We start from the raw sequence: 72,089 nt of genomic DNA, 5'->3' as shown, positions 1-72,089 counted from the left end.
CACATAACATCCATACTTTGAGAAACTAAAAGTTTTAGCCAATCATCCTTTGAGGAAAAAACCCTCAGAGGCTGTTTGGCTACTAAGAAAATAGAAACGGGAGAAGAACAGGAGAAGAGAGAAAAAACAGAGCAAGGCTCTGTATATTCTATATATTGATCGATATCTATTACAATGGATGCAAGGGAATATATATAGAGAAGTTTTTCCAACCTTCCTAGCTAAGAAATTACATGAGTGGTGGATTACAAGGAGAAGAATGGAAATTTATACAAAAATATCCAAAAGAAAAGATCTCGTGTGGAGTCGACAGAAACAGGGGAAAATTCGCACCATGCAAAGGGGGTGTGTGAATTTGGAAGGTGTTGTGCGAAAATTTCGCACACCCCTGGAGCAGTTGTCTTCCGAAGGTCATATCTTCCTCATTTCAGCTCCAAATCGTACACAGTTTGAAGCGTTGGATTCTTGACTTCCTGATCTTTGAAATGATATATAGCATGTAGAAAATGGACTTCGGAAAGTGCTCCAAAAGTGCCAAAGAAAACTGCAGCTGCTGTCCTCTGTTTTCCTCTTTGCTTCTTTTTGCTTCTCTTTGCTTCTCTTCTTTTGTTGGCTTGCTTTGATGTAGCTAAAAGCTTGCTTTAACTTGTCCAAGTAGCTCCTCCATCATTTGGCATGCTTGAATTGATTCATAAGCTGATATAAACATGTAAACTTGCCACAAAATGGTTAAAACCAATTACTAAGGACCTTAATGAATTAATTGGGTTAAATGAATATGATTACTACTCAAAGGTGCTTAAAACCATTATAATTAGGTCTACAAAATAGCACTTTTTGGTAGTAATCAGTTGATACTAGTTGTGTATGCCAAATTGGATACGAGATAGTGGAGGTAGGCTTGTTAAACTTGAAATACCTCATAACAAGGAATTGGAATTGACCTTGAATATCATGGAAGCTACACTTGAAGATCAGCATAGTCACCATGGTCATCAGGACAATCCCAATGAATTCATATCAATGAGGGACTGCATGCATCCACCTCGTATGAGTGCACCATCATGTATAGTGCCCCCTACAGAGCAGCTAGTGATTAGACCCCATATTGTGCCACTTCTACCAACTTTCCATGGGATGGAAAGTGAGAATCCCTATGCACATATCAAGGAATTTGAAGATGTTTATAATACATTCCGAGAGGGAGGAGCTTCTATCGACCTGATGAGGCTTAAACTATTTCCTTTTACTTTAAAGGATAAGGCCAAGATTTGGCTTAATTCTTTAAGGCCAAGGAGTATCCGTACTTGGACTGATTTACAAGCTGAATTCCTCAAGAAGTTCTTCCCTACTCACAGAACAAATGGCTTGAAAAGGCAAATTTCAAACTTCTCAGCTAAAGAGAATGAGAAATTCTATGAGTGTTGGGAAAGATACATGGAAGCCATTAATGCTTGTCCTCACCATGGCTTTGATACATGTCTGTTGGTGAGTTATTTCTATGATGGGATGTCTTCCTCAATGAAGCAACTCCTCGAAACAATGTGTGGAGGGGATTTCATGAGTAAGAATCCTGAGGAAGCTATGGATTTCTTGAGTTATGTAGTTGAAGTCTCAAGGGGATGGGATGAATCGCACAGAGGAGAAGTGGGAAAGATGAAGTCTCAACCGAGTGCTTTCAATGCTAAGGCTGGGATGTATACCTTGAATGAAGATGATGATATGAAAGCAAAGTTTGCGGCCATGACAAGAAGATTGGAGGAGCTAGAACTGAAAAAGATGCATGAAGTACAAGTTGTTGCTGAAACACCAATGCAAGGACAGCCGTGTCCTGTTTGTCACTCTTATGAACACTTGATGGAGGAGTGCCCTACAATTCCAGCTGTAAAGGAAATGTTTGGAGATTAAGCAAATGTCATTGGACAATTCAGGCCCAATAACAATGCTCCGTATGGAAATACTTACAACTCAAGTTGGAGGAATCATCCAAATTTCTCATGGAAGGCAGGAGCACCTCAGTACCAACAACCGGCTCAACCATCTCAACAATCTTCAAGTCTTGAACAAGCAATAGTGAATCTCAGCAAGGTTGTGGGAGATTTTGTTGGAGACCAAAAATCCATCAACTCTCAACTCAGTCAAAGAGTTGATTCAGAACAAAAAGATGGATGGAATACAAAATGATCTATCTCAAAAGATAGATAATCTCCAATACTCAATCTCAAGGCTCACTAACTTGAACACAGTGCAAGAGAAGGGTAGATTTCCTTCTCAACCTCACCAAAACCCCAAGGGTATCCACGAAGTGGAAACTCATGAGGGAGAATCTTCACAGGTGAGAGATGTTAAAGCCTTGATCACTCTAAGGAGTGGTAAAAAGGTTGAGCCACCAACACTCCAGCCATGTGTTGAAGAGAAGAAAGATGAAGGGATGAAGAAGAGGGAGGAAATGAAAGGAAAGAAGAAAGATATCAGTGAAGGGGAGGAGGACCATGGTTCAACAGTGAATGCAAATCCGGAGAAAGAGCTTATTAAGGAAGAAATGCTGAAGAAACCAACTTCTCCACCTTTTCCTCAAGCTTTGCATGGGAAAAAGGGGATAGAAATGCATATGAAATTCTTGAAGTATTGAGGCAAGTGAAAGTCAATATCCCACTGCTAGATATGATTAAGCAAGTTCCAACGTATGCAAAATTCCTAAAGGACCTGTGTACTATCAAAAGAAGGTTGAATGTAAACAAGAAAGCCTTTTTGACTGAGCAAGTAGTGCAATCATACAATGCAAGTCTCCTTTGAAGTACAAAGATCCGGGATGTCCTACCATTTCAGTCATGATTGGAGGAAAGGTAGTGGAGAAAGCTTTGTTAGACTTGGGAGCAAGTGTGAATTTGTTGCCATACTCTGTCTACAAACAATTGGGACTTGGTGAGTTGAAGCCAACATCAATCACCCTATCTCTAGCAGATAGATCAGTAAAAATTCCAAGGGGGGTAATTGAGGATGTCTTAGTTCAAGTTGATAATTTCTACTATCCGGTAGATTTTGTTGTTCTTGATACGGATCCTACTGTAAAGGAAGCTAATTCAGTTCCTATCATCCTTGGAAGGCCATTCCTTGCTACCTCAAATGCAATCATCAATTGTAGGAATGGACTTATGCAACTCACTTTTGGCAACATGACACTTAAGCTCAACATTTTTCATATGTCTAAAAATCAAATCACTCCGGAAGAAGAAGGTCCAGAAGAGGTATGCATTATCAATACTCTAGTGGAGAAGCACTGTAATCAGAATATACAAGACAAGTTGAATGAAAGTCTTGGGGATCTTGAAGAAGGGTTGTCTAAACCCCCTGATGTGCTTGCTACTCTACAAGGTTGGAAGAGGAGAGAGGAGATTCTACCCTTGTTCAATAAAGAGGAAGGAGAAACTGCTGAAGAAGAGACCCCAAAGCTCAATTTGAAGCCTCTGCCCGTGGAGCTGAAATATACATACCTTGAAGAAAATAATCAATGCCCTGTTGTTATATCTTCATCTCTTACCAGTCATCAAGAGATTTCTCTTTTTGAAGTTCTTAAGAGGTGCAAGAAAGCAATAGGATGACAAATATCTGACTTGAAAGGGATCAGTCATTTGGTTTGTACACATCACATATATATGGAGGAAGAAGCTAAACCAATTCGTCAACCTCAAAGAAGATTGAATCCTCATTTACAAGAAGTGGTGCAAACTGAGGTACTGAAGCTACTCCAAGCAGGTATTATTTATCCCATATCTGACAGTCCTTGGGTGAGTCCTACTCAAGTGGTACCAAAGAAGTCAGGGAATACTGTGGTTCAGAATGAAAAATGAGAAGAAATTGCTACACACCTCACTTCAGGTTGGAGGGTGTGTATTGACTAGAGGAAATTGAATGCTTTGATAAGGAAAGATCATTTTCCACTCCCGTTTATTGATCAGGTGCTGGAGAGAGTCTCTGGCCCTCCTTTTTATTGTTTCTTGGACGGGTACTCAAGGTATTTCCAAATTGAAATTGATGTTGAAGATCAGGAGAAGACCACTTTCACATGTCCGTTTGGAACATACGCCTACAGAAGAATGCCTTTTGGTTTATGCAATGCACCTGCAACATTCCAAAGATGTATGCTTAGTATCTTCAGTGATATGGTGGAGCGAATTATGGAGGTCTTCATGGATGATATCACCATATATGGAGGTACATTTGAAGAATTCTTAGTAAATTTGGAAACGGTTCTTGAAATATGCATTGAAAAAGACTTGGTGCTCAACTGGGAGAAATGCCATTTTATGGTACATCAAGGAATTGTCCTTGACCATATCATCTCCAAGAAAGGTATTGAAGTTGATAAAGCAAAGGTGGAAGTTATTGCCAAATTGCCATCTCCAACCACTGTGAAAGGAGTAAGGCAATTTCTTGGCCATGCAGGGTTCTACAGGAGATTTATACAAGACTTCTCTAAGCTTTCAAGGCCTCTTTGTGAACTTTTAACTAAGGATGCTAAGTTTGTCTAGGATGAGAAATGTCAAAAGAGTTTTGATCAATTGAAGCAATTTTTGACAACCGCTCCAATATTAAGGGCTCCTAACTGGAAATTACCCTTTGAACTAATGTGTGATGCCAGTGACTTTGCTATAGGAGCTGTACTTGGCCAAAGAGAAGATGGGAAGCCCTACGTGATCTACTATGCAAGCAAAACATTGAACGAGGCTCAAAGAAACTACACAACTATAGAGAAAGAATTGTTAGCTGTGGTGTTTGCTTTAGACAAGTTTCGTGCTTATTTGGTAGGGTCTTTCATCATTGTTTTCACTGACCATTCGGCCTTGAAGTATTTATTGACGAAGCAAGATGCAAAAGCAAGGTTGATTAGATGGATTCTTTTGTTACAAGAGTTCGATCTCCAGATCAGAGACAAGAAAGAGGTGGAGAATGTGGTAGCTGACCACCTTTCAAGGTTGGCTATAGCACATAATTCCCATGTATTACCTATTAATGATGACTTTCCTGAGGAATCACTTATGTTGCTAGAGAAAGCTCCTTGGTATGCTCATATTGCTAACTATTTGGTTACTGGTGAAGTTCCAAGTGAGTGGAAAGCGCAAGACAGGAAGCACTTCTTTGCAAAGATTCATGCTTATTATTGGGAAGAGCCCTTCCTTTTCAAGTATTGTGCAGATCAGATCATAAGAAAGTGTGTCCCTGAAGAAGAGCAACAAGGGATCCTCAGCCATTGCCATGAAAATGCATGTGGAGGCCACTTTGCCTCTCAGAAAACAGCCATGAAGGTCTTGCAATCAGGGTTTACTTGGCCATCGCTTTTTAAAGATTCCCACATCATGTGTAGGAGTTGTGATAGATGCCAAAGACTCGGGAAGCTTACAAAAAGAAACCAAATGCCCATGAACCCCATCCTTATAGTTGATATTTTTTATGTTTGGGGTATTAACTTCATGAGACCTTTCCCAATGTCTTTTAGTAACTCTTATATATTGGTGGGGGTGGACTATGTTTCCAAATGGGTGGAGGCAATCCCCTGTAAACATAATGATCACAGGGTGGTTCTCAAATTTCTCAAAGAGAACATCTTCTCAAGATTTGGGGTGCCCAAGGCCATAATCAGTGATGGAGGTACTCATTTTTGCAATAAACCTTTTGAAACCCTATTAGCCAAGTATGGAGTGAAGCATAAGGTAGCTATACCTTATCATCCTCAAACTTCCGGGCAAGTGGAGCTAGCAAACAGGGAAATAAAAAACATACTGATGAAAGTGGTGATTACAAGCAGAAAAGATTGGTCTATTAAGCTACATGATTCATTATGGGCATATAGAACAGCTTATAAGACTATTCTTGGCATGTCCCCCTATCGTCTCGTCTATGGCAAAGCATGCCACCTCCCTGTGGAAGTTGAATATAAGGCTTGGTGGGCAATCAAGAGGTTGAACATGGACTTGATCAGAGTTGGGGCAAAGAGGTGCTTAGACCTTAATGAGATGGAGGAATTAAGAAATGATGCTTACATCAATTCCAAAGTTGCAAAATAGAGGATGAAGAAGTGGCATGATCAACTAATCTCCAACAAAGAATTGCGGAACGGACAAAGAGTCCTACTCTATGACTCAAGGCTCCATATCTTTCCAGGGAAGCTCAAGTCAAGGTGGATAGGTCCTTTCATTATTCACCAAGTATATCTCAATGGAGTGGTGGAATTACTAAATTCCAATGGCATAGACACCTTTAGAGTCAATGGTCATCGCCTCAAGCCATTCATTGAGCCGTTCAAGCCAGAAAAGGATGAAATCAACCTCCTTGAGCCACAAAAAGCCTGATCAGAGAAGGGTTAGATGGACTTGGTTTCACCAAAGTCCATAATTTTGTTAAATATGTTAATTTTTAAGTTTTGTAAATTATTAGATTGTAAATTTGGTCTTAAATTATGTTAATTGTAACTAACTTAAAATCAGGAGCAGATTCTTAGCACTCAGGCCCAGCACACTGCCATCCTGAGGCAGATCCAGCATCATCTCGGCATTACATCAGCTCCTGAGCATGCCATTCCCAGCTCATCAGAGCCATCACAGGCCCCTTCTTTTGTTGATCAGCTTATGCCTCATCAGGAGCCTCCTACAGGAGAGGCAGCTGAGCCATCATTTCCATAGCATCACTCTATGTCACTCAGGAGGTACCACTTCCTCCCTATTTTTCAATCGCTTTTGTCACATTGAGGACAATGTTCAACTTGGTTGGAGGGAGAGTTGAGGAAGGAAGTTTTTGTTAATAATGCTAAGTTATTTTGGTAATTTAGTTGCTTTTTGCTTAATTTTAAATTTTTTTAAGTTTTTTTTTTTCTACTCTCCATGGTTATTAAGGAAAAATTTTCAAAATGAAATGGGAGAAATTGAATTTTTGTCTTTTTCACTTGACTTAGAGTTTGTATTATGCTTACTAAAGTTGATGAATTGTTGAAACTTCTATTGGATTCAAGCTTAGTTCTTCCACTTTAAGCTATTTACACACTGTGCACACTAGGTTCCGATTATAAGATGAAAAACTATTTCCCTCTTGACTTAGGAAAATTTAGACTTGGTACCTTTGACCTCATTTAATAGTGTTGGGACACCTTATAAAAGGCCAATGAGCCTTTGAAAATAAAGAAAAATGTTTGCTTGCCTTGAAACCTCAGCCTTAATTGGTTGGGAGTCACCGACCTCAATTCTCATTACAAGGGTGAATAGGTGGAGTTTAACATACTGTAGGTGCTTGGGTATTAAAATTTCATTCTCAAAAGTCCAGGGTAAAATCCGAGGAGTTAGTGGTTGAAAGATCCTTGAAGCTTAATGCCCTAAACCTTAATTGGTTGGGAGTCATCGATGGACCCCCGTTACATGACAAATTAGAAAAGAATACCTTTAAGCCTTGCACCTCTGCAATGAAAAAAAAGAAAGAAAGAGAAATGAAAAAAAGAGGGGTGTGTTCTTAACCTATTAAAGTTGGTCAGTTTGCTAAGTGTTGAAAAGAGCTAGGTTGGGGGGAGAGATTAGTTTAGCATACTATATTCGGAAACTATCATCTCACACTTAGACTTTTGTGGAAGAGTAAAGTTTGATCCTATGGAAGTGGAAATGATTTTAAAGCTAAAATTTTCATAATGCCTTCTCTTTAAGAATAGTGATTAGACAATTTATTTGATAACTCTTATTGAAATTTGAGTTTTATTTCTTTAATGTTCCATGTGAGAGTTAGATCATCATGCCACTTGAAAATTGTTTTTTGATCAAGCATGATGTTGTAAATTATAACACTTTTTATTTTTCTCTCCTTCATTGCTAAGGGACTAGCAATATGTCGGTTGGGGGGAGTGATTACTACTCAAAAATTGCTATTTCATAGCTTGTAATTAACTTTTTTAAACATTTTTGAGTAGTAGTTATTACCTTTTAACCCAATTGGCATGTTAAGGACCCTTGCAATCAATTCTAATCAAATTGTGTTAAGTTTTGGTGTTTTTGTTAGTAAATTGATCACCAAAGCAATATGAGATTGAGGAGAGATCTTTGGAATCCATAATCAAATCCAGAATACAAGGAGTATGGGATCCTGCACATTCCACCCGGCTGCCGCCACATTCCATCTGGATATTTTGCATCCGGCGCTTGACGCCGGATGGGAAAGGAGGGCGTTTCAACTTCCTTGGTCAGACATATTCGGATCCGCCGACAGCACTCACCCGAAGGATTTCGCAGCAATTTTGCACAGTGCTGATAGCGTTCACCTAGAGAATTTCGCAGCCAATTTTGCACAGTGCCGCAGTGTTCTCCTGAAGCTTCCCGATATGTGCGACCGACATCTTTAGATATTTTTCTTTAGATCTTTATCTTTAGATATTTTCTTTAGATATTTGATGTCTAAATCCCCAAACTCTCCTTGTAACCCACCTATCATAGGATTCCTTAGTCTTTAAGTAAGAACAAAGGGTGAATAACCCCTTATATATAGTTTTGTAATGATCTTTGATTTTTTGTACAAGTTTTTGGAAGGAAGTAAAATACAGAGCCTTTGCTCTACCTTACCTATTTGTTTTGATTGTTTATATTCATTTAATTTTTCTTATTAGCCAAACAAGCTCTAAGGAAGTATCCTCAGAGAATGAGTGGCTAATCTTTTAGTTCCTTGGAGCTAAGGTTGCCGGAAAAGGTTCCAAGTGCAAAAATTTATAGCTTTGTGGTTTCAGCCGTTAATGAAGAGAAAGTGTGACCTGTTAATGGTTTTTATCTTTTTAGTTAACTTAAAACGCCTTTAAATCACCTGGGCCAACACTTGGTAAGGCAAGTGATCTCCATCCATTGAGATGCACTAGTTTAGCTCTTGCGAGCCTTTGGGAGGTGGTTTGAAGGTAGGATTTTCTAGAATAGCCAACACTTGATAAGCTTTTGGACTCCAAGGAGACATCCATTAGTTATCTCTTGCGAGCTTTTGACGGGTAATCCAAGGTTAAAGATCACCTTGAATGGCACATGCTAGGTGAGAGGCACGAGCCATTGAAAGGAGCATCAGTGAGAGGGATTTAGTGTTTGAACCCATTAAAGGGAAGCATCTGTACCACACCGGTTAGAGAATTGACTATATGTTAATTCTCTAATGCGAGGAAATGAACCAAATGACCGAAGCTCTATTTTTGCATAAGGAACCTTCCCTGTGAACCTAAACCTCCAAGGAATGTTTTTCTTCATAAGTAATTTTCATTACTTCCTTTGCCGTTAGCTTGAACCTAAACCTTTTTCAATCAAAGTTTGTGTTTTATTTCTTAAGCTAACCTTGAAATGAAAAAGCACTAATTCACTTTGAATTGGTATCATTTATGAATTGAAAACCTTTCCCAGTGAATGATCCTAGAGCCACTATGTTATAGTAGCTTTGTCTTTGCTACCCTAGTTCATGGTGTAATAGGTTATAAATTTTGTTGATTACTCCCTCAATCAAGGAGCACTAGCTGGACATGAATCAGCTGATACACCAAGTGGGCACGAATCAATTGTCATCGCTGCAGTATAATATTTTTGTTTGCTAGATGGATTTGAGGTTTGCTTTGTTGGGGGGAAGCATGTTAGTTTGCCTTTTTCACAGTATGATCTGTGCTATCAGTATGTGTTGAGGAAGGGATCAATAAATTTCCTAGTTTGCCTTCGTAGTAAGGAGAAAGCCTAGAAGGACATTACAGAAATTCTAGTAGTGAAGAAGTTTTAGGACGTATTTCTAGGTGAGCTACTAGGTTTACCACTACATAGAGAGTTTGATTTCTTTATTAAAATATAGCCATGAACGAATCCTATTTCAGTATCCCCCTATAGGATGACCCCTCTTGAGTTGAAGGCATTGAAAACTCAGTTGGAGGAATTGTTGAGTAAGGGTTTTATTCGTCCAAGTACATCATCATGGGGAGCCCCAATGTTGTTTGTGAAGAAGAAAGATGGCATGTTAAGGTTGTGTATTAACTATAGGGAGTTGAATAGAGTTAATGTGAAGAATAAGTATCATCTTCCAATGATAGATGACTTGTTTGATCAGTTAAAGGGTGTGAAGTATTTTAGTAAGATTGACTTGAGAACTGGGTATCATCAATTGAGGGTTAGAGAAGAAAATGTCCTTAAAACCATTTTTAAAAGGAGATATGGGCATTATGAATTCTTAGTCATGCCTTTTGGGTTAACTAATGTCCCCGCTGCTTTCATGGATTTAATGAAAAAACTATTTCGTGCTTACTTGGATCAGTTTGTGATTGTCTTTATGGATGACATCTTGACTTACTCAAGGAGTGTAGAAGAGCATAAACAGCATTTGGTGGCCACCCTTAGAACTTTAAGAAGACACCGGTTGTATGGAAAGTAGGACAAAAGTGAGTTTTGGCTTACTAAAGTGAATTTCTTAGGCCATGTGGTTTTTGAGGTAGGAATAGCAGTGGACCATTCCAAGGTGGAAGTTGTGCAGGAGTGGCAAAGACTTACTAATGTATTTGAGGTCAGGAGTTTCTTAGGGTTGGTTGGATATTATAAGAGGTTTATGGAATACTTCTTTAGAATTGCAACACCGATGACTTGGTTGACTAGAAAATGAGTGAAGTTCGAATGAAATGAGAAGTGTGAGAATGTTTTCTAGGACTTGAAGTGGAAATTGACCATTGCTCCAATGTTAACTACTCCTATCAGTGAAGAGTTGTTTACGGTTTGTTGTGATGTTTCTACAGTGGGGCTAGAGTGCGTGCTAATGTAACAAGACAAGGTGATAGCTTATACCTCAAGGCAATTAAAGCCACATGAGCATAACTATCCAACACATGATTTGGAGTTTGCAGTAGTGGTGTTTTCCCTTAAGACTTGGAGACACTATTTGCATGTAGAGAAGTTTGAGGTATACTCTAATCATAAGAGTTTGAAATACATCTTCACTAAAAAATTATCTAAACTCTAAGTAGAGGAGATAGATGGAGACATTGGAAGATTTTACTCTTCATTACCATCCTTGAAAGGCGAATATTGTAGCTGATGCCTTGAGTAGGAAGAGCTATGATTAGTTGTCTAGCTTGTGGTTGAGAGAGTTTGAGATGCATGCAGTTATTGAGGATTTTGAGCTATGTCTTGGTTGGGAAAGATAGGGTCCATGCTTGTATAGTATATCGGCTAGACTAATGATTATCCAAAGAATAGTGGAGGCTTAAGTTCATGATGAGTTTTTAGAAAAATTTAAAGCCTAGTTGGTAGAAGATGAAGTAGATGAAAATTGGTCTATGCAGTATATGGGAGTGTGAGATTTAGAGGGAGATTGTGTGTGCTAAGGGATATGGAGTTGAAGAATGAACTATTAGCAGATGCTCATGGGGCAAAGTATACCATCCACCCTAGGAGTACCAAAATGTATCAAGACTTAAAGAAACAATTCTGGTGAAGTGGGATGAAGAAAGACATTGTTCAGTATGTAGCCAACTGCGAAATCTATCAACAAGTGAAAGTTGAACACCAAAAGCCTGCAGGGTTGTTGCAACCTTTACTTATATATGAGTGGAAGTGGGATCATATCACTATGGACTTTGTGGTAGGGTTTCCAAGAACTAGAAGAAAGAAAAATTGAGTTTGGGTGATTGTGGACCTCTTACTAAGTCATCTCATTTTCTAGCCATGAAGACTACTAACTCCATGATCTCTCTGGCTAAGTTGTATATATAGGAAATTGTGAGGTTGTATGGGATACCTTTGTCTATAGTGTTTGACAAGGACCTTAAGTTTACTTCTTAGTTTTGGTAGAGTTTATAAAGGGCTATGGGCACCCAATTGAATTTTAGCACCGTTTTTCACCCTTAGACAGATGGTCAATCAAAAAGAGTAATCCAGATTTTAGAAGACATGTTAAGGGCTTGTGTTTTGGACTTTGGAGGGAATTGGGCAGATTACTTACCTTTGGCAAAGTTTGCTTATAACAATAGTTACCAATCTAGCATTCGCATGACACCTTATGAAGCACTCTTGGAAGACCTTATAGATCACCCTTATGGTTGACAGAGTTGGGTGAGAGTCATTTTTTAGGACATGAGATTGTCCAAGAGACTACAGAAAATATACAACTCATCAAGGAAAAGCTTAAGACTGTTCAAGATAGACAGAAAAGCTATGTAGACTAAAGGAGAAGGGCTTTGGAGTTTTAAGAAGGGGATTGGGTTTTTATTAAAGTGTCCCCTCAAAGAGGCATATTTTGATTTAGGAAAAATGAGAAGTTAGCTCCTAGATTTGTGAGACAATTTCAAATCGATAAGAGAGTGGGCCCAGTGACATACAAGTTAATATTGCCTCAATAGTTGTCCAACGTAAATGATGTCTTCAATGTGTTGATACTAAGGAAGTGTACTCTAGATCCAACTTGGGTAGTTGACTTGCAAGATGTTCAGATTAGTGAAGGTACTTCTTATGTGGAGGAACCTTTGCAAATTCTGGAAGTTGGAGAGTATATGTTCAGAAACAAGGTGATTCTCATAGTCAAAGTGTGGTGGCAACACCATGGGATGGAAAAAGCCACTTAGCAACTCGAGAAAGAAATGGGGCCACACTATCTGCAATTCTTCTATAATTTTTTAGGTAAGTTCATTTAAATTTCGGGACAAAATTTATTTTAGGGTGGTAGGATGTAATGACCAAGTATTTCAGGCCACGTTGGAATTTCAATTGTTGTGGGTTGGGTTGCCGGTACCTTCAGTGGCTTGTTTAAAAAGGAAAGAAAAAGGAAGAAGAAAAAGAAAATGAGGAAATAGAGGACTCTCGGTCAACTATGGGTAGGGTGTTGTAGTTCACCTTTGGTTGGCCATTCCGATAGCCAAACGTGCTCCATTTCGTGTAAAATTTTGAGGAAAAGTTCAACTTGAAATGAGAAATATTCCTACGATGGCGGATTTCATTTTCAACGTTTGGATTGTCAGATCTATGGTAGGGAGTCTTAACCCTAAAACTTTTTATTTAATGCATTTTTCTTTTAAAAAATTATAAATCTAGTTGTTGGAAGTTAAATAGGTAATATTTATGATAGGATAAAGTTTATTGGGTGATTTAGGAATTTTACTTGGGATTTTTATGTGATAATGGAAGTGTTTAATTGTGAAAAATAATTGTGTTTGATTGTTGGAATTATTGGGATTGTTGAGAAATAACGGAATGTTGGTGGAAATTATGTTTAATTGATATTTGAATTATTGAGAATTTATTTGATTGTTTTTGGTAATTTAATTGTGGAGAAATAATTGTGTTTGATTGTTGGAATTATTGAGATTGTTGATAAATAATGGAATTTTGGTAGAAATTATGTTTGATTGAGAATTTATTTGGTTGTTTTTGGAAATTTAATTATGGAGAAATAAATTTTATTTTATTATTGGAATTTATTTGGATTATTGAAAAACAATGAAATCATGGTATAAATTGTAATTTTATTTATATTTGAATTTGTGGGAATTTTATCTAATATTTGTGATATTTGTGAATGAGGATAATTAATCTCATTGCATTTCATATGCATCATGGTTATGTGAAGGAAAAATAAAAACTGTGAAAGGTGCATGAAATGGAAAAAAATAATAATAAATAAAATAGTAAGAAAAGGTAAAGGCCCGTGAAAGGTGAATTAAGAAGGGAGTGAGATCCCTAGGGTGAAAGACCCAAAAATCTACCCCGGGAAGACTCTAAATGGGAAGTGTATTTGGGTACGGACGTGTATCCTTCGATGAAAGCCCGAGAACGACAATGAATTGTATGACTGTGTGTCACATACCCACATGCATTTTATTTAATTGTTGACAATAGTTGAATTGTTATAATTATAGAAATTAAAATGTTTGGGTTGATCAATTATGGTGGAATGTTTATTTTGCATTCACTTGAACCTTAGTAATCCCAATTAACCCCTTGGGTGTAAGGCACCCTACTGAGCAATGTGGAATGTTCATTCCTTCCTTTTTAAATATTTTTAGATGCAGATGTAGCTCTTAATGATCAACATATGAGACAGGAAGGGCTTGAGGATGCCCTAGGAGATTTTGGAGTAGCTTAGAGAATTTTGTTACCCTTGGTTATGTTGGGTTATTGGAACATGTTCTAATAGTTTTTAAAAAAATAAATAAATAAATAAATTATGTAATCGTTTATGGACTGTATTTTGAATTAAACTTGTTTTATTGTGGACACTCTTGTTAGACTTGGGTTGGAGATCTTATTGACATTAAATTGCTTGTTGCTCTTAAGTAGTTGTTGTATTTTGATGAGTTAGAATGTTAGTTGGAGGAAGCTTTGCGGTAATTGATGTTTAGAAAAAAAAAATTTCAGGGCACTTTAGTTTACTGCCAGTTTGGATTAGGAGGGACCCTTAGGGTCAAACCTTTGACCTAGGGTTATGGGTTAGATTCTAGGTTGCCCAAAATTTAGGTTGTAACAAGTATCTTGTTCATAAAAAAAAAATGGAGAACTGTCAGTAGAGGTGTCCAATGGGTCATGTCGGGCCTATACGACCCAATATTGATCAGGCTAACATGTCAAGCCAGCACGAACCACTTAAAAGTCATGTTGGGTCGGGCCAACCCATGCAAGCCAAATAGGTGGCCCGACACGACCCATAAGTCGGTGAGCCTTGGCCCATGGGCTACTCAATTTGTTAAAAAATTTAATTTAATTTTTTTAAGTCATTTTTTTAAAGTTTTTTTTTCGTTATTAAATAAAATTTCTTTTTTGTTACTTTAGAAACCTCTAATAATTATACTTTTTATTTTTTGCATTTATATTTATCGAGTTTGTAATTGTAAAATTTATAGAAATATTAGTTTTTTGTTTTTTAAAATAGTAAAAAAAAATTATATTTGAATTTGTTTATTTTTTTTATCAAAATAATAATAAATTTAAAATAATGGAATATAAAAGGAAATGAAATATAAAAAATAATTCTTTTATTCAATATTTCAAAAAATTACATGAAAAAAAAAAGCATGATATGCATTAATCAATAATTAAAAATTAGCTACATGTAATAGATTTAAAAGAAACGAACAACATATAATTCTTCAATTATCATATTCAATTTTGTCTTCTTATTCAATCTTCATTCTTCTTTTTTCATCTTCAATCATCATCAAACTCTTAAACATCATTGTCTACATTGAGATGCAATTTCTCGAAGACTTGTTTAAGTTCATCCTCTAAAGTTTGAAGTCTCATGTGTCCATCTTCCCAATCCTCCAAACATGCCAAAACTTCTAGCATCTTTGTTGTAAAAGTTGTCCTCGTGTTTCCTATTATATTAGCAGCTATAGAAAAAAGAAGATTCTGATGCTACAGTAGACACCGGTGAGGTTAGTAGATCATGTGCCATTTTAGATAGTATAGGAAAAGTGGATTCATGAGATTTCCACCACTTTATAATATCAAAATTTTATACTTCATTAGGGGATAGGTATGAACAATAATTAGTATCTAAATATTTTGAAAGATCACACCTACTTGAAGGACCAACTTGTCGCTTTCCCTTAGCTACTTGTATAAAGAATGGATCATTTCCAAATGTAGATGAAGTTATAGTACTTGAAGAGGTATGACCATATTTATTCTCATAATATTTATCTAATTTGTTTAATTGTTCATATATCCTACCTTCTGGTTCAGATGGTTGGTTCATACAAATAGCTATGAAATTTAAAATATTTTCTACACCTTCAACCTTAACCCTTGGATCCATATAAGCAGCTAAACAATAAAGCGATGGAATAGTCTTCCAATATTTCAAAAAACAAATTCCCATTTGTACACATATTTCACTAAAAAAAGGATGTTTCCTATATTGTTGAAACACATCACTCTTGTTGCAAATACATCTAAGTGTTATACAAGATGTAGGAGTATATACAATAGAACACATGTTAGTAGTATCATAAAAAACCTTCAAGAAATTTTAAAAAAGCAAAACCTTTCTCCCAATCATTAGATGTTATTATAATTTCACCTATCTTACTATTGACATAATCTGATAGTATGTTATGATCCCCTACACAAGATTTTAACATTAGGTAGGTAGAATTCCAACGATGACCAATATCACGATGAAATTTTCTCTTCTTCAAACCTACTGGTTGACATAAAGTATAAAATTCTTGTAATTTGTTGAATGAATCAAGAAATAGTATAGTAGATCGGATAACCTATAATGAGGGTGATATTAATTTTAAACCATTTTGTACTATTAAATTAAATATATGACAAATACATCTCACATGAAATATTTCACTTAGTGGACCTTATCTAATTGTTCTTACAAATAAATTTATGGCACTTTATTATTTGAAGCATTATCAAAGGTAATACTAAAAATTTTGCTTTGCATATCATATTCTCTAAAAACACTTGTCAAAGAATCATATATGGAAGACCCATCATGTGGATGTAATATTTTATGAAAACCTAATATTTTCTTTTGTAATTTCATATTTGAATTTGTATAATGTGATGTCACACATGTAAAAGGTTCATTACTTTGATTAATCCATATATCTTATGTCATAGATACAATACCACTATGATTTTTAAATTCTTCAATTATTAATTTTTTTTTCATTTAGCTAACATTTAATTACATCATTACGAGAAGTAGTCCTAAATTCTATGATAAGTTGGTGAGGCATACTTCTGTAAATCTAGGATCTTCTCCAAATGTCAATGGAAGCCCCATACTAGCTACCATTCTAGTTAACCCTTTTCTTAAGAATTGTTGATTGTATATAAAGGGGGTCATTGAAGATGTACTAGATCTTACTTTGTTTTGAGTTATTTGGGATTGTTTAGGGTCTAATGCACCATGTTTTTTGGTATATTGTTTGACATGTCTTTTAAGGTGACCTGTGCCACCACTAGCTTTGCAACTATATGTTTTTTTTTTTTTTTTTACACTACTTACATTCTGCTAGATTTTCTACCTCACCTCTTGTATTTTGTTTATTTATTATAGTGAAGTGATTCCATACTATAGATGCGTGTCTACTAACCCTAGGTCTTTTGCCTATGGGATTGGGTTGGGGAAGGTTAGAAGGAGGGACACTAGAGAAGGTAGGAGTCTCGTCATCTTCAAAATGATTAAATTCATTACATGCATCAATACCAAAGTTAAGGTTTTCAACATCTAGGTGATGAAGATCTATTTTTAATTTTAGAGGAAAAAAACAATAAGGTAAAAGAAAGAGAACAATTAAATTAAATATATAGAATTAAAATAAATAAATGAAATAACTAAATATAAATACCTCAACCTTGTGAATGATGACCACTTGTGGAGTTAGTAAATGTCTTTAGCACTTGTAGAGTTAGCAGATATCTTTATCACTTGAGAGAATTTCAATTTAGAGAATTGTGAAAAGAGAAATTAAAGAGAATTGTAAACAATATAAAGAGAGAGAATAGAGAAAGAATTAAAATGAAGGGTATTTATAGAGGAGTATTGGTGAGTTATTTACTTATTTACCCCTAAAACTAGCTCTTATATGGTTGTTGAGAGGGGTATTATAGATATTTGACATAAAAATATTATTAGTGAGTGATTTACTTATTTATCCTTTAAACTAGATGTTACATAGTTGTTGGGAGGGGTAATATAGACACTTGACATGAAAAAAGTAAAAATAGCTATTGAATTACTTTTTTACCCCTCAAACTAGTCGTTATATATTTGCTGAGAAGGGTATTATAGACATTTGACATGTAATAAAAAGTAAAAGTAAAAAGTGAAATTTAAAAGGGCCAAGTGGGCCGACATGGTGGGTCAGCGGGCTGTTTCTTTAGGCCTAGCACGACCCGCTTCTTTGGGTTGTGCCAGTCAAGCTTGCTACAGTGTTGGGTCGTGCCGGGCCACGAGCCAAAATGGGTGGCCCTACCTAATGGACACCTCTAGCTATCAAACAGATTTCAAGTTTTTAAAAGGTATCAAGAGAATGGATTGGAAAAAGGAACAACAAATTTTTCAGTCAAGTAGTGGAAAAGACGACATAATTTGTTCTGCATGACTAGTTCTTTTCTGTTTTCTTGAACAGTTTTGTTTCATTTCATTTCGTGTTCTTGCCATGATTAGTTTCCATGTTTCTTTGAACTCCATGTCTTTTTTCCTAGGCTGTTGTGTCCACGATAGAAATTCTTGTGACTTTTAAACCTTGTAATTGTTTGTGAAATTACTATTATCCATGGATGTTCAAGATACTCATCTATATTTTGTTGTTTGGTTTGCTCTCTTATATATATATATATATATATATATATCTTAGGTAAGATACAATTTGGTAAATATAATATAAAAAAAAAAAAGATTTTCATTTTTTTTTAATCATTTTACTGCGTGCAAAAGGGGTGCAAGTGATGGGGCACTGGGCATAAGTGGTAGTTTCTAAATAGGAAAAGAGGGTTTGGAGTTTGCTGAAATTATACGAATGTCATTCTTAATGGTGAACAAAAGGAATGGCAATTTGGTAAATATACTATAAAAATAAGGATAAAATAAAATCACAACAAAAAAGTATCTAAATAGGAAAGATGATTTAAGTGGCTTAAATTATAAGGTTGTTATTCTTAATTGGTACAACCACTAAACGGAATGAATGACAATTTGGTAAATATAATATAAAAATAATGATAAAATATCATCTCAATAAAAGTTGTCTAAATTGAAAAGGGAGTTAAAGTTAACTTAAATTATGGTAATGTCATTCTTAATGAGTCAATTGGTGTAATGTTTTTAGAACGGGACTAGTCATTGAACCGAAAAAGTTACTGATTCACGATTCAATGGTCTCATACTAGTGGTTGAACCGACTACGTCATAAATATATAATTTATATATATGATTAAAATAAAATTAATAATTATAAAAAATCATAAAATATATAAATGATTAAAAATTTTAAACACATTTCCTTGTTTTATCATCGTTAATATAGATAGTTTAACCTATGATAATGAGAGATTTATTAATTTTATTAAATATGTAATCGTTAATTATTAAGGTAAAATAAGATTTTGTTATTTAAATTGATTTGGATTTCAATAGTTATATATTTTAATAAACTAAAAATTATTTATTTATTTATTTATTTATTATTTATATTATTTTGATATATATCTTTTAAATGTTTGATTTGAAAAAGTTGCAAATCGAGCTAGGTGGCCCATTATCTCATATAGTTGCATATATGGATGAAAATTTTGTGTATCGACCATTGGCGATATGAAAGAGGCAACTGAAATTTGGCGAGGTGATTTTTTGGAAAATCTTGGCGAGTTTTTATCGAAAAAACGAATTTTTACCGATTTATCAGCAATTTCTATGCAATCTACGTGCGATCAAAGCCTAAAAAATATGAAATTGCGCATGCGAACTCGAACCCCATCCAAACCCAAAACAAACATGTCCTTATCTTGGTAAACCACTACACTGACTTGCCAATTTGTTAAATATTAGGCACCAAATAAACATATAGTAAAATTATCACAAAACAAAATATTAAAAATAAATTTTAATAAACAAATTAATTCTAATTATTTTATTTTTAAACTTCATTTAATTAATCACTAAAAATATAAAACCTATCATTATAATTTTCTTAATAGTTTTTTTAAATCATTTATATATTAATTAAATATAAAAAATGTAAATATTAAAAAATTTATACATATATCATCATTTATTTTATATCATTTAATAAAATTAAAATTAAACGAATTATAGTTTTAAAATAAGATATATAAAAACAAATTTCAAATATCTATTATTATTTATTATATCATTTTTATATTTTTTTTTCCCAATATTTTCATTTTTTTTTATCTATTTTAGGCTACCAATTTTTTTCCAAAATATATTCCGATATATCTGTAAAATCGAAGTACTGATATATTCGTGATTACCAATATTTTTATTGATGGTTGCATACATGAACCCAAGTTCAAATACCTATGAATCATTTTGCCTGGTTCAAATCCCCAATAAGGTTTTAGAGTAAAAGGGAAAGTGGGGTTGGGCCTAATTGCCAGCCGTTTAACCAATAGACTGTCTCGACCGGCTCAACACGACTCCAGCCTAATGATTGAACCGAACTGACAGTTAAAAAAGTTTTAACAAACCCAAAGTTGCTTTATACCCTATAAAGATCCTCACCCACATCATCCTCCTCCATTTTCTTTCTTATTCTTGCAATTTTCAGATCTCTCTTTCTTTTTGCTACTGTTGTCCTTCCACTACTGATGCAGCATAATCCACCTTTCCATCCTCCATCTCCAGTAGAGACGGAAAAGGAGGATTGTCCCAATTGCGATATGACCATGAAAAGAATTTAGAAAGCCCAATTGGCTCATAATAGAAACTATCATAGAACATTCTTGTTTTTCTATCATGGCAAGTGTGGACGAGGATTCCTAGATAAGGCCCCCAATTGCGATATGACCATGAAAAAAACTAAGAAAGCCCGATTGGCTCATAATAGCAACTATCACAGAACATTCTTGTTTTACCATCATGGCAAATGTAGATGAGTGTTCCCAGATAAGGCCAAATATCGTTTGCATCTCCTTTGAGATCATAATGATCGTATTAGAATTTAAACAGGTAAGCTCTTTCTTTTCAATTTGTTTTTATTTTCATTTTTATCTATTTTTGTGTTTTACTTGTTCTATTTTAATTTTTTGGGGGAGTTTTCATCGAAAAATTGGATTTTTACCGATTTATCGGCAATTTCTGTGCAATCTACGTGCGATCAAAGCCTCAGAAATCGGACTCGAACCCCACCCAAACCCAAAACAAACATGTCCTTATCTTGGTCAACCACTAGACTGACTTGCCAATTTGTTAAATATTAGGCACCAAATAAATATATAGTAAAATTATCACAAAACAAAATATTAAAAAATAATTTTAATAAACAAATTAAGTCTAATTATTTTATTTTTAAATTTCATTTAATTAATCACTAAAAATATAAAACCTGTCATTATAATTTTCTTCATAGTTTTTTTATATCATTTATATATTAATTAAATTTAAAAATGTAAATATTAAAAAATTTATACATACATCATCATTTATTTTATATCATTTAATACAATTAAAATTAAATGAATTATAATTTTAAAATAAGATATATTATAATTAAAATTTCTAAAAGAGAGTCAGAGAGAAAGCAGAAAATAGACAAACCCAGAAAAGCAAGAAGCATGATCGCATTGAAACAAAAGAAACTTTATCAGATGTTCAAATGCAATATGAAAACCGAAAAGCTACAAACAATGCCTATACACAAGAACATCTCCAAGGATTTCTCTCTTTCTTGAAAACTACATTAAACAAAAATTAAAACTACGCACCTTCATCAAATTCTACTTCCATGATTCTTGAAAGAATGGTACAGTAATATGCTTTAATGGAGTTGAAACCAGGAAAAGCAAGAAGCATAATCCACTCAAGATATTCAGATACAATATTAAAATAGAATTTACAATGCCTAAACACAAGAACATGCCAAGAATCTATAGATTTCTCCCTTCTTTTAAAACGACATTAAACAAAACCTAAAAGTGCTTCACCAATCATACCTGACAAGACAAACAAGAAATAGATTATAATACAAGAATAATCAAAGGCAAAAAAAAAAAAAAAAAACAACCAAAAAACTAGAATGTACTAAAAGAAAAACCATTGAAACAGAGAAATTTTACTACATCAAATTCTGCATCTGTCACCGTGTTTCTTCAATAGATGGTCTCTATAATCTACTTTATTAGGAAATGGCAGTCCACATTTCCCATGGCGACAAAAGATATAGTTTCTGTGGCAGTAATTGAAGTGTTCTAGTCTTGTTGATTCTTTGCTCTTCATTTTCTTCTGGAATAAGCGCATCTCTCCTCACCCTGCACTAAAGGAGGTTGTTCTAGTTGCATCACATTGTTGTTGTGTTGTATTTCAGCCATAAAGCAAGTGGAAAAGGTAATCGAAGTGGAGGATTGACAAAGATGTGTGGGTGCTTTGATGTATTTATTTTGATAACTAAACAAATTGATTAATAGGTTATAATAGGTTAAAAATCATGAACTTGTATTTGTGATTTTAACCTTTTTTTATGTATTTTCTTGAAAAAACAATCAACTTTTGACATAAATGCCCTTAATTATTTCAAGTATTTAGATATAGGTTATATATATATATTTATTTATTTACAATAAAAAATGAGGGTATTTTAGTCAAAATGTGATAAAAAAATGATAAAGGGTTATATTTATCAAAATTGGGTTTTTAATGACCCTTGTAAGCAAATAACCCAACAAACTTTAATAAATACCCTCCATCCAATTAGGAGGTGGTACACTACAATCTCTAATGGGTTGTCTAGACCCATGAACCAATTGTGAGTAAGTCATCTAATTGCAAGGAAACCTTAACTTGAACCTTCCATGTAACTCCTAATGCACCCAAGTCATGTATAATGGAAAGAATGCAAACAAGAATGCTTATAAAGTATAAAACTTTTTAAAAAGATAGATAAAAGTAAAAGTGGAATATCATTAAATAAATAATGAATTTGAATTTATTACATCATGTCATGTTTTTAAGGGCTTTATCCTATCATCAAGAATTAACCAAATATCTTTCATCCACTAAAATATTAAAAAAATATCAAAATTTCATAATAAATCATGAAAAAGGAAGATATCAAAACACCATAATGAAAAAAAAAAAAAAAAACTAAAGAACTTCTCTTTCAAGAAATCACAAGAATGCAATTATCATCAATCAAGAATAAACCTAAAGTTCTCTTTTTCAAGATCACAATCATGCAACTATCATCAATGAAGAACCAAACAAGAAAAATCTCCCTTTAAAAAAGATCTCAATCATGCTCTCATTACTTATCAAATGTTAACTAAAAATCCTTCAATTATTGTCATATTGAAAGTGTTTAGAATTTCTTTTAAAAAAAAAAAAAAAACAAGAATGAATGAAAAGAGAATGAAAAATAATATCCATGATCATAAAAATCAAAACAAAGTAGAAGAAACTTACTTTTCTTTTTGGAAAGAAGGAAAAATCTCCTATGATCAACCCCTTAAGGAGTGTAATTTTTCTTTCAATGACATCGTGTATGTATGAATCAATTAGGGCAACCCCTCAATGTGTGTTGTGGAGGACTTTCCAAGAGATCGTGTTTTTTTTCCTTATTTTTTTTCCACTTCCAAAGGTGACCAAATATCCCTTCATGTAAAATTTGTTTCATTTTTTTTAATCATTTTACTGCGTGCAAAAGGGGTGCAAATGATGGGGCACTAGGCATAAGTGGTAGTTCTAAGTAGGAAAAGTGGGTTTGGAGTTTGTTGAAATTACATGAATGTTATTCTTAATAGTGAACAAAAGAAATGACAATTTAGTAAATATTTTACTACGTGCAAAAGGGGTGCAAGTGATACGACACTGGGCATAAGTGGTAGTTTCTAAATAGGAAAAAGGGTTTGGAGTTTGTTGAAATTATACGAATGTCATTCTTAATGGTGAACAAAAAGAATGACAATTTGGTAAATATAATATAAAAATAAGGATAAAATAAAATAACAACAAAAAAGTATCAAAATAGGAAAGATGGTTGAAGTGGCTAAAATTATAGGATTGTCATTCTTAATTGGTACAACCACTAAACAAAATAAATATAATATAAAAATAATGATAAAATAGCATCTGAATAAAAGTTGTCTAATTTGATAAGGAGGTTAAAGTTAGCTTAAATTATGGTAATGTCATTCTTAATGGGTCAATTGGTGTAATATTTTTAGAACGAGACTGGTCATTGAACCCGAAAAGTTACCGATTTACGATTTAATGGTCTCATACTAGTGGTTGAACTGACTACATCATAAATATATAATTTATATATATGATTAAAATAAAAATAATAATTATAAAAAATCATAAAATATATAAATGATTCAAAATTTTAAGCACATTTCCTTGTTTTATCATCGTTAATATTGATAGTTTAACCTATGATAAGAAGAACATAATGTTTCATTAATTTTATTAAATATGTAATCGTTAATTATTAAGGTAAAATAAGATTTATTTATTTATTTTGGATTTCAATAGTTATATATTTTAATAACTAGAAAATTATTTATTATTTATATTATTTTGATATATACACTACAAGAAAAAAGGTCATTGTTGACATATATTATCTTAACTTAAGGTGATATGTGTCAATATTGCCTATTTAAATTAACAACTATGACATTTACAACTTGTTTAAACCAATAATGACATATATAAATTTTTTTTAAATTCTTTCATGACTAATATAATAGAATCTTGACAGATAATTTATAAGTCAATGTATAATTAGTATGTTCATATGTCAAGGTACTTATATAATGTGGCTAGCTTGACATAAAATCAAAAGTCAAGGTATGATTTTAAACATATATGCCATTTTAATTCAAGTAAAATGATCTTAAATGACCTATGGATTCTAAGTCAAGATAATTACCTGTCAAGGTTCCCTGTGGTATTTACAAAGAACATTCCTCATTTTCTCAAAACCCGATATTCATTTTGAGAGCTTAGGGTCTCAAACTTTTTGCTCTAAACCAATAATGAAAATATCGGTAATTACGAATATATCAGTACTTCGATTTTACGGATATATCAGAAATATCGAAAAAATATTGGTGGATATTTTTTCACAAATATCGGTGGAGCGAAAATTATTTAAAATTTACATGAATGCTTGGAAAAATTCCAAAAAATGATAAAATAAGTAAGAATTCATATTTTAAAGTTATTTTGTGAATATAATTGATATAAATATGACAAAAAAAAAACATCGGTAGACAAAGATATATCAATAAATTTGATATTTTAATAAGAATAGTAAATATGAATTTTGGAAGTATATAAAGTTAGAATTGAGTTAAGAAATATTTGATTTCATTGAATAAAAATAATTTATACATAAATATAATACATATGACATTGCAATAGTCTTAGTATCAAAATGAAGATTGATGTAGTTCCACCATATTGTTAGATGAAGGGAGCCCATCTTGTTGAAGATAATATTTATTTTAAAATTTTTAAAATATTTTTATTAAAACACGTTTTATTATATTTTAAATGAAAAATTAAATTAATTTATATAAAATATTTTATTTGAGATTTAATTTCTAAAATTTTATTAAAAATATGTGGTAACAACTTTTTCTATTAATATTAATTTATTTAAATAATTAAGATTATTAATAATTTATTTTATCAAATTAATTGTAATTCATAAAATATCGTCCATAAAAACGGAAATTTCAATGTGATTTAATCAAAATAAAGATGGGTAATTAATAATTATTTATATAGAGAGAGGAAAATTGTTCTCATGATTTGTTTCATTTTTTATTATTTTTTTATTTTTTTATCCCTACTAACTATAAAAATCAAAAGGGCCACCACTTCTCTCACTTGGGCCATCGGGCATCAAGAAGGCCTTTTCTGAAGTTGCTCTCCAGACGAGAGAATCCGCCCTTCTCTGCTACTCTCAATCATAGTAGGTACTAATCTAATCATGTTATTATTGTTTTTTTTTTTTGTTTTGCAACCCCCGTTTGATTCCCAAGAAAATCCATGCCCCATTCGATTTCCGGGAAAATTCATCCTCGTTTGATTTTCGAGAAAATCCATGCAAAACCCTCAAGGAAAAAAAATTGCTTTTTTTTTTGGCTCCTTGTGTTTTCTGTTTGCAAAACCCCCATTTGATTCCCAAGAAAATTCATCCCCCATTCGATTTCTGGGAAAATTCATCCTCGTTTGATTTTTGAGAAAATCCGTGTAAAACCCCCAAGAAAAACAAAAAAAATTGCTTTTTTTTTTTTTGCTCCCTGTGTTTTCTCTTTGCAAAACCCCTGTTTATTCCCAAGAAAGTCCATCCCCCATTCGATTTCCAGGAAAATCCATCCTTGTTTGATTTCAGAGAAAATCCATGCAAAACCCCCAAGGAAAACAAAAAAAAATGCTTTTTTTTTTTTGCTCCCAGTGTTTTCTGGATCTGTTCTAGGGGTCTCTTTGCTTTTGTGCCATTGGATTTAAATTTCATGAACCCTAAATCCACGATTTTTGAGCCAGGCTAAAAAACACAACCTTTGCCTGCAAATCATGATCAGACTACAACCTATGAATTACATTGGTTGGTTCTAATTATTGAACCAACACTCTACCTACCATGGGAATGAAGCAATTGACCGGTGGGGATACAACTTGCCAGTTTTTAATAAACTTGAAAGATGTTGAGAAACTATTACTTCACTAAATTTCTTCTTATGTAAGATTTGGGCTTGTGGACGTGGAATTTATGGATTAAATGTGTGAAATCGGGTTAGCAAGGCTCTTCTTGCAGAATATATCGTAGTGTAGAAGAGGAATAGACCATTTAAAGGATTGGGGTTAGAACACATGAACAAATCTTGCCCTGTCGTTCCATCTCAGCTCACAAGTTCTACCCTCAGAAGTAGCCAATTCCAGGTAATGTAATTGTAGCTTCATTAGCAACAATTTGGTTAGTCAATGAAGTAGAGAGAAATTTATTACTCCCTTGATTTGGCTATCAGACTAATATATTCTGCCTGAGGGAGCGAGATCTATTGATCCATTTTGCTGCTGAGATATCACAGCTTCAAGCACATGGCCTAAGCAGAGAGTATGCACTTCTTCAGGTTAGGATCTTCGCATTAACTTGAGTTTCCTCTCTTTCTCTCTATATATCACTCTCACAATTTTTTTCCTTTCCTGCACCAGAGTTATCAACTTGCAGAAGACTTAGGGAGATCTTTCTAGGATCGAGCAATTTTGCAGATCTTTTTAGATGCTGAGGCAGCTGTGTCTTCTGGTCCACTTAAGGTAAATATCAGTATCTTTTTGTCATAAATATAAGTAACTCTACCAATCAAAAAATATCAGTCTAAGGAAGGTACAAAATGCTGGATGTGAATAAGTATTGCACGGTCCATCCATATCTGGGTTTGGGGAAAAATGGGATGAAGACTAGAAGAGATTATAGGATTTATACATTCCAAAAAAGTGCTGATTAAGGAAACTTAAGTTATGAGTGTAAGTAGTAGCTTCTGCTTTTGTTTTATACATATCACTATATAGATGCAACAGTCTTGTTGCTTTCTTAGCCTTTAAACCTTCAACATGCTAAAAACCCTGATATGCTTATCAGAATTAGATATAATATGGGATTTTTGTGTAATGGCATTTTAAGTGACAATTTCCCTATTTTTTCTACTATGTAACATATACAACTATCCTTATTTCCAGCTCAAGCATTTGTAGAACAATGATGAAGTGATGCAAACCCAATTGCTGATTGTTTTTGCATTTTTTTTCCCTATGTAGAGCATGTTAAGTCTATTAAGATCCATGCATGTCTTGATTATCTTGGAAGAAGATGCTTCCTTCCTCCGATATGGTTACTTGTCACCCGACAATGCTGCTGGAATTAGCAAAAAAGTAACAATACTCTACAGTGAATTGCGACCACATGCCCTTGCCTTGGTCAGCTCCTTTGGCATCCCTGACGCATTTTTGAGCCCAATTGCTTTCAATTGGATCGATGCAAATTCTTGGTCACCGGTTCAGCCCCAACAAGGGGCCACAGTTTCTCTCTAGATTTAGATGAATCAAAACTTATACTGCCTATGGCTTTTTAGATTCACTATTATTGTCTAATAAAGGTGTAGTGGCTAGCTTGCTATTAAAATTCTTCATAAAGCTTGATATTTTATTTCTTCTCATTATACATTTTTCTTTTTAATTTGTTAATATGCTCTATATTTTTTGCTATAGATTCAAAGTTTGGGTGTTGGAAATTTAAGGCTTTCCTATAAAGTAATGCTTCAAGATGGAGGCAAGAGACTTGGTTGTAGATATATACATGAACAACTTAATTTAAGTTTATGTATATTGTCTTATAGTGTGTTTTTAATTTCATTGTATATTATATGAGTTTCTTCTATATAGAGAAGTTGGGGATAACTTTAAACAAGTTCATTGATTTGTGCTTTAATTAATAATTAAATGTATATTAAATATGTTTTGATTATATATAAAATCATGATAATTTGATTGTCATTATCATTCTTAAATAATATCAAATTGATTATACATGGCAACAGGTTCAATTTTTCATATTAAAAAATAATTTTAAAATTTTTCAAGGGGAACCTTGACAGTTGTACTTGTTCCCTACATTGACATATATAAGCCAATTATGATATATATAAAATCTAACATTGACATATGTATCTAAAAGCCTTGATATATGTGGGGTTAATCATGACATATATGATACCTAACCTTGACATTTGTTGGACTAATCTTAACAAAAGAGTGAATTAACATTGACATAAGATTAAGTAATCTTGATATAAGTTGAATCCAACCTTAACATATATGAAAGAAACATTGACATATCATATACTAATAAGATTTCATCATTTGTAAAAATAAAGAAATCTTAACATATGTATATTTGATATCCCGCCTGGACCCGTTGAGATACTTGTTTGATAGACCTGCATTGACTGGTAGATTGATGAGATGGCTTGTACTTTTGATAGAGTTCGATATTCAGTATGTTTCTCAGAAGTCTATTAAGGGAAGTATTGTTGCCGATCACTTAGCCTCACTACCGACATCTGAGGACAGACCAGTTGATGATGATTTTCCAGATGAGGAGTTTGTTGCTATGACCAGCTTATCGGGATGGTGCATGTACTTCGATGGTGCAGCCAATCAGTCAGGGTATGGGATTGGTGTTCTATTGGTATCCCCTCAGGGCGATCACATTCCGAGGTCCGTTCGTTTGGCATTCTCTGATCGACGTCCTGCCACGAATAACATAGTTGAGTATGAGGCTTGTATCCTTGGTTTAGAGATTGCATTGGAGCTTAACATTAGACAGATGGAGGTGTTTGGTGACTCCAATCTGGTACTCAGGCAGATTCAGGGGGATTGGAAGACTAGGGACGTGAAGCTTAGGCCATATCATGCTTATTTAGAGTTGTTGGTTGCGAGATTTGACGACTTGAGATATGTTCATCTGCCTAGAGCGCAGAACCGATTTGCTGACGCCTTAGCTACTTTAGCCTCCTTCGTGGACATTCCGATTGATGTAGTCATACGTCCATTACTGATTGAGTCCAGGTCTGCACCCGCCTATAATTGTCTGATTGGAGAGACAGAGGTCCAGGATGACCTACCTTGGTATCATGACATTTATCAGTTCCTTAGATCTGGCACATACCCTGAGGTAGCCACTACCAAGGATCGGAGAGCACTGAGGCATTTGGCTACTAGATTTGTGATTTGCGGAGATACCTTGTACAGACGATCAGCTGATGGTATGCTTCTGTTGTGTTTAGATCGAGCCTCTGCAGATCGAGTGATGAGAGAGGTTCATTCAGGAGTTTGTGGTCCGCATATGGGAGGACACATGCTAGCTCGTAAGATTATGAGGACGGGTTACTTCTGGTTGACTATGGAGACAGATTGTTGTCAGTTTGTCCAGAAATGCCCAGAGTGTCAGATTCATGGTGATCTCATACATGCACCACCATCAGAGTTACACGCCTTGACTTCGCCATGGCCATTTTCAGTATGGGGTATTGATATTATTGGGAAGGTTTCACCAAAATCTTCCAGTGGTCATGAGTTCATCCTAGTTGCCATAGACTATTTCACCAAGTGGGTGGAAGCCGCATCATATGCGAGGTTGACATCTGCTAAGGTTGCCAGTTTTATCAGATCACACATCATTTGCCGCTATGGGGTTCCTCATGAGTTGATTTCCGACAGAGGGGCGCACTTCCGAGCTGAGGTAGACACTTTGTTGCAGGAGTATGGCATCCGACATCATAGATCTTCAGCATATAGGCCACAGACCAATGGGGCAGTAGAGGCTGCAAACAAGAATATTAAGAGGATTTTGAGGAAGATGGTTGAGACCTCTCGAGATTGGTCAGAAAAGCTTCCTTTTGCATTGTGGGCATACCGCACCTCTTTTCGCACTTCTACAGGAGCTACGCTTTACTCCCTAGTGTATGGTATGGAGGCTGTTTTGCCAGTCGAGACAGAGATGGGCTCATTGAGAGTAGCCCTTGAGCAGCAGATTTCTGAGACAGAGTGGGCTCAGGCTCGATTTGATCAGCTTAACCTTTTAGATGAGAGGAGATTGAGAGCAGCAGATCATGTTCAGGCCTATCAGAGAAAGATGGCTCGTGCCTTCAAGAAACGAGTCAAGCCTAGACCATTGCAAAAATGGGACTTAGTTTTGAGGATTCTCAGAGGTTTGATTGGAGACCCTAGAGGAAAGTTTAGACCTAGTTGGAGTGGGCCTTATGTTATCCGGGAGTTGACTCCAGAAGGGGCTGCATGGTTGACAGACTTAGATGGAAACCAATTTTCAGAGCCTACCAATGTGGATCAGCTGAAGAAGTATTATGTTTGAGACCGTGGTCGTACGATGGGTGGCCACCATTTCGGTTAGCCTCATACTTTATCACCTCTATATATTAGACCGTTGCTAGCCCATTGAGCTTCGCATGGTATGTTATAGCCTTATTTCTTTCTTATAGCTTTGATTACCATTTCTATACCCGGGTTGGGGCCCTTTGATGTATATGTATGCTTTGCTAGGAAAGTCTCATGAGCTTTAGACTTATAGGTCTATCTTCTCATTTTGTTACCATCCTCTTATCACCCTATTTGTTCTATTTTATTATCACCACATATTCATTCTCTTTCTTGTCCCTATCATTATTTGCTTCATCTTATCTATTCTCTTCCTTGGGTTGATGATTCTTCACGTCTTAGTGCAAGGAGGGCTGTCATATCACTCTATTCATTCCATCATTTGACATTGATTCGGAGATTTTAGTTTGAAAGGTTATCTCAGGGGTTGAGGTTCATGTATCCATCAGTGGTCAGAGAGAGTTTGTTCATTCCTTATATTTTTCCATTGGAGTTTGATTTATTGATGATCAGAGCATGCGCAAAAAAAAAAAAAAAAAAAAAAAAAAAAAAATCATAATAAAAAAAAAATCAAAAAAAAAAGAAGAAAAAAAAAGAAAAAAAAAGAAAAGAAAAGCGCAAGGATATGCTCATGTATGGTATCTCATTCCATTGGGTATTTATGCCACCTTTTGAGGTTCATTTATTGGGTATATTTCTCATTATGGGTTTTTGTGAGTTTTTATGAGTTTTTTCAGTCCTTGAGCCACTCCTGTTATGCATTTGGAGTGTCGAGGGTTCATATGAGAGTTCTATGAGATCCTATGCTTCTTAGATCATGATTGATATATTTTAGGTATGAGAGATGAGTGACCTTTTTACTAGGGTCTCCGGATCATTGTCTTATACCCACCATTCCATCATTGGTGATATGACTTTCCTTTATTGTACTAACATGGGTTGATCATCACTCATTCCACTTTCCCATTGTTTTCTTTTGTATCCCATTACCTCTTTCCAGATCTTTGTTCCACCTTTTATTCATTCCTTACATATTGATACCCATTACTGATTTGATACCTTCTTGACATCATTCACATATTTCATTGATGGCTTGACCATTCATCCTTTCTCTCATTTCTTTATCGACATTCCCTTTGGTTACTTCTAAGTCCATGACTCATGAGATTTTTCTATGCATTACATCTTGTGCACGAGGGTACGGGTTTGATCATTGGGTATTTGAGCCTAGTTTCCCTTCATTTCTTTCGCCCTATCACCTTGGCCTACGTTACGTCCCGTGTCTTAAGACCACCCTGAGGCCATGAGATCAGACATTATCTTTGACAGTCTTCACTTGGACAGACTTTTGTAGATTGGTTGAAGTATGGTCGTTACTATGTTCTCTTTTATGGAAGATACTTTTGGAAGCATTTGGTCTCTCTCTTGCTTGGCATATTGATGTTTGATGGATTTTTGGGTTTGGAGACAGTTCATTGAGGATATTAGATTCATCCTTTGGTTGTACATCAGATATCCATACTAGGGCATATTCCCCTTTCATTTGGTTGAGATGAGCCCCTAGTGGAGCACTTTCTTTGAGTCTGGGTATTTTCACCGATTAGAGATCCCTAGTGAGGTATGTTGAGACTATATCAGTTCTAGTGGAGCATCGTTGAGCCCCTAGTGATTCCATTCCCGGAATACTTCTGAGATAGACTAGTGGATTATTACTGAGTTGGAGGCAGTTTTCAGTGCAGTGTATAGACCAGGCATACTGGGGCATATTTCCCCATTTTGAGGTTACCAGATTCCTATCAGATTCAGTCAGGGATTCATCAGAGACATGTTTCTACTTTTGAGATTACCACATTCCTCATTATTTTGGCTATTCATTTGAGATTAGATTTAGAGTGTCTCCCTTGAGGCATTGGTCGATACATCATTCTGACTTCTTAGCGGATTATTGTTGAGCTGAGGATAGTTGATTGATGATGTCGGATTCATCCTTTGGTTATGCATCATATATTCACACTGGGGCATATTCCCCCCTTCCTCCGAGATTCTTATCTGTTATTGTATACGGTACGAGGATGGATGATCATTGTTAGTTTGTTTACCTCACGACTTCGACATTAGATTATCCACACTGAGGCATATTCCACTCTCCTTGATGAGATTGTGTTTGGACAGCGATACGAGGATGGATGATCATTGTTAGTTTGTTTGCCTCACGACTTCGACATCCGATATCCATACTGGGGCATATTCCCCTCTCCATTACGAGATTTATTTGGGCAGTGATATGAGGATGGATGACTGGTGTCGGTTGTTTAGCTTATGACTTTGACGTTAGATCTTATACTGGGGCATATTTCCCCCATTTTCTTTGAGTATCCTTGAGATTGAGACAGTGGCCAGCTTGGTTTTAGATTGAGCACTAGCCCAGAGCTTCCGACGATCGACTGTATCAGGGCCTCCCTACATGGATTTGTTGAGATAGAGACGGATCGCATCAGGTTTCACCCGAGGAGTGTGGGTGGATCCTTTAGCCAGATGTTCATGAGACAAATTTGTTTTCGTCATTGTTACCTTGTAGATTGGATTATCCAGATGAGCAGTATTTTACACACTTTGAGGTTTACTTTTAGATGAGCCATGATATACACTCTTTGAGATTTACCTTTTGAGATTCATCGATAGAGCAGCTTTTCAGACATAGAGGGTTCCTTCAGTTTAGACTTTTCAGAGGTTTGTCGCGATGCATCAGTTTCTGACCTATTGATTTCAGCGGATGATTGATTTACTGGTTGTTTCGGCAGTGTGAGCACCCTGGATACTGGGGCATATTTCCCTTCTTAGTTTCAGTAGTCCGACCCTTGACATTTTGAGTATGTGGCTTTGAGCCAAATTATTTCATGTCCACTTTCGAGTTGGTCTTCTCTATTATTCCCTTCTAGGCCCTGAGCCTCATAGCTTTGAGTTATTCATTCCTTCTAGACCCCGAGTCTTATAGCCTTGAGCATCCTTTTTCCCTTAGGCCCTGAGCCCGCTAACCCTGAGCTATCCTTTTTTAGGCCCTGAGCCTCGTAGCCATGAGTTATTCATTCCTTCTAGGCCCTGAGCCCGCTAGCCCTGAGCTATCATTTCCTATAGACCCAGAGTCTTTCCAACTCTTAGTTGAGCTTTCATCACTTGGTCGCCCATGAGTGGTTTGACCTGGAGTTTGCGTATCGCATTCTCCTTCTAGCCGATCAGTCATAGAGCCCGGAGCTCATAGCCCTGAGCTATTCATCGACCCAGAGTCATTTTCCATCTTGACCCAGAGTCATTCATAGCACCCCGAGCCCTGAGCTCACGACCCGGAGTCATTTGCATTATTCACATCCCTGAGATGTTTCGTTTTCATCATTCTAGCCACTTGTGAGTGGCCTTGACCCGACATCTTGAGTCGAAAAGTATCCTGATCGGCTATCTATTTAGAGCCCGGAGCTCTCGACCCAGATTCACTTTCCATTTCGACCCAGAGTCATTGTTTCCTATTTTAGAGCATGGAGCTCTCGACCCAGAGTCACTTTCCATTTCGACCCAGAGTCATTCTTTCCTATTTTAGAGCTTGGAGCTCTCGACCCAGAGTCATTGTTTCCTATTTTAGAGCCCAGAGCTCTCGACCCAGAGTCACTTTCCATTTCGACCCAGAGTCATTATTTCCTATTTTAGAGCCCGGAGCTCTCGACCCAGAGTCACTTTCCATTTCGACCCAGAGTCATTCTTTCCTATTTTAGAGCTCGAAGCTCTCGACCCAGAGTCACTTTCCATTTTGACCCAGAGTCATTCTTTCCTATTTTAGAGCCTGGAGCTCTCGACCTAGAGTCATTTTCCATTACGGCCCAGAGTCATTCCTTTCCATTTAGAGCCCGGAGCTCTCGACCCAGAGTCACTTTCCATTTCGACCCAGAGTCATTATTTTCTATTTTAGAGCTTGGAGCTCTCGACCTAGAGTCATTTTCCATTACGGCCCAGAGTTATTTATTTTCCATTTAGAGCCTAGGGCTCTCGACCTAGAGTCGTTTTCCATCTTGACCCAGAGTCATTCTTTTCGATTAGAGCCCTGAGCTCATGACCCAGAGTCTTTTATCCTATTTTAGATCCAGAGTCGTTCACCTTGTCCATGATCCAGAGTCATTCATGTCATCTATGACTTTGAATCATCCTTTTCACCTCTTTCCATCTATGTACTACTCGTCACATGCCTTCTCTCTTTATTGTCATTTTCCCCCACATAGAGTTGTCCCATCCATATCATTGAGACCCCATCTTTTGATCTTACCTCTTCATGTGCTAGGACAAAATCTCTGGTTCTTCTTTAATTCTTCGGTATAGTTCACTTCATTCTGCTCATTACTCGTATTTTTACTCACATTCTCTACACTCGTGATCTATACCGAAGAGGGGCATATTTGTAGACCCTCAATTTTGTCCCTTTAGCACATGTCTTTAAAATTCATTTTCAATGCTCCACAATAGTTCCTTGGTGGCCCATGGCTACTCATACCACTTACCTTTTTCTGAGTCACCTCGGAGATTTTGGTTGAGGGATTATTTGATCCCTTATTGTGACCCTTGGCAGCCCTAACTTAGACTTAGGCTTTTCTTGTTTTTTTAGGATAGCTTTTAGATACACTTGGCCCATTAGGCACTACCCTAGGCCCACTTAGTCTCACCTTAGGCCCGTTTAGGCACACTAGGCCTACGAAGACTTTTATTTTATTTTATTTTATTTATTTATTTATTTATTTATTTTGTTTTTAATTTTAATTTTATGATTATCATTCACTTTTTATTGGTTATCTTCCTCTTTATATTATTTTCCTTAACTTATTTATTTATTTATTATTTTTACCATTTTTTAATTTATTTACTCATTTATCTATACATGCAATTATTTAACTTCAAAAATTTCATGTTTTTGCAAGGAAACTTACCATTGGAGTTTAAGGAAGATGGGACTCTCCTTGGAAGGTTTTGGAGGGGAATTTGAAATTGGGAAGATTGCTTTTGATTGGAGGATTTAAAAAAAGAAGAGAAGAAGAAAGGAAGGAGGAGAATTTTCCTTTTTGGAAACAAATTTAGGTCTTGAGGGGTGATATATATAGGTGAGAAAAGGAAAAGAATAGGAGGGATTTTTCTTGGGGGGCAGAGCACACGGAATTTTGGAAAAAAGCAAGGGACTTCGAACGGAGATCGGGCTGTCATTTAATCATCAAGAGAGGATTTTCTCTTTCACTTCAAAGGTTAGTTTTCTATATAGTACTTTTATTTAGCCTAGATTTTTTTTTTTTTGGAAATTTTAGTTTTTGATTAATTCTTTGTGTTAAAGTTTATATTATTTTCTTTTTAAATCCCCAATTAGTTTAATTCTAATCTATCTTTTAGTTTAAGTTTGTTAATGATTTTAATTCTTAAGTTTAAATAATCATATTGAATAAAGTTTGTATTTTTAATCCCAATTAGTTTGATTTCAATTTGTTTTTAATTTAAATACATTAGTTGATCTTAATTCTTTGTTTTAAATAATCACGTTAAATAAAGTTTGTATTTTTAATCCCAATTAATTTGATTTCAATTCGTTTTTTAGTTTAAATGTATTTTGTTGATCTTAATTCTTTAGTTTAAATAATCATATCGAATAAAGTTTGTATTTTTAATCCCAATTAGTTTGATTTTAATTTGTTTTTTAGTTTAAATGTATTTTGTTGATCTTAATTCTTGACTTTAAATAATCACGTTAAATAAAGTTTATGTTTTTAATCTCAATTAGTTTGATTCCAATTCGTTTTTAGTTTAAATACATTTTATTGATCTTAATTCTTAAGTTTAAATAATCATATCGAATAAAGTTTGTATTTTTAATCCCAATTAGTTTGATTTTAACTTGTTTTTTAGTTTAAATGTATTTTGTTGATTTTAATTCTTAAGTTTAAATAATTGTATTGAATAAAGTTTGTATTTTTAATCCCAATTAGTTTAATTTCAATTCATTTTTAATCTAAATGCATTAGTTGATTTTAATTCTTAAGTTTAAATAATTGTATTGAATAAAGTTTGTATTTTTAATCCCAATTAGTTTGATTTCAATTCATTTTTAATTTAAATGCATTAGTTGATCTTAATTCTTTGTTTTAAATAATCACGTTAAATAAAGTTTGTATTTTTAATCCCAATTAATTTGATTTCAATTCGTTTTTTAGTTTAAATGTATTTTGTTGATCTTAATTCTTTAGTTTAAATAATCATATCGAATAAAGTTTGTATTTTTAATCCCAATTAGTTTGATTTTAATTTGTTTTTTAGTTTAAATGTATTTTGTTGATTTTAATTCTTTACTTTAAATAATCACGTTAAATAAAGTTTGTGTTTTTAATCTCAATTAGTTTGATTTCAATTCGTTTTTAGTTTAAATGCATTAGTTGATCTTAATTCTTAAGTTTAAATAATTATGTTAGATAAAGTTCATGTTTTTAATCCCAAAATAGTTTATTTTTAATTTATTTGTTAGTTTAAATATGTAAGTGATTTTAATTTATTAGTTTAAATAATCATGTTAGATAAAGTTTATATTTTTTTAATTCTAAATTAGTTCAGTTTTAACCTATCTTTTAGTTTAAGTATATTTGTGATTTTAATTCATTAGTTTAAATAATCTTGTTAGATAAAGTTCATATTTGAAATTCCGATTTAGTTTAGCTTTTATTTATTTTTAATTTGGATGTGTTTGTAATTGTAATTTAGTAGTTTAATTAATCTTATTAAATAAAGTTCATGTTTTTAATTACAATTTAATTTAGTTTTAATTTGTTCTTCACTTGTATAGTGTTTTAATCTTATTGGCAATTTGATTGATAATAAATAGTTTTGGCAATAGTTTTTGAAAGTATCTTTATCCATTTGATTGAGAATGAATGCCCATAGTATAGTGTTTGACCGTTTTCGCAAGAGTTAGTCATCTAAGATTGAAAATATTGATTCAAAGTGATGAAATTTTTTAGCATAAATGATTGACAAATGAATTAAAAGTAGATAAAAAAAATCATGATAAAATTAATACATGGAGCTTGATAAATAATGATGATTAAGATGAAGGATGTGTTTGCTTGCATTTCTTCATCATCTATATTGGTTTAGCTCTTTTTGAGTCTAACACTTTAACTAAAACGAGTGGGTAAATGTGATTTCTACAAAAATAGCTATGTTAATTAATTTAATTGTTTCCATCCTGTTATTTTAATTATGGTTGCTTGTGCAATGACTTCTAGTAATTTAATTGATAATAAACGATTATAGCAATAGTTTTTGAAAGTATTTTTATCGATTTGATTGAGAATGAATATCTATAGTATAGTGTTTGAGCATTTTCACAAGGATTAGTCATCTAAGATTCAAAATATTGATTCAAAGTGATGAAATTTGTAGTATAAATGATTGACAAATGAATTAAAAGTAGATAAAAAAATTCATGATAAAATTAATATGCGGACCTTGATAAAAGATGATGATCAAGAAAAAGCATGTGTTTGCTTGCATGTCTTCATCATCTATATTAGCTTGGCTCCTTTTGAGTCTAACACTTCAACTATAAAGAGTGCGTAAATGAGATGGTTGTAGAAAAAATGTATATGGGTATGTTAATTTAATTGTATCTAGATTGTTTTTTTAATTATTGTTCCTTGTGCAATGATTTTTGGCAATTTGATTGATAATAAATAGTTTTTGCAATAGTTTTTGAAAGTATATTTATTCATTTGATTGTGAATGAATGCCTATAGTATAGTGTTTGACCGTTTTCGCAAGGATTAGTCATCTAAGATTCAACATATTGATTCAAAGTGATGAAAATTTGTAGCATAAATGATTGACAAATGAATTAAAAGTAAATAAAAAAAATTCATGATAAAACTAATATGTGGAGCTTGATAAATAATGATGATTAAGGATTTCAAAAGACCATGAAATAGACATTAACAACTTATCACCTTGTAATGAACCCATGATTTGAATATTTTATGTAACTCCCAATGCTCTCAAGTCATGTAAAATGATACAAGTGATATAGACATGCATGCTCAAATAAATCAAATGAATAATTCTAGCAGGATAGAACTTAGTAGATATCATATATAATGAATCAAATTGTGATAGCATGTTACTAGTTTAAGGGGGTTTATCCTAATAATGGTTGCATGTTTAAACTTACTAGTACTTAATATTAAACGAATGAATTGATGATTCGAGACATCAATAGATAAAGAAAATTTAAGTCTTAATTATGAAAAAAAAAATTCTCTAAAAGTTCTACCATCAAAATTTGTAAGGCATGCATATCAACAAACAGATCAGTGGCCTTCAACATCCACCCAAAACAGCATTAAGTTATGGAAAATCAATGAATAATGAGAGACGAGGAGTAAACTGCGTACATACTTGGTTCCTCAAGCAAGAAGAAATCAAGTCTCAACTCTCTCAATGAGTTTCCCTCTCTAAAGACTCCTCAGGTAATGGAAAAGCTTCTTTTTTTCTCCCCACCGAAAAACTCTTTCTCTTCACCCTTTTTCAAAAGGCCTCCTCCCCTTCTAATGGAACAACTCTCCTTTTCTTTTTGTCACCCTCAGAAAAAATATATTTTTCTCCGAAAAAATATTTTTTTTTAGAAAAACAAATATCTTTTTCAGAGAAACAAATATCCTCCTCGTTTTCGTATCTGTTCTCCCTTTTCTTTGTCCTCCCCACGATCTTTGCTGTAGCCACCTTTTCCTCTCCAATCTGTCCCTTCTTGACGGCCTGCGGGACCCCCTTCCAGGAAGTTCCTCCATGTGTCAAAGTCCTACTGTAGCTTCAAAAAGCGAGGTTGATTCCTTACGGCCACTAAGGATGTGACACGTGGCCCGCTGGGATAGTGACGCTTGGCTAAAAATGTGATCTGCAAAAATAGAGAAAAGGTGACCCATGCCCAAATGGGGGTTTACAAAAATACATATATTTAATAAGTTAAACTATTTTTATCATAAAAGAAAATGGAAAAAGTAATAATGTATGTACTATTATTATAAAAAATGAAGTTCAAAGAATTATTAAATGCATTGTTTATTTTTATTATTTTCATTTCCACAAATTATTAAAAAAAAAAACCAATTTAGATTATATTAGGTAAAACACAAAAATGAATAGTCTGAAGTGGGATAACAAATATGCTTTTCATTATTCATCTATATTTAAAAAAAATGGTAAAAATTAAATCAAATAAAACAAAAAATACATATTAAACCTAATACTAAACATACTTAATATAGTTAATAAATTAAATTAAATTAAATCAATTAAATTAAATTAAATTAAATCAATTAAATTAAATTCATCTGTCAAACACACTGTAAGTTTATTTTCAAAATGACCCTTACACGTGAAACTTGACACTTCATACATACCCATATGATTTTAAGCATTCAACCCTAGTGTACTAAAGTCTTAGATATGTCTTATTAAGTATAGTTTAAGTTAATGTGTTATTGACTAAAGCTAAAAGAAGCTAATCATATCCATAGCAAAAGCAGTTTTTTGCATTATGAAAAAGAAAAGGGAAAAATCATGACATCATTTGCTCAACACGACTCCAGCCTAATGATTGAACCGGACTAACGGTTAAAAAAGTTTTAACAAACCCAAAGTCACTTTAATTCCTATAAAGATATCTCTATTTCTTCTTCTTGTTGTTGTCCTTCCACCACTGATACAGCATAATCCACCTCCCCATCCTCCATCTCCAGCAGAGGCGAAAGAGGAGGATTATCCCAATTGCAATATGACCATGAAAAGAACTGAGAAAGCCCGATTGGCTCATAATAGAAACTATCACAGAACATTCTTGTTTTTCCATCATGGCAAGTATGGATGAGCATTCCTAGATAAGGCTCCCAATTGCGATGTGACTATGAAAAGAACTAAGATAGCTCGATTGGCTCATAATAGAAACTATCACAGAACATACTTGTTTTGCCATCATGACAAGTGTATACGAGTGTTCCCAAATAAGGTCAAATATTGTTTGCATCTCTTTCGAGATCATAATGATTGTACCAGAATTTAAATAGACTAACTCTTTCTTTTCAAATTTTTTTTATTTTCATTTTTATATATTTTGTGTTTTACTTGTTCTATTTTAATTTTTTTTTTCCATTCTATCTATCTGTTTTTTCCCGTCTGTCTTTTGAATGAATCTTTATACATATATAGTTTTGAACTTTTTCTGAGTTTTTTTATTTCTTGATTATTGTTTCAGGTTCATCTTGATTCACCTAGTTTTAGACATTTTTGGTTTTGTGCAAAGAAAAGATCTAAAGCTTGAAAAAACCAGTAGTATTGTAATGGCCGGGTATTTTAGGCCATGTTAGAATTTCAAGTTTGAAAAGTCTTCTATTGGACGGTGGTTGAAAAGTAAAAATAAAATAAAAAATATAAATGATTGGAGAACAAGTGTCAAATTTGGATTGGCAAGATTCGAAATATTTTATTGGTCAATTAAGCGAGTTGAATTTTTTGTGTCATGTCAGCTTTATGGTAGAAAATTTCTTAGAATCGTATAAATTGAATTTTTTTAAAACAAAAAGTGAAAAAAAATACGGAAGTGAAAAATGAAAAATGAAATAATTAAAATTTATTAGAACTAATTAAGTAAAAAAATAAATTAAATTTCTTAATAGTAAATTTGAGAAAATTAAAATTTTTGGGATGGTGTTTGATAATTTATTTTGTGTGTTGTAAAAAAATGAATTGAATTGAAAAAAAAAATTATATATATATATTGTTGTTGTTGGGTTGGGTTGTTACCGCCTTTAGTGGCTCGTTTAAAAAGAAAAGAAAAAAAATGAATAAAGAGAAAAGGAAAAAAAATGAAACATGGGGCTCTTGGTTGACTGTGGGCAAGGTGTTGCAGTCCGCCTTTGGTTGGTCGTTCTAATGGCCAAACGTGCTCCATCTCACGTGAAATTTTGAGAAAGTTCTACTTGACGCGAGGAACATTCCTACGGTGGCGGATTTCGTTTTCAAATGTTGGATTGTTAGATTTGTGGTAGGGAGACTAAACCCTAAAACTTTTATTTAATGCATTTTTCTTTAAAAAAAATTATAAATCTCATTGTTGGAAATTAAATAGGTAATATTTATGATACGAGAAAGTTTATTGGGTAATTTAGGAATTTTCCTTGGGATTTTTGTGTGATAATGGAAGTGTTTAATTATGGAAAATAATTGTGTTTGGTTGTTGGAATTATTGGGATTGTTGAGAAAAAATGGAATGTTGGTGGAAATTATGTTTAATTGATATTTGAATTATTAAGAATTTATTTGATTGTTTTTTGTAATTTAATTGTGGAGAAATAATTGTGTTTGATTGTTGGAATTATTGGGATTGTTGATAAATAATGGAATTTTGGTAGAAATTATGTTTAATTTATGATTCGTCCCCAATTGGTGTACCTTTGATTCAATCCTCAGACTGAAGTTATCAACAAAATTTATAAACCTAAATCACCATATACTAGGGTAGCATAGCTAGCATAGCATAGTGGTTCTAGGATCATCCATAGGGATGGGTTTTCATTTCACACATGATATTATTTTAAAGAGCTAAAATGGTGGTTTTTCTTTTATGAGTTTGCTTTAAAAGAAAACATAATCTTTGGCTGAAAATGGTTGGTTTTAAACTAACAAAAAAAATAGTAACTGAGTTTAATTACAAAGAAAAGGTTTCTTGGAGTTTCAGGTCACTAGGTTCAGGTTCCTTATACAAAATGGGAGATTCTGGTTCTTTTCCTCGCATTGGGGATTTAACCTATAGTTATCCTCTCAACCGGTGTGTTACAGCTGCTTCCCCTTAATGGTTTCAACGCTAAATACCCCTCATTGATGCATCTTGCAATGGCTTGTACCTCTCACCTAGTATTTACCATTCAAGGTGATCCTTAACCTTGGATTACCCTTCAAAAGCTCGTAGGAGATAACTAATGGATGTCTCTAGGGAGTCCAAAAGCTTACCAAGTGTTGGCTATCCTAGGTAATCCTACCTTTAAACCACCTCCCAGAGGCTCGCAAGGGGTTGCGAAATTCTTCAGTGTTAGATTTCTTCTTTGATTCTCTTCCTTGCATACTTGATTGATTTGGCAAAGGCTTCGAAGCTCTCCAAAACTTGGATTTTTCATGTAATTTAGCTTCAATCTTGCTTTGCCATGGATTATATCAAGTTCTCCCTCATTCTTGGCTTATTTTAATGATCAAAAACATCAAAACTTGCCAAAAACATATTAGTAACACTTGCAAGGGTCCTTAATGTGCCAATTGAGTTAAAAGGTAATAAATACTACTCAAAAGTGTTTAAAAGAATTTATAAGAAGCTACAAAAGAGCACTTTTTGAGTAGTAATCAATTTATATTTGAATTATTGAGAATTTATTTGGTTGTTTTTGGTAATTTAATTATGGAGAAATAATTTTTATTTTATTATTGGAATTTATTTGGATTATTGAGAAACAATGAAATCATGGTATAAATTGTAAATTTATTTATATTTGAATTAGTGGGAATTTTATCTAATATTTGTGATATTTGTGAATGAGGATAATTAATCTCATTGCATTTCATATGCATCATGGTTATGTGAAGGAAAAATAAAATCTATGAAAGGTGCATGAAATGGAAAAAGAAAAAAAAATAGTCAAAAAAGGTAAAGGCCCGTGAAAGGTGAATTAAGAAGGGAGTGAGATCCCTAGGGTGAAAGACCCAAAAATCTACCCCGGGAAGACTCTGAATGGGAAGTGTATTTGGGTACGAACGCATATCATTTGGTGAAAGCCCGAGAACGACAATGAATTGTATGACTGTGTGTCACATATCCACATGCATTTTATTTAATTGTTGAAAATTGTTGAATTGCTATTATAATTATAGAAATTAAAATGTTTGGGTTGATCAATTATGGTGGAATGTTTATTTTGTATTCACTTGAACCTTAGTAATCCCAATTAACCATTTGGGTGTAAGACACCTTATTGAGCAATATGGAATGCTCACTCCTTCTTTTTTAAATCTTTTTAGATATAGATGTAGCTCCTTATGATTAGCAGATGGGACAGAGAGGGCTTAAGGATGCCTCATTAGATATTAGAGCAGCTTAGAGGATTTTGTTATTATTGGTTGTGTTGGTTTATTGGAACATGTTCTAATAGTTTTTTTTTAATTATGTAATCGTTTATAAACTGTATTTTGAATTAAATTTGTTATATTGTGGACACCCTTGTTAGACTCTAGTTAGAGATCTTATTGATATTAAATTGCTTGTTGCTCTTGAGTAGTTATTATATTTTGATAAGTTGGAATATTAGTTGGAGGAAGTTTTGTGGTAATTGATGTTTAGAAAAAAAAAAAAAAATTCAGGGCATTTTAGTTGACTGCCAGTTTAGATTAAGAGGAACCTTTAGGGTCAAACCTTTGACCTAGGGTCATGGGTCAAATTCTGGGTTGCCTAGAATTTGGGTAATGACAATGTGGTATCAGAGTCAAGGTTGCAATAATACCTCAGGATTAGTGTTTGTGTGTGTTCGTGTGTATTGTTATGTTTATGATTTGTTGTATGTAATTAGTTAATGAGCTTATTATTAATTAATTTATATAATTGCTTATTCTTGATGTTTCAAAAATCTTGTTTTGATGCTTGTTGATAATAGTAAGAAGTGTTATGGTATTAATTATGTTGAATTATGTATTATGATTGTATGAAAGTGAAAGTTTTTAATAGTTATTAAAGTTGCTAAACTGTTATATGTGAATTCATTTTCCTCACCTTGGAAGTGTGGTTAGATTAGAGCTTGTTGGGATTGAAATGATAGGAAAGCCAAAAAGAGGAAGAACTGAAAGAGATGAGGAGCTAGAGTTAATAAGGAAAGTGCTTCAAGAAGTTAGAAGGGACTTACCAGAGACCACTCGATTAATGAGAGGCCAGGGTTCCAAGAGGTTAGGAGTACCCAAGGCCAGGAGGATTCGGACCACTCCCAGAGGATGAGCCACTCTGTTAGGCCAGTAATGAGCCAGATGGAGGCAATGAAGAGGTTTTTATGGTGATAAAACCTCCATCTTTTAATGAAGAGCCCAATGTTGAAGCAGTAGAACATTAGTTGAGAGGAATGAAGAGAATTCTAGTGGGATTGGACATACCTGAGAAAATGAGGGTAAGTCTACCGACGTACATGCCAATAGATAAGGTAGATATTTGGTGGGAGACCATGAAGAGGGTATACAACACTAAGGTGATGAAATGGGAGGAATTTGAAAGAATCTTCCTAGGCAAATATTTTGGAGAGGTGACTAAGCATGCCAAGAGAATGGAAATTAAGCACCTCATCCAAGGAACTATGTTAGTATTGGAATACGAATCTCATTTTTTTGGGGTTGTCTAGATTTTCCATGGGGATGATTAGTGAGGAATGAGAGAAGGCTAGGAGATTGCAGTAGGGGTTGAGGTCTAATATCAAATATAAATTGGTCTCATTGGCTATAAGAGACTATTCTGAGTTAGTTAAGACAACTTTATTGGTGAAAGAAGACATAGAGGATGCCAATCAAATTCGAGAACAAATGGGGGAATAGAAAAATGAAACAAAAAAAGGGGAAAGTTCCTAAAGGAGATCTCAAAGCCAATAGCAGAGATAGAGAGGTTAGCAATGTGAGGGGCATTCTTCATTCTATGCAGGAGGTGAGTAGGGTGCTCAAAGGGCGACTACTAATAGAGTATGTAATGGTTGTGGGGTAGGAGATCACTTATGGAGGGCTTTCCTATTAAAGGGCGCACAACAGACTCGATTTTAACCGCAAGGAGGCCCCTAACAGCAACCAACATTATCTTTCCAGTCCTCTCAGTTTCACCTGCCTTACTACTAGATGTCGCAATTACCCCCAATAGTGTAGGGAACCCGGACAACCACTATGAGTAATTAGGCTCGATCTTCTCAAGTGTCAAGTGTTAGAGATAGGGACAGACGATAGGTAGATTTTTTGCCTTGACCCCAATAGATCCAAAATATGACACTCTTTTGGTTGAAGTTATGATTTTGGTCTATAGCACTTGGGTGCGTGTTTTGTTTGATACTAGTGCAACTCATTCTTTTATTTCTGCATCTTGTGCTAATGTATTGGGGTTGAAAAATGGAAAAAATAGAAAATTTGTTACGTATCGAGTCCCCTATGGGTACGAATTCTAGAGTTGATAGAATATGCAAATGGTGCGTTATTACTTTGGCAGATAGAGCACTTGATGTGGATTTGAGGCTTTTGGATATGACTGGGTATAATGTTATCTTGGGAATGGATTGGTTGATAGTGTGTAGAACGCTTATTGATTGTCATCGTTGTAGTATAATATTTTGTTTGCTAGATAGATTTGAGGTTTGCTTTGTTGGGGGGAAGTGTGTTAGTTTGCCTTTTTCACAGTCTGATCTGTGCTATCAGTATGTGTTGAGGAAGGGATCAATAAATTTCCTAGTTTGCCTTCATAGTAAGGAGAAAGCCCAGAAGGACATTATAGAAATTCCAGTGGTGAAGAAGTTTTAGGACATATTTCCATATGAGCTACTAGGTTTACCACTACATAAAAAGTTTGATTTCTTTATTAAAATATAGCCATGAACGGATCCTATTTCAGTATCCCCCTATAGGATGACCCCTCTTGAGTTGAAGGCATTGAAAACTCAGTTAGAGGAATTGTTGAGTAAGGGTTTTATTTGTCCAAGTACATCGTCACGGGGAGCCCTGTGTTGTTTGTGAAGAAGAAAGATGGCACGTTAAGGTTGTGTATTGACTATAGGAAGTTGAATAGAGTTCATATGAAGAATAAGTATCTTCTTCCAATGATAAATGACTTGTTTGATCAGTTGAAGGGTGTGAAGTATTTTAGTAAGATTGACTTGAGAACTGGGCATCATCAATTGAGGGTTAGAGAAGAAAATGTCCCTAAAACTGTTTTTAAAAGGAGATATGGGCATTATGAATTCTTAGTCATGCCTTTTGGTAACTAATGCCCCCACTGCTTTCATGGATTTAATGAACAAAATATTTTGTGCTTACTTGGATCAATTTGTGATTGTCTTTATGGATGAAATCTTGATTTACTCAAGGAGTTTGGAGGAACATAAACAACATTTGGTGACCACCCTTAGAACTTTAAGAAGACACCAGTTGTATGGAAAGTAGGACAAAAGTGAGTTTTGGCTTACTAAAGTGAATTTCTTAGGCCATGTGGTTTTTGAGGCAGGAATAGCAGTGGACCATTCCAAGGTGGAAGCACTGCAGGAGTGGCAAAGGCCTACTAATGTATTTGAGGTTAGGAGTTTCTTAGGGTTGGTTGGATATTATAAGAGGTTTGTGGAATACTTCTTTAGAATTGTAGCACTGATGACTTGGTTGACTAGAAAATGAGTGAAGTTCGAATGAAATGAGAAGTGTGAGAATGTTTTCTAGGACTTGAAGCGGAAATTGACCATTGCTCCAATGTTAACTACTCCTATCAGTGAAGAGTTGTTTACGACTTGTTGTGATGTTTCTACAGTGGGGCTAGAGTGCGTGCTAATGCAACAAGACAAGGTGATAGCTTATTCCTCAAGGCAATTAAAGCCACATGAGCAGAACTATCCAACACATGATTTGAGTTTGCAGTCGTGGTGTTTGCCCTTAAGACTTGGAGACACTATTTGCATGTAGAGAAGTGTGAGGTGTACTTTGATCATAAGAGTTTGAAATACATCTTCACTAAAAAATTATCTGAACTCTAAGCAGATGAGATGGATGGAGACATTGGAAGATTATGATTTTGCTCTTCATTACCATCCTTGAAAGACAAATATTGTAGCAGATTCCTTGAGTAAGAAGAGTTATGATCAGTTGTCTAGCTTGTGGTTGAGAGAGTTTGAGATGCATGCAGTTATTGAAGATTTTGAGCTATGTCTTGGTTGGGAAAGATAGGGTCCATGCTTGTACAATATATTGGCTAGACTAATGATTATCCAAAGAATAGTGGAGGCCTAAATTCATGATGAGTTTTTAGAAAAAGTTAAAGCCCAATTGGTAGAAGATGAAGTAGATGAAAATTGGTCTATGCAGTATATGGGAGTGTGAGATTTAGAGGGAGATTGTGTGTGCCAAGGGATATGGAGTTAAAGAATGAAATGTTAGCATATGCTCATGGGGCAAAGTATACCATCCACCCTAGGAGTACCAAAATGTATCAAGACTTAAAAAAAAATTTTTGGTAGAGTGGGATGAAGAAAGACATTACTCAGTATGTAGCCAATTGCTAAATCTATCAGCAAGTGAAAGTTGAACACCAAAAGCCTGTAGGGTTGTTGCAACCTTTACTTATACATGAGTGGAAGTGGGATCATATCACTATGGACTTTGTGTTAGGGTTGCCAAGGACTAGAAGCAAGAAAAATGGAGTTTGGGTGATTGTGGACCTTTTACTAAGTCAGCTCATTTTCTAGCCATGAAGACTACTGACTCCATGATCTCTCTGGCTAAGTTGATATATAGGAAATTGTGAGGTTGTATGGGATACCTTTGTCTATAGTGTTTGACAAGGAACTTAAATTTACTTCTTAGTTTTGGTAGAGTTTATAAAGGGCTATGGGCACCCAATTGAATTTTAGCACCGTTTTTCACCCTTAGACAGATGGTCAATCAAAAAGAGTAATCCAGATTTTAGAATACATGTTAAGGCCTTGTGTTTTGGACGTTGGAGAGAATTAGGCAGATTACTTACCTTTGGCAGAGTTTGCTTATAACAATAGTTACCAATCTAGCATTCGCATGACACCTTATGAAGTACTCTATGGAAGACCTTGTAGATCACCCTTGTGGTTGACAGAGTTGGGTGAGAGTCGTTTGTTGGGACCTGAGATTGTCCAAGAGATTACAGAAAATATACAACTCATCAAGGAAAAGCTTAAGATTGCTCAAGATAGACAGAAAAGTTATGCAAACTAAAGGAAAAGGGCTTTGGAGTTTTAAGAAGGGGATTGGGTTTTTATTAAAGTATCCCCTCAAAGCGGCATGTTTTGATTTAGGAAAAAGGAGAAGTTAGCTCCTAGATTTATGGGACAATTTCAAATCGATCAAAGAGGGGGCCCGGTGACATACAAGTCAATATTGCCTCAACAGTTGTCTCACGTAAATGATGTCTTCCATGTGTTGATACTAAGGAAGTGTACTCCAAATCCAACTTAGGTAGTTGACTTGCAAGATGTTCAGATTAGCGAAGGTACTTCTTATGTGGAGGAACCTTTGCAAATTCTGGAAATTGGAGAGCATATGTTCAAGAACAAGGTGATTTCCGCAATCAAAGTGTGGTGGCAACACCATGGGATGGAAAAAGCCACTTAGGAACCTGAGGAAGAAATGAGGCCACACTATCTGCAATTCTTCTATAATTTTTTAGGTAAGTTCGTTTAAATTTCGAGACAAAATTTCTTTTAGGGTGGTAGGATGTAATGACCAAGTATTTTAGGCCACGTTGGAATTTCAAGTTTGAAAAGTCTTCTATTGGACGATGGTTGAAAAGTTAAAAAAAAAAAAAGTGGTTGGAGAATAGGTGTCAATTTTGGATTGGTGAAATTCGAAATATTTTATTGGTCAATTAAGCATGTTGAATTTTTTGTGCCACGTTAGCTTTATGGTAGAAAATTTCTTAGGATCGTAGAAATTGAAAATTTTTGAAAATGAAAAACGAAAACAAAAAATGAAATAATTAAAATTAATTAGAACTAATTAAGCAAAAAAAATTAAATTAAATTGTTTAATAATAAATTTGAGAAAATTAAAATTTTTGGGATGGTGTTTGATAATTTATTTTGTGTGTTGTAAAAAAAATGAATTAAGAAAAGAAAATGATTTGAATTGAAAAAAAAGTATATATATATATATATATAAATTGTTGTGGGTTGGGTTGCCGCCACCTTTAATAGTTTGTTTAAAAAGGAAAGAAAAAGGAAGAAGAAAAGGAAAATGAGAAAACGGAGGACTCTTGGTCAACTGTGGGCAGGGTGCTACAGTTCGCCTTTGGTTGGCCATTCCGATAGCCAAACGTGCTCCATTTCATGTAAAATTTTGAGGGAAAGTTCTACTTGACATGAGGAACATTCCTACGGTGGCGGATTTCATTTTCAACGATTGGATTGTTAGATCTATGGTAGGGAGACTTAACCCTAAAACTTTTTATTTAATGCATTTTTCTTTAAAAAAAAATTATAAATCTCGTTGTTGGTAGTTAAATAGGTAATATTTATGATAGGAGAAAGTTTATTGGGTGATTTACGAATTTTCCTTGGGATTTTTGTGTGATAATGGAAGTGTTTAATTTAGGAATGGCAATTTTGCGGGTTTTCTGAGTCACCCGCCCCTATTGGAACGAGTATAGGAACATGGAAATTGGGGATGGGCCGAGTTCAGGTTTTTTTTTTAAACCCGAATCGGGTTCGGGGAGGGATCGGGTTTAGTTATAATTTGACCCGCCCCACCCCGTCCCACACCGAATATGAAATTACAACTTTACCCCCACCTATAAATATTTGCTTCATCTTCTCATTTCAGGTCTTCTTCTCTCATTTTAAGGTTCTCGTTCCTGTCGACGCTAGGGTTGTTCCTCCCACTCAATACAGAAATCCATCAGATAATCCATTTGAAAATCCATTCAATAATCTCATTTCCTCTATCTCCTCTCAATTCATCCTTGTTTATCCCATATTCACAAGAATCACAACTATTAGCAGTCTCATGCGTTTACGCTACTGCCATTTTTGCCATAGGAATCATATCTTCACGTATCTACAAACCAATATGATTTTTTGTTGATTTTTTGGTTGAATGATGCCTTGATTTGGCCTTGTAGTCAATTTCTAATTCGGGAAAGAGATACGAGATTTAGGATTTTTCCATTTCCAGTTTCAGATTACTGAAGGATTTTTTTTTCTATTAGTTTTCGGGTTGCTATTTAAGGTTTTGAATTTGTTTCTTGTGAATTTTAATAGGGACAAAGCAGCTCTTATCGTCAAATGCTTCCACTCCATTCATATTGTTTCTAAGGTTTCTTTAATTATTGTTTGCTAACCTATGGCTTTGTAATGTGTAGCAATTATTTTATCTTTCTAAACTTGCATTGTGCTTTTGATTTAATAATTTGAGTCTTGATCTAACCATGCTTTTCATGTTATAGAAGCTATAGTTATCACGGTTCCCAATCGATTCTTAGTGATTGCTATCAGTGGAGGCTTAAATCAATAGAGAACTAGGGTAATTCTTGTAGCATTCATATTATATATATATATATATTATTTTTCAAATTCACAATGACTCCAATATTCAGAATCTTCTAAAATTCTTTAAGAAGAAGCATTATTCCTTGAACTTGCTTCCAAAAATAATCTGGATTTGAATAGCTTATAATGGGCATTCAGTTTTTTGTTCATCATCATCAAGCCTTTTATTGGCAATTTACTTGCTTTGCAGCTCTTTATTGTTACTGGGTTATTCGTTGCCTTTGTAGTAGGTGCATTCATAACATGGAGGACATTGGTGTTAACGGGTATCTTGAAATGCTCTACAATTGTTCTTGTTAAAGAAAGATATTTTACAACTATTTGGTTTCATCAATAACTCCAGCCCAGCCCAGCCCGCCCCGCCTCGGGTTTGGGACGGGATGGGAAATAACTAAATATTTTGGGATGGGAATGGGATAGGGGTGACCCGTCCCAAACCCGCCCGTTCCCATTCCTAGTTTAATTGTGAAAAATAATTGTGTTTGATTGTTGGAATTATTGGGATTGTTGAGAAATAACGGAATGTTGGTGGAAATTATCTTTAGTTGATATTTGAATTATTGATAATTTATTTGATTGTTTTTGGTAATTTAATTGTGGAGAAATAATTGTGTTTGATTGTTGGAATTATTGAGATTGTTGATAAATAATGGAATTTTGGTAGAAATTATGTTTAATTGAAATTTGAATTATTGAGAATTTATTTGGTTGTTTTTGGAAATTTAATTATGGAGAAATAAATTTTATTTTATTATTGGAATTTATTTGGATCGTTGAGAAACAATGAAATCATGGTATAAATTGTAATTTTATTTATATTTGAATTAGTGGGAATTTTATCTAATATTTGTGATATTTGTGAATGACGATAACTAATCTAATTGCATTTCATATGCATTATGGTTATGTGAAGAAAAAATAAAAACTATGAAAGGTGCATGAAATGGAAAAAAAGAAAAATAAAAATAAAATAGTAAGAAAAGGTAAAGGCCCATGAGAGGTGAATTAAGAAGGGAGTGAGATCCCTAGGGTGAAAGACCTAAAAATCTACCTCGGGAAGACTCTGAATGGGAAGTGTATTTGGGTACAGACACGTATCCTTCGGTGAAAGCCCAAGAACGACAATGAATTGTATGACTGTGTGTCACATATCCACATGCATTTTATTTAATTGTTTAAAATTGTTGAATTGTTATAATTATAGAAATTAAAATGTTTGGGTTGATCAATTATGGTGGAATGTTTATTTTGCGTTCACTTGAACCTTAGTAATCCCAATTAACCCCTTGGGTGTAAGGCACCCTACTAAGCAATTTGGAATGTTCATTCCTTCCTTTTTAAATGTTTTTAGATGCAGATGTAGCTCTTAATGATCAATAAATGAGACAGGAAGGGCTTGAGGATGCCCCGGGAGATTTTGGAGCAGCTTAGAGGATTTTGTTATCCTTGGTTATGTTGGGTTATTAGAACACGTTCTAATAGTTTTTTAAAAAAATAAATAAATTATGTAATCGTTTATGGACTGCATTTTGAATTAAACTTGTTTTATTGTGGACACTCTTGTTAGACTTGGGTTAGAGATCTTATTAATATTAAAATGCTTGTTACTTTTGAGTAGTTGTTGTATTTTGATAAGTTGGAATGTTAGTTGGAGGAAGCTTTGCTGTAATTGATGTTTAGAAAAAAAAAATTCATGGCATTTTATTGACTGCTAGTTTGGATTAAGAGGGACCCTTAGGGTCAAACCTTTGACCTAGGGTTATGGGTTAGATTCTGGGTTGCCCATAATTTGGGTTGTAACAAGTATCTTGTTCATAAAAAAGAAAATGGAGAACTGTCAGTAGAGGTGTCCAATGGGTCGTGTCGGGCCGACACGACCTGATATTGATTGGGCTAACATGTCAGGCTAGCATGAGCCACTTAAAAATCGTGTTGGGTCGGGCCAGCCCATGCAAGCCAAATAGGTGGCTCGACACGACCCATAAGTCGGTGGGCCTTGGCCCATGGGCCACTCAATTTGTTAAAAATTTTAATTTATTTTTTTAAGTCATTTTTTTTAAAGTTTTTTTTCATTATTAAAAAAATTTTCTTTTTGTTACTTTAAAAGCCTCTAATAATTATATTTTTTATTTTTTATACACCTCTAATAATTATACTTTTTATTTTTTACATTTATATTTATCGAGTTTGTAATTGTAAAATTTATAGAAATATTAGTTTTTTTGTTTTTTAAAATAGTAAAAAAATTATATTTGAATTTGTTTTTTTTTTATCAAAATAATAATAAATTTAAAATAAGGGAATATAAAAGGAAATGAAATATAAAAAAATAATTCTTTTATTCAATATTTCAACAAATTACATGAAAAAATAAGGAGAAAAAAAAAAGGTGAGAATTGCATCACTATAGTTTGAGAACATCCCAACTAGGTTGGCACCCATCCAACTATCAATCATATGCATTACTCAACCATTAAAAATTAGCTACATTTAATAGATTTAAAAGAAACGAACAACATATAATTCTTCAATTATCATATTCACTTTTGTCTTCTTATTCAATCTTCATTCTTCTTTTTTTTCATCTTCAATCATCATTAATCTCTTAAACATCATTGTCTACATTGAGATGCAATTTCTCGAAGACTTCTTTAAGTTCATCCTCTAAAGTTTGAAGTCTCATGTGTCCATCTTCCCATTCCTTCAAACATACCAAAACTTCTAGCATCTTTGTTGTAAGAGTTGTCCTTCTGTTTCCTATTATATTTGCATCTATAGAAAAAGAAGATTTTGATGCCACAGTTGACACCGATGAGGTTAGTAGATCATGTGCCATTTTAGATAGTATAGGAAAAGTGGATTCATGAGATTTCCACCACTTCATAATATCAGAATTTTATACTTCATTAGGGGATAGGTATGAACAATAATCAGTATCTAAATATTTTGAAAGATCACACCTACATGAAGGACCAACTTGTCGCTTTCCCTTAGCTAATTGTATAAAGAATGGATCATTTCCAAATGTAGATGAAGTTATAGTACTTGAAGAGGTATGACCGTATTTATTCTCATAATGTTTATCTAATTTGTTTAATTGTTCATATATCTTACTTTCTGGTTCGGATGGTTGGTTCATACAAATAGCTATGAAATTTAAAATATTTTCTACACCTTCAACCTTAACCCTTGGATCCATATAAGCAGCTAAACAATAAAGCGATGGAATAGTCTTCCAATATTTCAAAAAACAAATTCCCATTTGTACACATATTTCACTAAAAAAAAAAAATGTTTCCTATATTGTTTAAACACATCACTCTTGTTGCAAATACATCTAAGTGTTATACAAGATGTAGGAGTATATACAACAGAACACATGTTAGTAGTATCATAAAAAACCTTCAAGAATTTTTAAAAAAGCAAAACCTTTCTCCCAATCATTAGAGGTTATTATAATTTCACCTGTCTTACTATTGACATAATCTGATAGTATGTTATGATACCCTACACAAGATTTTAACATTAGGTAGGTAGAAATTCCAACGATGGCCAATATCACAACGAAATTTTCTCTTCTTCAAACCTACTTGTTGACATAAAGTATAAAATTCTTGTAATTTGTTAGATGAATCAAGAAATAGTATAGTAGATCGGATAACCTATAATCAGGGTGATATTAATTTTAAACCATTTTGTACTATTAAATTAATTATATGACAAATACATCTCACATGAAATATTTCACTTAGTGGACCTTATCTAATTGTTCTTCCAATAAATTTATGGCAGTTTTATTATTTGAAGCATTATCAAAGGTAATACTAAAAATTTTGCTTTGCATATCATATTCTTTAAAAACACTTGTCAAAGAATCATATATGGAAGACCCATCATGTGGATGTAATATTTTACAAAAACCTAATATTTTCTTTTGCAATTTCATATTTGAATCTGTATAATGTGATGTCACACATGTAAAAGGTTCATTACTTTGATTAATTCATATATCTTATGTCATAAATACAATACCACTATGATTTTTAAATTCTTCAATTATTATTTTTTTTTTTCATTTAGGTAACATTTAATTACATCATTACGAGAAGTAGTCCTAGGAATTCTATGATAGGTTGGTGGGGCATACTTGTGCAAATCTAGGATCTTCTCCAAATGTCAATGGAAGCCCCATACTAGCTACCATTCTAGCTAACCCTTCTCTTAGTAATTGTTGATTGTATATAAAGGGGGTCATTGAAGATGTACTAGATCTTACTTCGTTTTGACTTATTTGGGATTGTCTAAGGTCTAATGCACCATGTTTTTTGATATATTGTTTGGCATGTCTTTTAAGGTGACTTGTGCCACCACTAGCTTTGCAGCTATATGTTTTTTTTTTTTACAATACTTACATTTTGCTAGATTTTCTTCCTCACCTCTTGTATTTTGTCTATTTATTATAGTGAAGTGATTCCATACTATAGATGTGTGTCTACTAGCCCTAGGTCTTTTGCTTGTGGGATTGGGTTGGAGAATGTTAGAAGGAGGGATATTAGAGAATGTAGGAGTCTCATCATCTTCAAAAGGATTAAATTCATTACATGTATCAATACCAAAGTTAAGGTTTTCAACATCTAGGTGATGAAGATCCATTTTTAATTTTAGAGGAAAAAAAATAAGGTAAAAGAAAGAGAACAATTAAATTAAATATATAGAATTAAAGTAAATAAATAAAATAACTAAATATAAATACCTCAACCTTGTGAATGATGACCACTTGTAGAGTTAGTAGATGTCTTTAGCACTTGTAGAGTTAGTAGATATCTTTATCACTTGAGAGAATTTCAATTTAGAGAATTGTGAAAAGAGAAATTAGAGAGAATTGCAAACAATATAAAGAGAGAGAATAGAGAAAGAATTAAAATGAAAAGAGGAGTATTGGTGAGTCATTTACTTATTTACCCTTAAAACTAGTTGTTATATAGTTGTTGTGAGGGGTATTATAGATATTTGACATAAAAATATTATTAGTGAGTGATTTACTTATTTATCCATTAAACTAGACGTTATATAGTTGTTGGGAGGGGTAATATAGACACTTGACATGAAAAAAGTAAAAATAGCTATTACCCCTCAAACTAGTCGTTATATAGTTGTTGAGAGGGGTATTATAGACATTTGACATGTAATAAAAAGTAAAAAGTGAAAAGTGAAATTTAAAAGGGTCAAGTGGGCTGACATGGTGGGTCGGCGGGCTGTTTCTTTAGGCCTAGCACTACCCGCTTCTTTGGGTCGTGCTAGTCGAGCTTGCTACAGTGTTGGGTCGTGCCGGGCCACAAGCCAAAATGGGTGGCCCTACCTAATGGACACCTCTAGCTACCAGACAGATTTCAAGTTTTTAAAAGGTATCAAGAGAATGGATTGGAAAAAGGAACAACAAATTTTTCTAGTTCTTTTCTGTTTTCTTGAACAGTTTTGTTTCATTTCATTTCGTGTTCTTGCCATGATTAGTTTCCAAGTTTCTTTGAACTCCATGTCTTTTTTCCTAGGCTTTTGTGTCCACGATAGAAATTCTTGTGACTTTTAAACCTTGTAATTGTCTGTGAAATTACTACTATCCATGGATGTTTAAGATACTCATCTATATTTTTTTGTTTGGTTTGCCTCTTATATATATATATCCTCAGGCAAGGGAGCCATGTTTATGAGTTAAAGACCTTGACAATACAATTCACAAGGTGACTCAACCTCACTTTAAAAGTGTTATTGGTATCATGAATCAATGTAATAATATGATCATTATTTTAATATTTATATGTATTTTGTTTTATGCATCCAATATCATTTTTTTAAATAATTATTTTTGCATAAAGTTTATATAAGTTTGGTTAACAAGTCAAACTTCATTACGAAAAACAAATGAAGTTATAATGCACGCACACATGTAGAGAGAAGGAAAACGAGAAGCACTTAGAGTGCTACGCATGCAGCATAGTTGTGAAATGCGCGCCTAGGCTCCGGATAGTGCGACGCCACCCTTCGGTGCCTCGCCTGAAGGCAGGCGACACCCCTTCATGAAGGCGCCGCTTAGGCTTGCAAGGCACTCGCCTCCGACAAGGTGCGATGCGGTCGCCTCCGACCAGGTACGCCCTCTTTTTTCTCCTTCTCCTTCTCTTCTTCGGTCGCCGTGTCAGGTTGCAGAGGGTTGAAGATTGAGAAGCCCTAATTTATTTACTTTTTTAGGACCAAAACGACGTTGTTTTGGCCATTTTTATTTTAAAAGGAACAAGCCAAAACGACGTCATTTTGGAGCCTATTCCTTCTAAAAAAAACAAGCCTAAACAACACCGTTTTGGCCTTATTTTCCCTTCCAGCCCCCTTTCTGGTATTTTTGAACCCGACACCACTCCCAAATCATGCCCTAACCTCAGCCCTGCAGTGGAGAAGTGAAGAAAACGAAAGAATATGAGGAAAAATAGAGGAAAATTAGAAGAAAAATAGAGGAAAAATAGTCACATACCTTCCGGGACCTTGGTATTTCTCTTTTCTTCACTTTTCTGCATTTTTTTCCATTCTTGTCTCATAACTCTCATTGGATTTTTTTTAAATATAAATATTGGATTTTTTTTTCAATATAAATATTGTATTTTGACATGAAAATTTTACTAAATGAAAAAAAAATACTCATGTGCATATTTTTTGTTAATATGATATGCATATTTTTTTTCAAATTTTTTTCTTAATTTAATTATAATTATTTTATTGTAGTATAAAATTATAAATATAAATATTGTATTTTGACATGAAAATTTTACTAAATAAAAATAAACAAACAAAAAACACTCATGTGCATATTTTTTGTTAATGTGATATGCATATATTTTTTTTTCAATTTTTTTTCTTAATTTAATTATAATTATTTTATTGTAGTATAGATAATTTGTTTACAAGATGGATAATGAGAGTGAAACTCAAGTGGACTCTAGTGCAAGTGGAAGAAAAGATCTTGGATGGAAGTATGCTCGTTTGGTTAATGAAAAAGATTTGAACACCATCATATGCATTTTTTGTGATAAAGTAACCAAATGAGGCATATATAGACACAAACAACATCTTGTTGGTGGATATAGAAATGCTAAAAAGTGTAGAAAATGTCTAGAACATGTTAGAGAAGAAATGGAAAAGTATATGAGTTCCAAGAAAAGTCAAAAATAACAAATGAATATGGGAAGCGAAGATGTTAATGAAGATTTGTTTGGTTTGGAAGATGAAGATTTTGGTGAGGAGATTAATAGTAGAATGAATATCACCAACATTTCTAGTGGAGGTCGTAACTGAGAAGTAAATGGTGGTAGGATGTTTTTTTTCAAAAAAAACCAAGACAAAAAGGTCCCATGAATCATTTTTTCACTCTTAATGTAGAGATGGTTGTTCAAAATCGAACCAGTGGGAAGATGAATCAAAATACCATCAATGATGCCTACAAATAGGAAGCAAGAGAAAGAGTTTGTATGCTTATCACAAGGTGGATGTATGAGGCTGCTATTCCATTTAATGCAGTCACATATCTGAGTTTCCAACCAATGATTGAGGCTATTTGCCAATATGGTGTGGGTATGAAAGGACCAACTCTTCATAAGGTAAGAGTTACTAACCTTAATAAAGAATTGGCTCTCACAAAAGATTTGATGAAAAATCATATGGTGGAATAGGGAAAAAATGTATGTTCAATTATGTCGAATGGATGGACCGATAGGAAAGAAAGAACTTTGGTGAACTTTTTGGTTAATTGTTCAAAGGGAACCATGTTCATGCAATCTATTCATGCTTCTTCAATGATTAATATGGGAGAAAAGATGTTTGAGTTACTTGACAAATGGGTAGTGTGAACTTGCATTTTTCACGTGCGTCCCCACTCAATAGGCTAGACTCGCTTTTATTTGGTGAAAAATTGGTTTTTGGAAAAGTCAGAGTCGCCACTTATTTTATTTTATTTTAAAGGGAAAATAAAACAAGAAATAAAACCCTGAAAAATGACTCCATAGTTTTTGGAAAAGCGTGTCTTTGAAAAACCTAAGTCTAGGTCCGGGAATCAGGTTACTTATTGAGAAGGTACCTCTAAAAGGTAGCACCCCTCTAAACCTTATAAAGGTCTCTACTAACTAAGTTGAGGGAAATGGGGCAATTAATTGATTGATTGAGGATACCGAGGTAGACTGAGGTGATTTAAAAAAAATAGCATGCTAAACAAGAAAAGTTAAATCACAATCATAAATAAGATTTAAGGTACGTACCTAGACTACTTCTTAAGAGCTATCATAAGACATCAAAGTTAGTATAGAAATATGGTATACAACATGCATTTTATCCAAGAAAATCTAACATACATCTAAGCACCCAAGGATGGAATCAGACATAAATATAGTCTTCAATAGTATACATGTTCATAGAATTCCAAAAAGTGAGTGATAGAGAGCATACCTGGATAGCTTGCATAATTTATAAGATTCCTCAAAAAAGGCTAGAGTGGTTAAGACAAGTATATATCATATAACATCTTTATTATGTCTAATATAAATTGTCAAAGCCAAAATCGAGCTAAGATAAATCAAATGACTCCAAAAATAATACCAATTCAAGCAAGTATTGAGTCATCAACATACATATAATAAAGGGAGCATCACAAAAATCATTTCTAAAAAAAATGTCTTGGAGTGGAATTTAATCACAAAAAATTACTGGAGACAACTCCTACACATCTAGAACAAGATACCAAAATCCAAACACTCATTCAAATGACAAATTGCAGCAAAGACGCCCAAAAGTTCCAGAAGGTTCAGATTAGGTAAAAAAATAGTGGCATGCATAAACAAATTTTTTAAAAATAATAAGACATCACATAAAAGCATACAAAAAAATCACATACATTGTTCGAGGTGTCTATATCACAGGAAAAATAAATTCAAGGTTGGGTAGTACTCAAAAATATTTTTAAATCACTCCAACTTATCCGATATCCAGATTCCATCATGCATAGTAGGTACGAATTTGAAAAATCATATCTCCCTCAAAAAGGCACATTTTTCAATATTTTATGTGTCTAATATCAATTTAAAAATCCTATAATTAAGAAAAAAAATATTTAATCAAATTTAAAAAGTCTTATTGTGGACCCCGCATTTCGGCTCAATGCGTTTCCCACTCGATGGCGAGCTCGATTTTCTTATTTTGAAAAATTATGATTTTTATTGATTAAGAAAATGACTTGGAGTCGCCACTTATTTTTGTTTTATTTTTAAAGGGTAAACAAAATAAGAAAGAAAAACCCTAAGTGTGACTCCATATTTTGGAAAAGGTGGTCTGTGAAAAACCGGATCGGGTTCGGGGGTCAGGTTACTCATCGGGAAGGTACGGTAAATACCGTAGCACCCCTCTAAGTCCCTAAAAACGGGTCTCTACTAATAAAATGAAGCAATTATGGCAATTGATGAATAAATCAATGAATACCCAAAATGATCATGCACGTATGAGGATCAAGATATGTATAACGAACGATCAGAATGAATGAATGCATACCTGGGCAGTAATCTTGAATGCGCTATCATGAAACAGGGTTAGTGAGCAATGAACAAGATATAATTAAGTGCATATCAAGGAATAGAGTAAACCAATCATGCATGGCAAATAAATCAATCGATCAGTAAATCAATCATGAAGTCAAATATGTGGGGCCCCCACCAAAGCCCGTTTATTTTAGTATGAATTAATTCCATAAATTCCATTATTCGGAATTACGGGATTAAATTCACGTCTATTTCAAAAACATTTTAAAATCATGGAAGTTGTTAAAATTACATGCCAAAGATGATGACGACAAATTTTTATTGAAAAGATGGGCAATATTTAAGTTAAAGAAAAAGATAATGATAACAATAAATAAATGGGATAAATAAATATATAAAATAACTAAAAATAAAAATAAACAAATAGAAGAAAAAAATAATAATAATAATAATAAGAATAAAAATAAAATAATTCATGCTTAATAAAAAGAATGGTAAGAAATAATTTATTCAAAATCAAGAAATAATAATAAATAATTAAAAAAATGAAGATTTAAGACCATGTAAAAAGGAGATTTTTCTGGAAATCTATTTTCAAAAGTTTGCATGAATGTAGAGGAGTGGGACACGTGGCTCAACGGTGGCCCATACTAAAGGTGGCCATGCATGGCCGGGTAAGAATGGGGCCAGGGATGTTTGCTCAACTTGCAGATTCTGTGAATCATGGCCAACGCGTTGCAGCCGGAGGTGATGCTCTTCTGAAAATTGTGGTGATGGAGGGGCTAGAGGTAGCTTGCGCTGTAAAGATGTAAGAATTTGGTCCACTCGCATGACTTCCTTAAAGTCGATTGCCTCTTTACCAACCTTTGATTCAAGTATCATATTTTCATTTTCAGCATCCACATATCCAATCTTCTCCAACTTTGAGACAGCAGTAGTAAAAGCCTTTGATGTATGATACAGAGCCCAGCCAATTCGAGCTGCAAAGACATTGCAGAGTTGTGGAGCTTGGTAAATTGAACCATCCAAATTATAATGAGCAAGCATTGGTATAACTTTCTCAGGGTCATCTCTCTTTTGCTTTCCGAATGATCAAGAAACCTCAACCCATTTAATTGACGTAACATTTAAGAAGACAACATTTCATTCTTCAAACCCACAAATGCACAGTTCTTCAATCTGCCAGAAGTGCGAAGACGGACGGAGGAAGTGCCATAGCTAGAGCGGAAACGGGATAAGGTATCCTGATTAATGGCTTCAAGGAGTTTGCTAAATCAAGAGTGCTGATGTCAATTTTTCCCGCTTCAAAAACGCTGTGCTTTAGAGCTTAACACTTGGCTTGCATGGGAGGCAACAAGAACCTTCTTGTACATCCCCACGAGCGCCATAGAATTTTGTGTAACACCTGTAGTGAGTTCTTTCTTCAAAAATTTCATTTCATGGCAGTCTCGTACCAATGAAAACGTCACTGTTGGCTCTGGGTTTGCTGTAATTGTCAAGAAAGCAGCCACAGCTACCCCTACTGATAATCCCCAGTTCTGATGGCATTGACAAACTTGCATCAGCCTATGTAAAGCCTCCATAAGTCAAACGTCTGAATCATCCATCATCACAGCCGAATAATTTGGAAATGTGGTAGTGAAGTGAGCGGATCAAACGATGAGAGGTGATGAGAGAAAGAGTATATGGGAGGTATAGAAGGTGGGATAGTAGTGAGATGAGTGAAAGGATAGAGAGAGAAAATGGGTTTGGGTGGTATATTTAAGGCTAATGAAAGTGATGGCATGGGTATGATGTATTGAAAGGTGAAGAAGTAGATAAGGTGGGCAGGAGTTATGGGTGGAAGGCATGCAAGGTGGGGTAGCCTTGGTGGTGGAGACATTGGTGTGGGCTTGGTCAATAATGGGTACAGGCAGTGGACGTGATGGTGCATGAAGATTAGAATAGAGGGTCTAGAAATCGAGGACTGTTCCGCGGCATGTTGAGGTTTTCTCTTAAATCCACTTGAAATTGCATGAGAATAATCAGGGACTGGAGAGAATGACCTTGGCTCAAACTTTTTAACAGTACACATACATTTTCTGTCTTTTCCAGTGGATATTGGGCTTTGAGCTTTGACTATGCTTCAACAATGAAACTGCATGCTTCTTCATATGGTGCATTTTGAAGAAACTAAGCCCCACTCCTACTGATCCAAAACTGAAATATCCTTGAAATCTGGGCACCAATAACCTGTGGGACAATATCTTAAACCAAAGAACCCCTGAGCTGATTTAAATGAGAAACGAATACAACCATCTGGTACCAAACTCAACAACACCTCATAACCTCACAAAATCTCATCCAGAAACAAGAAAGTCCACCTCTCATTACGAGCCCAAAACAAACAAAGGAAACTGAACTCCCGGGGTGAAGATGGTCAAGCTTCTTCTCATCTCACCTGCTAAAACTTACCCCTCAAAAATGTCTCCAGAGCAATGAAAACTTCTCCAAAAACACCTCATCTCCTCTGCAGCTTACAGAACCCTCTGAAAAATGTCTCTCAGCTTGTTTCCCTCTCTTTTCTCAAACTTGATTCTTCCCTCCAACAAAATTCCTCTCTCAAACTAAACTTCTCTTCCCAAAGCCCACATGATGAACAAGATCCAAGAATAGAAGCGGCCTCGACAATGAAGAATGCATGAAAACAGAGCACAAAGAGAACAGGCTAAAATATTTTCAGTTAAAGCTTCACTTCATGGGTCGACAGTGAGCCTGCTAACTAGGTGGGAAAATCCATGTCAATATGAACAAATCACAATTCTCAAGCATTTTCACAGGGGAATTGAAGCATAGTGAGTTCATCTTCTAGCAAAACCCAAGAGGAAAGAGAGACAAAAAGCTATAACAATAAATCCACATTCATCCCATAAAATCAATAGAAATCAAACAATGAAGGTATCCACACTCAAGCCATCAAACAATACCCCGAAGCAGCAGGAAGAGTAATGGATAAATTATGATAATAAGAAAAAGACTAGAAAACCATGATAAACTTACTTGGAGATCCTCCCTCGTCTTCTCTAAAAACAGCTACGCCTCCCCTCTGTTCTTCTCAGTTGCTCATTTTTCCTTCTTTCTTCTTTTCCTCCTCCATCTCTTCTCTTTCTCTCTAGCTGTCTCCAAAAGCTCTCTGCTACTACTCACAATGCTCTTCTTGTTCTCTCCAGAAACTTCCTCTGTTTCTTTTGCTTCTTCTCTCTAAAGCCCTCTGAACTCACACTGCTCTTCTTGTTCTGATTTTTCTCTATTTTCTCTCCCTCTGTTTTTCTCACCTTCTCTCTAAAATCTCCCTCTCTGCAACTCCTCACCTAAGCTGCCTCTCTCCACTACCCTGCAAGCCTCCACTACCCTCCGTAATAGAAACCCTGCCTCCACTCCCTCTGCCATGCAGCTGGCAGCCTCTGCTCCTCTAACGGCCAGCAGATTCTCCTTCTAGAACCTTCTTAATAGGTGTCGCTCTCTCATAGGTTCTCTCAAGTCACTACCATGATTCCCTAGCACCCCCTCAGGAGTCGACACGTGGCTAGCCAAGGCTCTTCCACATGGCAAAATCAGCTGCAGCAAAGAATGACCTAAATGGGGGTCTACACTTATGTTATTTTATTTTTGCAAAAAGATCTCGGGTATCCAGAATTGGGTGAAAATAGAGCCCCCTTAAAGACTCATTTATATCTTATATTCTAGAATGGTTTTCTAACTCAAACAAAACTTTAAATTCAAATTCAAGAAGTGAGGAAAGTCATACAAGTTTTGTAAAATTTTTAAAAATATTCCAAAGTTGCTAAAACGAAATTTAAATCTAAAGGGTCAGTCGCTGAGTGAAAACTGGTAGCAAGGAAGAGTTTTGAAAAATTTTCTTATGTAGGGGTTTCACCAATTCCCCAATTGATATACACAAATCTAGCCTATAACTATCCCATTTATTTGGGACCACAAGTTTGGATTCATGTCTTATTCAAAAATCATAATTTTATTTGAAAATTGAGAAAGATGCGAACCGATCAAAAAATGATTGCATATTATTTTAAGAAAATGAGATTTCAATTCTAAGGACTCTAAATGAGTTTTTGAAATGCACTTTAATGAGGAACATTTTGAGAAAAGGTTTCTTATTAAAAGAAAGAAATTATTCGCACACGACAATACGCAAAGATCAACATAGGCAACCCAAAAGAAAACAAAATCACAAATTAAAAAAAAAAAAAATTTAGTAATCAACAAAGCTGATAAAGGTGAAGATAGAGGTCAATCTTCAGGATTTTCCGATAGCTTCTAAAAAGTAAATTTTAACAAGAGACTACCTAAGCAATAAACTATTCAAACTCAAATCCAATAAGCTAACGAAATACCCACCAAGAATTAATGACTAATATTCAAGAAACATATCAATTAAGAGTAATAATAATGAATTGGCACGTGATCGATTAAACACACAAACGCATCTAGACTGATTAAAATGGACCAAATTAAATCAGGGCAAACATGAATTTTCAATCATAGAATTAATTTTATTAATGGGCTAATATTATAGCAAATACTTAAATTGATTAGATGAGTGAACCTAAATCAGAGTAAATTAAACACATGCACCTTCAAACATAGAATTGATTTTATTAATAACTTAAAAACTAATAATTTCACAAAAGTTTTTTTATTAAATTAATTGAAAGAAATTACACCATGTAACATTAATCAAACCACACCATACTAGTTAACGTTTCATGGAAAAGGAAGTCACTCAAAGACATACTATTTTCTAGCACTATAACTACATTCACCAATTGATACAACTCTTAGGCTTAGCCTCTATTGCATTTATCAATATGCTCTTGATGGCTAGATTATGATGTTAAGGTTGGTCTATCAGCCACCATCCATTGATGTTGCACTACATACTACCACATTCGATGTTTATGAAACAAATTGAATGTTATCAATGCATGTAGTTGTGTTTGCTTGCATGTCCACATCTTCTATATTGGCTTAGTACCTTTTGAGGTGGGTAAATGAGATGGCTATAGAAAAATGTATATCGGTATGATAATTAAATTGTATCTAGATTAATGTTTTAATTACTATTATTTGTGCAATGACTTTTGGCAATTTGAATGATAAAAAACAATTATCGCAATAGTTTTTTAAGGTATCTTTATCCATTTAATTGAAAATGAACACATATAGTATAGTGTTTGACCGTCTTCACAAGGATTAGTCATCTAACGTTAAAAATATCGATTGAAATTAATGAAAATTTGTAGCATAAATGATTGACAAATGAATTAAAAGTAGATAAAATCATTCACAATAAAATGAATACGTGGAGCTTGATAAATGATGATGATTAAGAGAAAACATGTGTTTGCTTGCATGTCTTTGTCATATATATTGGCTTGGCTCCTTTTGAGCCAACACTTTAACTAAAACCAATGGGTAAATGAGATGGTTGCAAAAAAAATATATATAGGTGTGTTAATTTAATTGTATCTAGATTGTTGTTTTAATTATTATTCCTTATGCAATGACTTTTGGCAATTTGATTGATAATAAATAGTTATTGCAATAGTTTTTGCAAGTATCTTTAGTCATTTGATTGACAATGAATACCTATAGTACAGTGTTTGATCATTTTCGCAAGGATTAGTCATTTAAGATTCAAAATACTAACTCAAAGTGATGAAAACTTTTAGCATAAATGATTGATAAATGAATTAAAAGTAGATAAAAAAAATTCATGATAACATTAATACATGGAGCTTGATAAATAATGATGATTAAGATGAAGCATGTCTTTGCTTGCATGTTTTCATCATCTATATTGGCTTAGCTACTTTTGAGTCTAACACTTTAACTAAAACAAGTGGGTAAATAAGATGATTGCAAGAAAAATGTATATAGTTATGTTGATTTAATTGTATCTAGATTGTTGTTTTAATTATTGTTGCTTGTGCAATGACTTTGGGCAATTTGATTGATAATAAACATTTATAACAATAGTTTTCGCAAGTATCTTTATTAATTTGATTGAGAATGAAGACCTATAGTATAGTGTTTGACCGTCTTCACAAGGATTAGTCATCTAACATTCAAAATATTGGCTCAAAGTGATGAAAATTTGTAGCAAAAATGATAGACAAATGAATTAAAAGTAGATAAAATCATTCATGATAAAATAAATACATGGAGCTTGATAAATGATGGTGATTAAGATGAAGCATGTGTTTGATTGCATTTCTTCATCATCTATATTGGTTTAACTCTTTTTGAGTCTAACACTTTAACTATAATGAGTGGGTAAATGAGATTTTTTTCAAAAAAAAAAAAAAATTGTATAGCTATGTTAATTAATTTAATTGTTTCTAGATTGTTACTTTAATTATGGTTGCTTGTGCAATGACTTCTAGTAATTTAATTGATTAAAAACAATTATAGCAATAGTTTTTGAAAGTATCTTTATCCATTTGATTGAGAATGAATACCTATAGTATAGTGTTTGACCATTTTTGCAAGAATTAGTCATCTAAGCTTCAAAATATTGATTCAAAGTGATGAAAATTTGTAGCATAAATGATTGACAAATGAATTAAAAGTAGATAAAAAAATTCATGATAAAATTAATACGTGGACCTTGATAAATGATGATGATTAAGAGGAAGCATGTGTTTGCTCATGTCTTCATCATCTATATTGGCTTGGCTCCTTTTGGGTCTAACACTTTAACTAAAACGAGTGGGTAAATGAGATGGCTATAGAAAAAATGTATATGGGTATGTTAATTTAATTGTATCTAGATTGTTTTTTTAATTATTATTCCTTGTGCAATGACTTTTGGCAATTTGATTGATAATAAATAGTTATAGCAATAGTTTTTGAAAGTATCTTTATCCATATGATTGAGAATGAATACCTATAGTATAGTGTTTGACCGTTTTCACTAGGGTTAGTCATCTAAGATTCAAAATATTGAATCAAAGTGATGAAAATTTGTAGCATAAATGATTGATAAATGAATTAAAAGTAGCTAAAAAAATCATGATAAAATTAATACATGAAGCTTGATAAATGATGATTATTAAGATGAAGCATGTGTTTGCTTGCATGTTTTCATCATCTATATTGGCTTAGCTACTTTTGAATCTAACACTTTAACTAAAACGAGTGGGTCAATGAGATGGTTGCAAGAAAAATGTATATAGTTATGTTGATTTAATTGTATCTAGATTGTTGTTTTAATTATCATTGCTTGTGCAATGACTTTGGGCAATTTGATTGATAATAAACATTTATAGCAATATTTTTTGCAAGTATATATGTTTATCCATTTGATTGAGAATGAACACTTGCAGTATAGTCTTTGACCGTCTTCACAAGGATTAGTCATCTAACATTCAAAATACTGGCTCAAAGTGATGAAAATTTGTAGCATAAATGATTGACAAATGAATTAAAAGTAGATAAAATCATTCATAATAAAAATAAATACATGGAGCTTGATAAATGATGGTGATTAAGATGAAGCATGTGTTTGCTTGCATTTCTTCATCATCTATATTGGTTTAGCTCTTTTTGAGTCTAACCATTTAACTAAAATGAGTGGGTAAATGTGATTTATGCCAAAAAAAAAAAAAGAGAGTGTGTAGCTATGTTAATTAATTTAATTGTTTCCAGATTGTTATTTTAATTATGGTTGCTTGTGCAATTACTTCCAGCAATTTAATTGATAATAAACAATTATAGCAATAGTTTTTGAAAGTATCTTTATCCATTTGATTGAGAATGAATATCTATAGTATAGTGTTTGACCATTTTCACAAGGATTAGTCATATAAGATTCAAAATATTGATTCAAAGTGATGAAAATTTGTAGCATAAAAGATTGACAAAAGAATTAAAAGTACATAAAATCATTCATGATAAAATGAATACATGGAGCTTGGTAAATGATGATGATTAAGAGGAAGCATGTGTTTTTGCATGCCTTCATCATCTATATTGGCTTGACTCCTTTTGAGTCTGACACTGTAACTAAAATGAGTGGATATGAGATGGTTGTAGAAAAAATGTATATGGGTATGTTAATTTAATTGTATCTAGATTGTTTTTTTAATTATTGTTCCTTGTACGTGCAATGACTTTTGACAATTTGATTGATAATAAATAGTTATTGCAATAGTTTTTGAAAGTATCTTTATCCATTTGATTGAGAATGAATACCTATAGTATAGTGTATAGTTTTCACAAGGATTAGTCATCTAACATTCAACATATTGATTCAAAGTAATGAAAATTTGTAGTATAAATGATTGACAAATGAATTAAAAGTAGATATAAAATTCATGATAAAATTAATATGTGGAGCTTGATAAATAATGATGATTAAGATGAAGCGTGTGTTTTCTTGCATGTCTTCATAATCTATATTGGCTTGGCTCCTTTTGAGTCTAACACTTTAACTAAAATGAGTGGGTAAATGAGATGGTTGCGGGAAAAATGTAAATAGGTATGTTGATGTAATTGTGTCTAGATTATTGTTTTAATTATCATTGTTTGTGCAATGACTTTGGCAATTTTATCGATAATAAACAATTATAGCAATAGGTTTTTAAAGTATTTTATCCATTTTATTGAGAATGAATACCTATAGTATAGTGTTTGACCGTTTTCACAAGGATTAGTCATCTATGATTCAAAATATTGATTCAAAGTGATTAAAATTTGTAACATAAATGATTGACAAATGAATTAAAAGTAGATAAAATCATTCATGATAAAATTAATACGTGGAGCTTGATAAATGATGATGATTAAGATGAAGCAAAATAGAGAATTATCAATTGACTAGATGTCATCCAAATATATTCACTTGTAAGATTAGATCTACACGTTAAATAGGGTCAATTCCAAATAAAAATTCAATTGCACTTTCAGTGTTTAGAAACTCTATAGAATTTGAGCCCTTGATGCTTTCTTGATCTATTCAAGCTTTTACACATAACTAATGTAAATGAACGACAATGAATCTAACCATAAGAAAATTTTCAAATTGTCTATAAAGCATAACTTGTGGCTAATGTTGGAGAAATTTCAAGGGATCTTTACAATTAGATCGATGAGAGAATCATGAGTATTACAATAGGGATTGAATTTCACCTAAGACAATCCTCCTCAAGGGCGTGTAGTCCATTGATAGTTATCATTGGTCCTAATTGTTGGACCCAATTTTTGGGCATAAGCACATCTTAAAATGGCATGTATTGGCAAAATTTTAGGGTTTTTGTTGAAATAGAAATTAAATAGAAAGAGAGTTCTAGGGAGAAAAGAAAAAAGGCCAGGTTTCATTTTTTTTCTTCTACTAACACCATTAAAACACCCATTGAAGCATCTTATGGGTATTTTTAGGTTCTTAAACTTCTTTGAAGTTATAATTGGCATATTTATAGTAATACAATTATCCCTTTTCCTTTTGTCATATTAACTTAAGTCTTATGGCAAGTTTGAGTAGTGAATTGTTGTCAAAGCTTGACTTGTGCAAACCATATTAAATCTCAGTATTTTGTGTCTTGCTTTCTATCCATTTGATAAATCATCTCTTAAAATTCCTGCTATTCATTTTTGGGTGCTTTGATTGCAAACTTGTTACAAATTACTTCCATCTGAATTGTATATTGATATTTATTTTCATTCTTGGGATTGGAGATTGATTGTTTATGTCTTCTTTTTCTAATGGATGTAATAAATTTTGTTATACTCAATATCAATGAAATGAAAATTAAATGATTATATCTTCAATAATATAAATATTAATGTAAAACTATAATTTACTTCTCTTGATGACTCTGTTTACAATCTTCGATATGATTTTCATGTAATTATAATTTACAAATCAAATCTTCTCTTCTTTCAAAATATTCTATTACCATAAAATTTTAATTTTTAGGATCTTGTTTCAATGGAGTTCTTAGAAATCAAACCTCATTTTCAAGACAAATAAGAGTCTTTTGCTAGTAATTTAGGTACTTGTATTTTGACAACTTAATTATGACTTTTAAGAGAACCTCAAATAGAAAAGGAAACTCAATCACTAAATAAATATTATTTTTTATTTTCCATCGTATTAGTACTTGACAGTTCATAATAAAATTGCATTTGTTGTACATTTACTGAGCACCTTTGATAGCATCTTTGAAAGTGCCACCATCGGGAATCAACTGCAGCACTTGTGCTTGATGGGGTACCATCACATCTAGCAGATATGGACCAGGAGTCTTCAACATCTTCTCTATTGCCTCTCTCAGCTCTACTTTCTTTGTCACACGGGCTGCAGTTATGTTGCAAGCTTCCGCAAACATCAACATGTCAGGAAATACTTGGGCCTGGTTCGATGGATTCCCCATGTATGAGTGCAACGAATCACCGTCCCCATATTCATACTCAAATTGATAAACCATGCCAAGGTGCTGATTATTCAATAGCATAATCTTCACTGGCAGATTTTCCACTCGTATTGTAGCCAATTCCTGGATATTCATCATAAAGCTTCCGTCACCATCAATGTCGACAACAATTGCGTCAGGTTTAGCGAGTGCAGCACCCATAGCAGCAGGTAATCCGAACCCCATTGCTCCTAATCCACTTGAAGAGAGCCAGTGGCGGGGATTCTTATGCTTGTAATACTGGGCAGCCCACATCTGATGCTGCCCGACTCCGGTACAAATAATAGCATTTCCATTAGTTAATTCATCCAAAAGTTGAATAGCATACTGTGGAGGAATAGCCTCTCCAAATGTTCTATAACTTGGTGGCTATTTCTCTTTCTGCTCATCAATTTCCTCTATCCAAGCCGATACATTGTCATTAAACTTTGTCCCTTTTCCTCTTTTGTTTTCTGCAGTGGGTTGCTTTGCTGCATTCTTCTCCAAGATCGTGTTGATGCCTTCCAATGCCAGCTTTACATCAGTGCAAATTGAAAGATGGGGTTTTTTGTTCTTTCCGATTTCTGCTGGATCAATATCAATATGAACAATTGTAGCATTTCTAGCGAAAGCTTCAACTTTACCTGTTACCCGATCGTCAAATCGGACACCAAATGCTAGCAACAAATCAGACCTGTCCACAGCGTAGTTTGCTTGTATAGTCCCATGCATTCCGAGCATGTGAAGAGATAGGCCATCCGTGCATGGGAAAATCCCTAGACCCATTAAAGTACTTGCCACAGGTATACCAGTGAGCCCCACAAACCGCCTTAACTCTTCACTGCAGTTCATACACCCTCCACCAGCATACACAACTGGCCTCTTTGACACTGAAATTAATCGAACAATTTCTTCCAGGTGGGCCTTTTCCTGCAATTTAGGCAATCTGGATGCATTCCCAGGCAGCATAATTGGCTTATTCCAATTCGGAACCACGAGCTCTTTTTGTATATCTCTTGGTATATCGATCAATACCGGACCAGGTCGGCCTGAAGTTGCAAGGAGAA

General features: G+C 33.9%; 1 protein-coding gene and 2 pseudogenes across 1 annotated transcript; 2 read left to right on the top strand and 1 right to left on the bottom strand.

The window, feature by feature from the left end:
- The first annotated feature begins 26,471 nt into the window (after window positions 1-26,471).
- On the top strand, window positions 26,472-27,887 carry LOC100853967 (putative acyl-coenzyme A oxidase At3g06690; annotated as a pseudogene).
- Window positions 27,888-28,687: 800 nt separating this feature from the next.
- Window positions 28,688-47,321, top strand: LOC104882135 (uncharacterized). Its single transcript, XM_010664167.1, has 3 exons — window positions 28,688-29,495; window positions 46,955-47,060; window positions 47,249-47,321. The coding sequence occupies exons 1-3, from the start codon at window positions 28,688-28,690 to the stop codon at window positions 47,319-47,321; spliced, it is 987 nt and encodes a 328-aa protein (XP_010662469.1).
- A 23,446-nt stretch (window positions 47,322-70,767) lies between these two features.
- LOC100247445 (acetolactate synthase 1, chloroplastic-like) overlaps window positions 70,768-72,089 on the bottom strand; it is a 1,781-nt pseudogene continuing 459 nt past the window's right edge.

The sequence above is a fragment of the Vitis vinifera genome, chromosome 16 (genome assembly GCF_030704535.1).
Source record: "Vitis vinifera cultivar Pinot Noir 40024 chromosome 16, ASM3070453v1".
Taxonomy (NCBI): Eukaryota; Viridiplantae; Streptophyta; class Magnoliopsida; order Vitales; family Vitaceae; genus Vitis; species Vitis vinifera.
This window is presented reverse-complemented; position numbering and strand designations above follow the sequence as displayed.

Coding starts and splice junctions, on each gene's coding strand:
- LOC104882135 (XM_010664167.1), top strand. CDS start 28,688: ATGAGATGGCTTGTACTTTTGATAGAGTTCGATATTCAGTATGTTTCT. Junction 29,496..46,954: donor GTACAGACGATCAGCTGATG/GTATGCTTCTGT, acceptor TTTTTGAGGCAG/GAATAGCAGTGGACCATTCC. Junction 47,061..47,248: donor TTGGTTGGATATTATAAGAG/GTTTGTGGAATA, acceptor ATGTTTCTACAG/TGGGGCTAGAGTGCGTGCTA.